This window comes from Bactrocera neohumeralis, chromosome 5 (assembly GCF_024586455.1).
Source record: "Bactrocera neohumeralis isolate Rockhampton chromosome 5, APGP_CSIRO_Bneo_wtdbg2-racon-allhic-juicebox.fasta_v2, whole genome shotgun sequence".
In the NCBI taxonomy this organism is placed as follows: Eukaryota; Metazoa; Arthropoda; class Insecta; order Diptera; family Tephritidae; genus Bactrocera; species Bactrocera neohumeralis.
Window position 1 is genome coordinate 40,782,081 of NC_065922.1, and position 72,089 is coordinate 40,854,169.

General features: G+C 35.5%; 4 protein-coding genes across 10 annotated transcripts in view; 2 read left to right on the forward strand and 2 right to left on the reverse strand.

The window, feature by feature from the left end:
• The first annotated feature begins 12,019 nt into the window (after window positions 1–12,019).
• LOC126759964 (PDZ domain-containing protein 8) lies at window positions 12,020–19,822 on the forward strand. Its single transcript, XM_050475254.1, has 8 exons — window positions 12,020–12,413; window positions 12,495–12,740; window positions 13,441–13,633; window positions 13,695–14,982; window positions 15,048–15,191; window positions 15,254–15,892; window positions 16,057–16,288; window positions 17,688–19,822. Exons 1-8 carry the CDS (start codon window positions 12,249–12,251, stop codon window positions 17,886–17,888), a joined length of 3,108 nt encoding a protein of 1,035 aa, XP_050331211.1. The 5' UTR covers window positions 12,020–12,248; the 3' UTR covers window positions 17,889–19,822.
• A 4,098-nt stretch (window positions 19,823–23,920) lies between these two features.
• On the forward strand, window positions 23,921–34,431 carry LOC126759988 (leucine-rich repeat-containing protein 20). 2 transcript variants are annotated; one of them, XM_050475299.1, is made up of 4 exons: window positions 23,921–24,551; window positions 32,881–33,024; window positions 33,095–33,262; window positions 33,325–34,431. In XM_050475299.1, the coding sequence occupies exons 1-4, from the start codon at window positions 24,272–24,274 to the stop codon at window positions 33,477–33,479; spliced, it is 747 nt and encodes a 248-aa protein (XP_050331256.1). In that variant the 5' UTR covers window positions 23,921–24,271; the 3' UTR covers window positions 33,480–34,431. The 2 variants fall into 2 exon arrangements, with proteins under 2 accessions (XP_050331256.1, XP_050331258.1); XM_050475301.1 differs by lacking the exon at window positions 23,921–24,551 and adding an exon at window positions 32,180–32,431.
• A 3,054-nt stretch (window positions 34,432–37,485) lies between these two features.
• On the reverse strand, window positions 37,486–37,926 carry LOC126758435 (protamine-like). Its single transcript, XM_050472697.1, has one exon. It carries the CDS (start codon window positions 37,924–37,926, stop codon window positions 37,486–37,488), a length of 441 nt encoding a protein of 146 aa, XP_050328654.1.
• Window positions 37,927–55,861: 17,935 nt separating this feature from the next.
• LOC126759963 (GTPase-activating Rap/Ran-GAP domain-like protein 3) overlaps window positions 55,862–72,089 on the reverse strand; it is an 86,310-nt gene continuing 70,082 nt past the window's right edge. For all 6 annotated transcript variants that reach the window (XM_050475250.1, XM_050475249.1, XM_050475248.1 and 3 more), the window contains 9 exons: window positions 69,787–69,885; window positions 65,634–65,737; window positions 65,345–65,513; window positions 65,050–65,159; window positions 62,684–62,836; window positions 62,271–62,583; window positions 60,603–61,086; window positions 60,336–60,481; window positions 55,862–59,981 (listed from right to left, as the gene is read on the reverse strand). In XM_050475250.1, the coding sequence (XP_050331207.1) occupies window positions 58,939–59,981; window positions 60,336–60,481; window positions 60,603–61,086; window positions 62,271–62,583; window positions 62,684–62,836; window positions 65,050–65,159; window positions 65,345–65,513; window positions 65,634–65,737; window positions 69,787–69,885 (2,621 nt within the window). In that variant the 3' untranslated portion in view covers window positions 55,862–58,938. The remainder of the gene's footprint in view (window positions 59,982–60,335; window positions 60,482–60,602; window positions 61,087–62,270; window positions 62,584–62,683; window positions 62,837–65,049; window positions 65,160–65,344; window positions 65,514–65,633; window positions 65,738–69,786; window positions 69,886–72,089) is intronic.

The window sequence follows — 72,089 nt, forward strand, 5'->3', positions numbered from 1 at the left end:
ACGCTCTCTCAATTTCATTAAGATAACCACACCCACTCCTAATATAAGGGCATGAAACCGCCCACATTTTGTAAAACCCCATATCTCAGGACCTACCTGACCGATATTGAACAATATGGTATATAATATACAGTGACATTCCTATGTCCCAGAGCGAAAACAAGCGAAATCGGAATACAACCACAGCTACTTTTTCTTTCATTTCAGGTCTAAAACTGTCAAAATCGACCCATAACTTTTCAAGCCTCAAGTTACCGGAAATAGCGGTCAATCTGTATCTCGCAGTTTATTGCAATTCTCTGTTTGATAAACGTGTGTCTGCCTAACAAAACTCTGTTGAATCGTCCTTTAGCCTTTAAATTTTAATTAACTGCACATCGTTACTGGAATATTAGATGTTCACTAAAGTTTGCTAAGATATCTTAGATATTGGCCGATATGTACGGTATAAAGCAACGGTAAGTATGACATGCGCTAATCATCCTTGCACAATGATCTCCTCACATTCAGTATCTAGGAACGTTGAGAATTTAAATTCAGAACCCAGATGCCATTCCTCGTAGGTACTACCTATGTTTCGATGTCTTCATCGGAAAAATTTGAAAAATAAGGTGTGTTATTCTTGGCAAAATGACAATTTTTCGCGAAGTCGGTAGTACCCCAATAATAATAGTTCGTAAAGGGAACTATTTGGTCACATTAAAGGAAACTCTTGTATTGTATTGTAAGATACTACATCAAAACTGAAGGTAAGAGACAGCGACTTAAAATTGAACTAGATACTTAATACACATGATCATTTTAAAAGCGATATAATATATTTCAACATTTTTTTTTTAACTACGAAAGAAGAAAAAAATTTGTGTAAATAGAAATTTTGCAAAGCAACTATGCAAATACGCGTATTAGTGCGTGCCAGCGCGTTTTAGTTTGAAGACCTACCACTTGTATAAAAGCCCGTGAGACTAAGGTTTTCATCAGCAGACGTTCATTTCTACGAACTGAATAGTTAACTTCTTTCAGAATGAAACCTTACTTTATATTATTCCTTGCCATAGCGGCCTGCCTGACATATGTACAGGCGCAGAATGATACTACAACTACTACAACCGCAGCTACTGATACCACCACTACCACAACAGCAGCTGGAGATACCACCACGACTACCGCAGCTAGTGCTACTACCACGACTACAGCAGCTGGAGATACGACCACCACCACCACCGCCTCCACCACCACAACAACAACAGCAGCGACCAATACAACTACAAAGAAGAAAGTTAAGAGAAGAAGAAGAAGAAGAACTACTCGAAGAAGAAGAAGAACTACACGAAGAAGAAGAACCACCCGAAGACTCAGGATCATTAGAAGAACAAGGCGCGCAAATGGCGGTAATGCCGTTAATGCCGGCAATGGAGGCAATAGCGGCAGACGTGTTGTCAGAAGACGTAGGATTATCCAAGGCTAAATATTTATGTCATGAATACAAAATGAACACCGAAACTAAATTGAATAAATTACAAAACTAGTTATCCAGCTGCGTAATTAATAGAACTTTAACATAAATGTGTTTCCTCCTTATTCTTATTTTGTTATAAGGATGATTCAATAGGTTTATATGTAGAAAGCTAGGATATGGACTTGACTCCACCCTAGTACACATCTAGTAATTCTCTTGAAATTCTACAATCATCATTTTTAAACATAAGAACATAAAATCAATGTCTGTACTCCTTTACATGGTAATATAAGGACAACCTTCCGTATTATATTGACATTACATTTTTGGGATGAAATAAGTGAGTAACACTCATTAATACTCGAGTTATCGGTTTGCTCTCCTCCTAGCCAATCAAAGGTTTTTTAACCGCCTAGGGTTGCCTAGCTACAAAAACAAATAGCCTCCAGTAGCTGAATTTTAAAATTATTTTATAAGACATGATTTTATAATGTTTATTTATTTCTCAATATAACTTCTCCAAACCTCGATACATTTGATCTTGAGATACTTCTATACAAAGTCGGCCTCCGTGATAGCGATAACGTCTTCATTCCACTCAAACTGTTTCAAGTTTGGAAACAAAGATACAATATGGAGAATATACCCTACACTTGGTAGTAACGAAGATATGAGCTGATTCGTTGCCATGATTGAAGCGCATTTTTTTCTTCATTAAATGGGGCCGCTTAATAGAACAGTTTATCGTTTTACTTTTCAGCTGATGGGCGATGTAGATCACAGTTTTTGTTGATACTTTGTGCTGACATGAGAGCAACAGGGTAAAATGTGCTAGGAAAATAGGGACTAAATCGGAGGACTACCGCAGAATGAGCAGCAAGTTAAATTGGGAGAATTCCACTTTAAGATAGTAACTGAGGAATAGACCCTTTCAGTGGAATATCGAGTGCTGAAAAACAGCAGATGGAATTTCTGAAGAGGCATCGGGATCAAAAACCAAACTCTCGTGATAATCACCCTCTTTAAATACATACGTACTAAATCATGAAGCGTTGGTATTAATAGATGGAGTCATGTGTAGAAGTTCATGAAAGTTAGGAAAGTTTTCTGATTGCCTTTGACTTGGGAGTAGCCAGAAACGATTTTTTACATATGGCTCAAGCAGCTCACTACTTCCGGTCTTAGACCAACCTTCAGGGTAGCTAACAAACATCCGTTTGTAGGAGGGCTAAAGTGAGAAGGGTGGTGCGTTTCACTGAAAAGCAAACAACAGCCTCGGACGAGAGACCCCCTTTTGATGACGACCCTGCAAACGCATTAAAGATTACGATTTAAGGACATGCACCTAGAATATCCGTACCCTTGGTTGTGAAGGTACTGCTGCCCAGCTGATATATGTCCTCATAAGGGTAAAAGCTGACATCATCGCAGTTCAAAAAGTGCGATGGACAGGACAAGGACTCAATCGATTAAATCCCTGTGCATTTACTACCGTGCCCATCTAAAGGAGCGCAATTTCGGTGTCCGATTCGTGGTGGGAGAGTGACTCCGTCCGAGTGCTGGCATTAACCCCGGTGGATGAACGTCTAGCCACAATTCGCATGAAAGCGAAGTTCTTAAATATATGGCTGATTGGCTCCCACGTCCCGGCGAACGCGAAGGACGATGTAACCAAGGATGCCTTCTATGAGCGCTTAGAGCGCACCTATGAGATCTGCCCCCGCCACGATGTCAAAATCATGTTTGGGGACTTTAACGCCGTAGTAGGCAAAGAAGGTATATTTGGCACAACAGTCGTAAATCGTAGATTAGAATAGAAAAATGCTTAAAGCTACTTGACTGGGATTGCAAAGCCTCCCATCAGATCGTTCATATGTGGTAGCCGTAAAACACGTCTACAGTGTTTTAGACGTGTGTACGTGTCGAGGGCCTAACATCGCCTCGGATCACTATCTTGTTGCAGCCAAGATACACACAAAACGCACATCCTCGACTTGCACTCCTGCTCTCTGAGAGCACACATCAACAACTACAACCGAAACCATTGGTTTTCGGAAAATGCAATAGAACAGCTGGTACGATGAGAAGTGCCGTGCCGCAGTGTACAGAAAATAGACTGCCTGCCTCGCCACGTTACCATCGATCACAACATGTGCGGAATGGGATAGATGCCGAGAGTTGAAGATGGAAGCGAGACGCAGACAAAAAAAGAGAGATACCGAAATACGTGATTTCGAAAAGCTTGACAAACTGACCGACAGGGGTAATACTCGAAAATTTCACGAAAAGATGTGTAGACGAATCGAATGTTTTAAGACCCGAGCACACCCTTGTGGAACCCCCAGAGGTGATCTAGTGACTGATGCCCAGAGCATCCAGAAATTATGGATGGAATACTTCTTCAGCCTGTTGAATGGCAGTGAAAGCAAAACACCAGGAGATGGTGAACCCGATTCCCCTATCGTTGACAATGGAGCAGACGTCCCTATACCGAACATGAAGAAGTTCGAATAGCAATTACCCGTCTGAAGAACAACAAAGCGGCGGGTCCAATGGATTGCCGGTCGAGCCATTTAAATACGGCATGCATCATGCATCAGCTTCTTTGTAGAATATAGTCGGATTAAAGTATGCCCGACGATTGCAATTTACGTGTGCTCTGCCCAATTCACAAAAAGTGAGACCCCACAATCTGCACCAACTACCGTTTGATAAGCCTCCTCAACGTCGCATATAAGGTTCTATCGGGAGTATTGTCAACAAACTGACTGGACCTTATCAGTGTGGAGTTGGAAAATCAACAACTAACCAGATATTCACTATGTCCAAATCTAGGAAAAGACCAGTGCAAGGAGGACCGACACACACCACCTCTTCGTCGATTTTAAAGCTGCATTTGACAACACCAAAAGGAGTTGCCTTTATGCCGCTATTTCTGAATTTGGTATCTCCGCAAAACTAGCATGGCTGTATAAACTGACGCTGAGCACTACCAAAAGCTCCGCCAGGATCGGGAAGGAACTCTCTGAACCATTCGATATCAAACGAGGATTCAGACAAGGCGACTCCCTACCGGGCGATTTCTTTAATCTACTCTTGAAGAAAATAATTCGAGTTGCAGAACTTAATAAAGAAGGTACAATCTTCTATAAGATTGTACAGCTGCTGGCATACGCCGATGATATTGATGTCTCCAGACTAGATAAAAAAGAAAAGCAAATGGGTCTGGCAGTGAACGAAGGCAAGACGAAATATCTTCTGTCATCAAACAAACAGTCGTGGCACTCGTGACTGCGTTCCCACGTCACTGTTGACAGTCATATCTTCGAAGTTTTAGATAATTTCGTCAATCTTGGAACTCGCATTAACAGTCAGCCTCGAAATCCAACGCAAAATAATTATTGCCAGTATGTGATTCTTTAGACTGAGTAGGCAATTGAGAAGTAAAGTCCTCTCTCGACGAACAAAGACTAAACTCTATAAGCCACCCATTATTCCTGTCGTACTAAATGGTGCAGAGGCTTGGACGATGACAACATCTGATGAGACGACGTTACGAGATTTCGAGAGAAATGTTCTTCCTAAGATTTATGGTCATTTGGGCATTGGCCACGGCAAATATCGCATTCGGCTGCATGAGATATACATACAACGACATTGACATAGTTAAGCGAATTAAAAGACAGCGGCTAGGTCATGTTGTCCGAATGAATGAAGACACTTCTGCTCTGAAAGTATTAGACGCAGTTCCCGCAGGTGAAACAAAGGAAAAGGAATACCTCCATTCTGTTGGAGAGGCCAGGTGGAGAAGAACTTGGCTTCGCTTGGAATCTCCAATCGGCGCCAAATAGCGAAAAGGTGCAACGACAGGCGCGCTGTTGTAAACTCGGCTATAACCCCGTAAGCGGTTTCTACGCCAATAAAGAAGAAGAAGCTGGTTATTGGTAACGGTATATTAAGGAGTCACATGAACGTACACAGTAGTAACGATTTTATAGCCCTACTGCGAAGAATTTAACATCACTTCCATCAACTCGGGAGCGTTGTAGAGCCTTTTTTTTAACTTGACTGGGTTTGATGGGTGCAATAAACAGGTCTCAATGCATCCCTCTTTCTTAATTAAGGGACTACCTACATTTGAATTTAATTAAGATTTTACACGAATATTTATATTTGAACTTTCAATTGTATTTTTCGTAGAGTGAGGTTTACATAACGTATTTAGCCTTCGATAACTACACGTCGTCTGATGACACGTCTGCCGCCATTGCCGGCATTAACGGCAGTACCGCTATTTGCGCGCCTTGTTCTTCTAATGATCCTGATTCTTCGGGTGGTTCTTCTTCTTCGTGTGGTTCTTCTTCTTCTTCTAGTAGTTCTTCTTCTTCTTCTAGTGGTTCTCCTCCGAGTAGTTGTTGTGTTCGATGCTGCTGTTGTTGTTGTGGTAGTATCACCAGCTGCTGTAGTCGTGGTAGTATCACCAGCTGCAGTTGTCGTAGTAGTATCTCCAGCTGCTGTTGTGGTAGTGGTGGTATCACTAGCTGCGGTTGTAGTAGTTGTAGTATCATTCTGCGCCTGTACATATGCCAGGCAGGCCGCTATGGCAAGGAATAATACAAAGTAAAGTTTCATTTTGAAAGAAGTTAACGATTCAACTTGTAGAAATGCTACTGCTGATCACCTGAAAGTCAAGGCCTTTTATAGTAGGTGACCAAATGTAAACGCGCTGGCACGCGCTGGTACGCATATTTGTACAGTTGCCTTGAACTAATTTTTATTTACACCAATTTGTTTACAACGGTTAAAGGCAAAAACTTGGTGCGTGTTCACATATCTGAGCATATAATTAGAAAAATGTATATGTATGTAGAGTATGCAAACATTTCATCAACTGTGCAAACGCAAGACTTTCAGTGCAAAAAACCCTAAACTTTGTAAGTTATATTTTTAAGCCCTTTGTAGGCAAACTTGTTCCAGCTTTCAAATTTCTCTTATGCAGCACCCTCGGCTTTTGCAGCTTTACGAGAGTGTCATGTTTCAGCAAGATATCATAATATTGTCGAAGACGAAGGGCGTCCAGGGCGACCGTCAACCTCAACCGACGAAGCTCACGTTCAACAAATCAAAGATTTGGTGTTGAAAAACCGTCGATTAACAATTAGAGACCTTGCTGATGAAGTTGGCATATCGAAAGGCGAATAACTCACTTTTAGCAGCTCACAAAACGACACGTATCTTAAACACTAATGAATATTTTGACATGAAATTTGACATAAATGTGACTGACAATACTACCAACCTAAAAAAAAAATAATTCTCCAAATCCTTCGACGCGCGCAGTTTAAATTCAAATTATTATTTTTTGGTCACAGGGCTTGAGCGAAGCAGAGACTACATGGAAATTCGATTAACAGCTATGTCTATCAATTTAAAACTATGAAAATTTAAAAAATATCTTATATTCTCTTGCTTATTTTTTCGAAACACTGAACTGAACTTATATACCACTCTGCGCAATATGATGCGATATTACTACATTATATTAAAATTGGAGATGTGGAATGGAAATGCCATTTCGTCATTGTAAGGGCAATATAGTTAGAACCCATTGTACTATTTGTTTTTAATATCCGCAGCATGGTGTATTAAGAAGAAGTTTGCAACACCCAGAAGGAGGCGTAAAATATTCTACAAATCATTGATTAGCGTTAAAAGTTGAGTCGATTTAGCTATGTTGGTAAGTCAGTCCGTCCGTATATACGCGAAGTAGTCCCTCATTTTTTGAGACGTCGCTCTTAAATTTTACATGTGTCTTTTTTCCCCCAAATAAGTTAATTACTTGACGGAACCGCCGATATCGGACCACTGTGGCATATAGTTGTCTTTCGAATGTTCGCTTAAGTCCCTGTAGGAAAACTTATTTTATTTGGCAAGTATCTTCGTAAAATTTAATATAGATTATTATCCAATACATCGTTATATTCTCCGAACATTCCAACTGATCGATCATAATCAAGCTAAAGTTCTTTTATACCAGTTTATGCTATAAAATAATCATTTGTCAATGATGTTATAGGTTTTGTGCTGCAGAGTTAACTTTTTTCTTCTTCAAAATATAAATTTCTTACGAGTGTTCAATGAAGAATGTATAAGAAGTAAAAGCTGGAGAAGGTTGCCGACCGATTTTTCCATACATCCATACTTAACAACAGGGAATAAAATTCGATACATAATTACCGATTTCAACTGTTTTTGAAATTTCCACTTTTTGAAGAGAATTAACAAATTCAAATTTTACTATGCATATGTGCTATATATTGTTTCAATATGTGGGCTAATACCAATACGACTAGAACTGCGATAAGTGTGTAATGAACTATGACAGAAAAATTAAATCAAACGTAGGTTTGCTATATCAAACTACCTAGCTCAACAAATATTTGATCGATTTGAATCGAATTCTCCATTTAATTGTATTGCAAATTTATGTTGTAGGTTAAATGCGCACGGAATATGAATTAACTACGCCTACACTTCTTATATGACACTATTTTGAATTCAGCCAGATTTTTTACTGTACCAGTTACCAAATATTGCGAAAGATTGACAATATCCATTTGAATATTTATGGCATTGGAATGCGAATTTTTATGCAGTTTTTCAATTTTAATAAGTCTATTTAATTATTTATTTAGTGATTTGATTGTGCAGAAGAGATAAGTATCGTGTTTCTTTCACTGAAATTTGCATTGACTTTTAGTTCAAACATTATTATTTCATCTTTTTTCATTTTGTTTTATTTTATTTTCTCTTTTTTAACTCATTTTCTTCGCTATTCACAGCTCTGTTACGCATAGTTTTTATTTGTCTAGTGCTTTTAAAACTGCTCGCTACATACATATTTTTTGAAGTGTTTGGTTTCGTACTTGGATTAACAATTAACAATATTTTTATCGCTTTTGTTTTTAGTTGTAATTATTTTATTACTATTGTGTTATTATACAAATAATATATTAGATTTTGATTTATTACTATTTTCATTTAACCTTCTTTTAATCTTTGTTGTTGTTGTTGTCTTTTTTTCTTTTTTTTTTCTTTTTTTTACTTTGTCGTGTAACTACCCCTATCGTAATATTAAAGACGAGTCAGAACGTTAAGTCTCATGATGGCTTTGTGATGGGCGTGCCCATCTTAAATGTGCAGGACTGACAGGCAGAATCTTAGATTCTATTATTGAACGTAAGGGGTTGCGTTAGTCCTGTCTAAATTGTAGATCGGTTGAAATTGATTTATTTAAAGTTGATAAGAGGGCATCTTGTAACCCCAAACGAAAGATTTGAGCACTATGAAAAATTAAATCTTTTAAGTGTCCTATGGGGTTTACTGATTCCTCCACGCCCGACCGAAAAAGTTCTTCTGATGAAGTAATACATACATAGTTCTGCTGTACATAAGAGTACTTCACTACAATTGACCTTATAATTTTTTTATCACTTTGCTCTCAAAGAGATGAAACGTCAATATCCAAAATCTCAATCCTCAAAAGCTCTACCTAACAGTAAAAAGTGTCTCACTGAACAAGTTGCTCCCCATAAAAATGTAGGAGCATCTGTTAAAAGTTTGATGATAATACCTTCTAAAAGTATATATTTATATCTAGAGTTACCAAAGATACCTCGATTGAGTACATAAAATCTTTTGTTTTGTCGCATTTAATAATTGACGGCATCCATATTCGAAAGTTTAACTTTATTTACGACAGGAGTATATATTCGTTTAAAATAGAGCTTTCTCTAGAAACCTTTAAAAAGATTTCAAGTAGCTCATCTTGGCCACCCGGGCCTCTAGTACTTGTATTTGTGCCGAAACTTAGAAATCCGACTGAGGAAAAAGTGTAAAATTTCCCAAAGTATCCACGGAGATAAAGAACTGAGTGCTAAAAATTCGCTGAGTATTTATTATCAGAATGTTCAAGGTCTAAATATCAAATGAACTGATTTGAACTTAAACAGTACTATTGTATTTACATATAATTGGATTTACGGAACTTTGCATATTTTTGGTGATGAGATCTTAAAAAGTTTTTTCAAGTATTTAGATTTGATCGACTGAACAAAATCGGGCTAGATGTTCTACTTTCCGTACATTCTTCGATTCCTTAAGAAGATATTCTCGCATCAGAGTTTATGATAAAATATTTCAGATTTCAATAATCGTTTAGGGTGATTTCAATTTATGTGCCTCATGGAAAGCTTTTGATGTTTATATTTCAACTATTTTTTGGAAAAATTCTCCGAGTTGAGTCTGAACCAAATTAATTCAATTCAGAATAGTTTTGGTATGTTTGGTTTCTTCTTCTTATTTTTATAATGGAACACAACGAATGATATTTTAGGATACTCTTTCAGATTCAATTAATGTCTCTTCAGGTGTTCCACAAGGAAGTCGTCTTGGACTGATTCTGTTCTTGTTACTTATTAACGATATCTTGTTGTCTGTTGCAAGCGGACTTTAACAATTTGGTTGCTTAGTGATTAATATGGCACTGACTCTCAAAAAATGTAAGACAATGCACTATTCTCGTAGATCTGGGTTCCCTTTCCTTATTTCAAAAAAAATTATGCTAGAGTAAGTTTTTAATGTTGATTTCGGACCCTAAGTTTAATTTTAGTCTTTGATTAAAAGCAAAAGTTAATCTTAGTTTTATTAAACGTTGATCTAAAGATTTTAGAGGTCCGTATGTTGCTCAAACACTTTTTACAACTTTGGTTAGACCTATATTGAAGTATGGCTCTATGGAACCCTAGTTATTAAATCGATTCTAACAAACTAGAGTCGGTAAAAAACCATTTTTAATTTTCGCTTTAGGAATTTCCGATGGGATTTTAGGTTAAGTCTTCCTCCATACACTAGTCGATTAAAACTTATAAATATATCTATACTCACCAGTCGTAGAGAAATGTTTAGCTTAGACCCTTACTGTTGAAATCTTGTATATACAATTTTGAGCTTAACGAACCATTCCATCTATGTGCCATAATTTTAATTCTCATTTCTGCAAATTTGTTTAATCTGATTCACATTTCGAAATTAAAAAGGCAAAAATGCTTTATCCCAATAAATAAAATCGTAAGAATTCTTTATAATGTATTTTAAACCTTACATAGTTGTTGAATTTATTGTTTCTGTAGTTAAGCAGTTTAGATCTCGACGCTTAAAAACTCTCTCGCCTTCCATCTTAACGTAGATACCGCTTACGCGATTATAGCCGAGTTAACAACAGCGCGCTAGTCGTTTCTTCTTTTCGCTGCGTGGCGCCAATTGGATATTCCATCGCCTTCCATCACATAGAGATAATCGAGACAGATATAGAAATCCGTGTTGAATGCATGCCTGTGTAAGCAATACTGAAGCAATAATTGAGATATCGTCGTGAAGTTTGGCGAAATCAGACCATAGCCACGGCCCCAAAATGTCTTTAAACGTTGTAAAAACGGGCGAAATCCAATAGGGGCATTGGATGAAAACTTTGTACAAATTGTGCCTTGCGAAATATATTTGAAATCGGGCAACGTCAGTGGCTATCCTGTCATTATTACAAAAAATTTCGGTCAGCCTTTTTCAGGTAGAATTTACACTACATATGTATGTATATCGGTTAATTTGTGAGTTGTCTTAACCGTATTTCTATGCTAATTATCCGTCCTTATGGCGATAGCAGTTATAATCGGGTCAATACTTACGCTAGGTCCCATATGCCTAACATACGTAGTTATAAACATTTCTAGTATTCCGAGTTTCTAGTTGACTCTAAGCTGTTTATTAGGGTAATTTTTTCATTTTTCTTTTTAGGAACATTTAATAATTTCACCTATAGCAGATTTTGATAGAAAGCGGTATAAACCATAAACCCAATGAGACGATATTCGCGCCCCAATAGCTTTTCCCCTTATTTACTCAATATTTTTCGCCCCTCGGTTCAGTTTACTATCTGTATATCTCATGCATCTTAATTAAATCAAGCGATAATATATCGGACTAAGTAATTATATGACCTATACTTTTAATTAGATACCGAATATATTTTTGATACATTCATAATGCCACCAAATTATGAATACGGAATTCTTGGGAAACATTTTTTCAAAATCAATTTTGAGAACCCCTGAAAATATGCCCTCGCCTTTTTCTTTGATAACTGTACGGTTACACCCGAACTCAGCTCTTCCCATATTTAAGATGGCTTTGTTGATATGATACACACACAACTCTGCTTGTTTGAGTACATATGTATGTATGTGTAAGTATTGTCTTTGTTAAGTCCTTGCAAATAATTTTACTGAACCAACAAAGCTGTAATACACTTGTAAAACAACTTGCGACCGGTTGAAATAAACCAACCCCACAAATTGTTTAACAGATGTTTTACTGAGAACTTTACTCTGAGTGTATCATTATTGATTTCGTTGTAAGTTCTCTATACAATAATTCACCACTGGTTAGGAGAGAGCAATGAGAGAAACACACCCCTCAAAATAAATTCAGAACTCGCGTGTTACTCGTACGAAGCAGAAGTCATCATGAAGTACATTTTGTGGAAAATATATATACATTTGCAATTTGTTTAATAAGCTGAAATATTAACAGATTGGTCAACCTAGAACAGGGGAGAAAAAATTGTTTAATTATTAATCATTTAATATTTAAATCAAAGTGTGTTACTCCGACATTGTTTGTGTGTTTTGAGCATTATATTTTACCAAAAATTGTGTTAGAAAAATTAATTACAATGGATATACCATTATCGATGTTGTTGTTGCTCAGCCTTGTATTTACCGTCATAGGAGGTGTTTTAGTTCTTTTGTTGCAATATTATCTTTATTTACGATTTTCTGTACTACCTGAAGAGAGTGCGGAACAAAAGGATATCAACACGAAATACTCGCTGCCAACGGTAAGTGAAAAAACCACAAAACTCAAAAAGTAAACATAAATATTGTCGCACTTGCATCTACAATATTATTGAACATTTCAGACAATTCAGCAAACTGCACATGCCATAAATCTATCGCCGCCTACATCTTCGTTGCCCGGACACACGCATACTGTAGGTGCTGCCGAAGCAGCTCCATTAATGTCAATTAACTTTGTGATGCAATTCCTTTTCCATGAACTGAAAAACTCCAGTCGCGTGCGGAAATGGTTCTACCGCAAATTGTCGTTAGAGCTTGATGAACTATTGGCCAAAACTACAACCGGCAAATTGTTTGATAAGTTGACGGTGAGTTCACAGCAATCATTACCTTACAAAAAAAGAAAAACAAAAACCATACAACACTAATTTGCTTTCTTCGAAATCTTTGTCAGCATTGGTATTTTTTTAATTCGTTTCAGTGCTTTGACGAGTTTGGTTAAGGTTAAAGACCCATATGAAGACCCTTTAAATTTAATTTTCTGTTTAATAAAATATAATGAAATTATCGCACACTTGCTGTTGTTAAATCTTTTCTAATCATATTTCGTCCCATTTTTAAAAGTCTCCAGCTATTTCAGATGGTGAAAATGCGCTCTTTCATTTAATAAAATTCCAGCAGCTTTTAAAAAATATAAATAAACAATTTTTGAGTCTCTAAAGTAAACTTTTTAAAAGCCTTTTGACCGTAAACCCATTTTTTTGACATCTACCATATGTTGTTAATATACGAGGATCAACTTATCTTCTGAACTAGAAAGCATTTCTGTTATAAACCACTCAACATTTATAACAATTACAAAAAATATCTATTTTTAAACCAATCTAACTATTATCTATAAAACGAATATCGTATAAGAAATTTAAACGCTATGGCTTATATAGCATTAACATCTTTCGATACGATGTTATTCGGGTATAGTCGATGTGACTTATTTTCTAGTTTTTCTTAAAACAAACAAAGCAAAAGCACTGAAGTTCACTTTAATGAAAGCAAGTTTATTTTTAGATAAAAGAACTGGAGCTTGGTGATCAATTTCCTGAGATTAGAACATTACGCGTACACAGCATTGAACTGAACGATACCGGCGATCGTATTGAGAATCTCGATATATTACTTGAAATTCATTATACCGGAAATTTTCGAACATCCATCGATGCCGATATGGTACTAGGTAAAAAGGGATCCCTCACCTTAATCGGTAATTTACATACTACAATATATATCTTTGTTCGACTAATTAGTAATTACAACTATTTTAGTAAAACAATTGTCTGGCTTGGCGCGACTACAATTTACCCGTGAGCCGTACACGCACTGGTCGCTGAGCTTTCTGGGTGATCCAGAACTTGATTTGGCGATCGAATCCAAATATCAGGGTCGTCAAATGCAATCGAACATCACCAGTCTGATTTCTAACCAAATACGGAAAGCGGTGCGACGCAAGCACACGCTTCCAAATTATAAACTACGTTATAAGCCATTTTTCCACAAAACACCAGAGGAAGATGCTGATGGAGACATACAACCGAATGGGACACTAGAGGTTAAAATGTCCGAAATATCGCGACTCATGTGTCCGGAAGTTGTAACAGAGGTCTACTGTACACTGACTTTAGCCTCGCTCGCATTTGTCGAGATACGTCAGAAAGATAATCGCAATGTAATAGTTTTGATTGACATTGAAATACATAAGGCAAAGAATCAACAGATCGGCATACTATTTAAGCAAAATACTGAGCAATGCGTGGAAATTGAAGCAGTTTTGCCCAACACTCCCGCATGCAAATCCGACCTACGTCCAGGTGACATGTTAATTGCAATTGAAGGCAAACGAGTGCAGTCTATCCAACAAGTGGCGAAGATATTCAAAAGTTTGCAAACTTCAGCCTACCGCTTGCGTATCGAGCGTGTTATTCCCGGTATCATAAGAAATGATGCAATTTTGGAGGATCTCGAATTATATGAAGATTTGGGCGATGCCCATACAGGCTATAGTGTGTGCAAGACTCCAACTGAGACCAATGAGTTGGGCGGTAGACAAGCATCTATCCGTCAAATTACAGGTGACAAAGGTTCTTCCAGCGAGTCTAGCCTTGGTAATACTCCAACTAATTCACCAAAGAAAAGTAAACTTATAACGAAAGCATTGAAAAAGACCATCAGCCGTGAGCTCAATGAGCAGAACAAGGATAAAGATGAAGAACTTAAGAACTTGAAAGGCAAACAGTCATTAAAAACGGAGGATAAGACGAAGGGTTCGCCAAAGGTTTTGATTGACACCGTAGGTGAAGTGGAGCATTATTATCAGCACTCAACCGTAGATCGCAGCATAAATCGTCTGATACATATGGATGATTTGAGCTGCTTCAAATTGGAAGCAAAGTCGCGTTATCTGAATGTGGGCGTGTATTCAAAAAGTGCTGGCGACGGTATATTATTGGGCTTTGTAAACATACCAGTGGGTCAGATTTTAGCTGAGTGTTGCGAAACAAGTTTGGTGCAGTGCTGGAAGAAATATGAACTAAGTCCACCAATTCCACAAGATTTGTGAGCGATATTTTTGTGAAAACTCAAAACTATTTAATACAAATTAATTTATCACTTTTTCGCAGGAAGACGCATAAGCTTTCCAGCCAATCTGGTTTTATACCTGATTTGTGTTTTGGCGATGTGCTTTTGGCTTTTACCTGGGAAGGTAACCCAAATCTGCAACCCAGCGAGCCACCAACCAAACAAGTTTACAAGTCTAAGAGCAAGTAAGTGAGACTCATCTTAATTTAAATTTAAGCTTTTGTTCAATGAGTTATTCTTTTCTAAGAAATAACGCTGATGAAAAAGTTGATAACGATAGTGGTGTTTTTGACACAAATTCGTTGCGGACCACGCCAAGTTCCAGTTCACTTACATCGACTAACCAAACGACTTCGAATCAGTTGCGTTCGCACAGCTTTGTGCGCACCCACTTTCAACGTGCAACTCAGTGCGATTTTTGTGGCAAAAAAATTTGGCTGAAAGATGCGGTCCAATGCAGTGAGTGCGCCATGTGTTGCCACAAGAAATGTATAACGAAATGCCAGAATGCGACAGTTTGTGGTCCTGTTGATTGCTCCAATGTGCTGCGACAACCGTCCATCACTAGCACAACTCCAGAGTTCACTGTTACCGATGCAGACACTTGCGACGCTTCTGAAGGTGAAGAGGCCATGCCGTCAATATCAGGCGAAGAGACGGCAGAAGCAGTTTCCATTAAATCGCCACCAACGCCAGTCCTTGAGGTTCATCGTTCAAGTCTGACAGGTCTATTAGCACAAGGAATAAAGCGGGTCAATTCGGCGAATAATCTCGCCATACCTGGCATTGTGTCCTCATTGGCTGGTAGTAGTGGTGGTGGATCAAGTGCTAATTTAGCCACAATGGCGAAAAGCTTGCCGCCCAGTCCACAAAGATCGCCATCTCGGTGAGTAGAACAAATACTATGTTTGGGTATTCACGAAATTTCGAGTCCTTTAATCAAAGTACTCAAACTGAGAATTTCGGATAACTACTTTAACTGCACTTACAAATAAGTAAATTGAATATTTCACAGATTTTTATATTAAAAATACTTACATATAATTTTAGCAAATCCTCGCTGGTTTGTAGTCCTTTTACTACATTCGATGTGGTTACAAAACATTTGGAAGCTATACCATCAGAAGTAACAGCTTTGAGCATCGAACAGATCAACTCAATTAGTGAGCCAATAATCGGCATCCTTAAAGATGAAGACGTCATGACTTTAGCTAAAAATGCCAGCAAGAATCTTTACAGCGAATTGCCAGCTTCTGAACGCATTGAACAAATCAACTCGCTGGTGAGCTCAGTAGCATTCATTTTATAACTAAGTCTAAATTTTGGACTCTTATCTAAAATGTTCGCTTGTGACAGCAGTAAGTTATATTATATATTGTGACAAAAAGTACCCCGAAATCATAATTTAAATTCCCCGGGTAAATGATGACTGTCCTTAGTTACTATGACAAATATGAGCGCGATCTGTCAACCAGTTAGTTTTCAGCAGCTGTTTAAGTCGGTACACCTCAGTATAAAATTAACGAAGAAAGAATTTGTCTCAAACTTTAGATTTCTAACGAAATTTCGTATGAGCAATCATTGCGAATGTTAGAGAAGGCTTACGGTGATTCAGTTTTATCAAAAATACAAGCCTACGAGTGGTACAAAGACTTTAAGGACGGTCGAGAAATCGTTGAAGGCATGCCTCGTTCTGGACGACCTTCGACCGCTTCAACTAATGAAAATATTTAAAAACTTAAGGATATTGTGAAAATCATCAGGCAAGTTTTAGAGAGATGGCAAAGGAGCTCGACATCTCTAGAGAGTCCGTTCGAATGATTATGATTTTTTTTTTAAAGAGTACCGTAAATAGGTCTCTTTGGACAAGCTTGAACGTGCGATTCCCGATCGCACACTCATGGAGAGCATTATAACTGCCGATGATACATGGGTTTATGAGTTCGGCATGCAAAAAAGGCAACAATCATCGGAATGTAGGAAAAAAATAAGCAGAAACCAAAAAAAATTACGATAAAGCAGCTAAAAAATCATAGTGATGCTCATTGTTTTTACGATATTCGTGGTTTGGTGCATCATGAATTTGTTCCGATGGGACAGACGGTCAATAAGAAGTTCTATTTGGGCGTTTGCGTTTGAGAACATCCGTGGAAAACCGGCGGAATTGTGGAAGAATAATTAATGGATTTTACACGATGATAATGCACCAGAGCATCGAACCACGACTGTGACCGAATTTAAAGATAAAAAAGCAATGAATAACATTCGTATTAACCAGATTTGTTTCCGAGAGATTATTTTATGTTCCCCAAACGGAGATTGCCGCTCAGTTGCCGTTTCGTTTTTAGTCGATCAAAGAGATAGAACGAAATTCGCACATAGAGCTGAAGGCCATCCGAAAAATGCTTATGGAAAGTGTTTCGAGGACTGGAAAAATCGTTGGGATAAGTGTATTACATCTGGAGATTTCTTTGGAGGCGACAAAATAAATATTGATAAATAGTTAAATAATTTTCATTTTATTTACGACTTCCGGGTCCTTATTTGTCACAATGTATATGAATGATGCGAATTATATATGTATCTCGCTTTTCCGAGTTTCCTTTGCGCTGTTAGATTAACTGTTTTCTGAAAACAAAAGTACTAATTGTACAATACTAACTTCTTTCATTCGCATGTAGCTTAGCAAACTACGGTTGGCTTTAGACAGCGAAACGGCTCTTTATTCTAGCTTGGCATCTGGCGACACATCGAAGCGGGATAACATTGACGCGAGTAGTGCAACACTGGGAAAATCGGAGGACCGTGTCCAAGCGCTCAGTGTAATCATGTTATATCTGTGTACTGGGCTTCAACATGCCCAGGGTTTCGAACTACGTTGAAAAGAATCAAAATTTTACTTATACAAAACAAAAATAAAATTAGAATAAGTGTAGAAAATTTTTGGGAACTCATAGAAATGTTGACCTGAAGGCTGAAGTATTAATAGTGGAATTTTAATGTAGCGCTAAAATATAATACCCCCAATTAAACTTTTCGACAGTTTAAAATAGCAAAATATATGGATATATACTCATATATATTTTATGTCTGTACAAGAACGTCTTTCAACGCATGTTCTACCTAAATCTCACGTTCATGGACATGTAATGTAGTTTGAACGACCTAACCGTTTTTTATGAGTAAAAGTTGTTTAAATATCAGAAAATTTTTAATATACTTATTTACATATATGTACATACATATGTGTATGCAGGTATAAAAATCGAACTTGGCCAGAATGTCTGTACACACTTATTTATTCGTATGTAGTCGCAATTATTGTATGTAGAAGCTGCTATATTTCGATGTAACATAACTTAAGTCTGCTTTTTATAAGATAATACTGTATTTTTATCATATGCGACACTTTTACTGCTCCGCCCCATACAAGTGTTAATATTAACTCTCCAATTCAATTGATCACGTCTATCAAACGCGCCTAAAAAATGCTTTTACTCTAAATATTTTTAAGCGCAATTTTGTATTATTTCCTACATCCCCTCATTTACTCCGCAAAATTCATTCTGAATGTCAACCCTGGAAAGCGCTTTATACTCCTTGAACTATACGGACAAAAGCTAGAAACCTGTTGCTTAAGCTCTTGATCCTTGGGAAATTACTACAGATATGCAAGATTTGATTGGCAATTTCAGGCAATTCCTTGAAGTTTTACATATACTCGTATGTTTTTCAGTAACATTCAATTCAGTAAAACAAAAACAAAATAAGTAAGGAAGCGCGAAGTTCGGGTGCAACCGAACATTTTATACTTTTGCAACTTTCAAGATTCAAAGCCAAAAGTTATAAAAACGGAAATCATTACACATAGTATGTTGTAAATGGCAGTTAGTGGTGGTAGCCCACCCGATTTTATCTATTTTTGCAAATACTAATAAAATGTTCCCTGAGATTCACTAAGGTACCTCACATACAATCGCCAGACAGAGTAAAGTCACCAGGATGTAATATGATTGTTATATGGTGACATGCGCTAAAGGCAATTTCATAGTCATGAAAATGGAAAGGACAGTAAAACAGGCAAAGAAATCTCTAAAGTCAGTTCTATGAGCATTTGATATTCACTTGCTGATAGCTTGCATAATGTGAAATTTTGATTTCTGTAACCAAAGAGCGTTAATGAGTTCTTTAAGTGAAAGGTGTAGGTGTAGGTAATTTACTATCGCCTAAAAGTATGCATTTAAGGTGCGTTGTAGAGTTTATATTATGCTTGTAGTCTCCAAAAAAGCTATTTAAGCTTGAAACAAGTTCCATAACTGCTTGTTTGTTTATTTTTTTCATGAACAAAAAACTTTAATATTGTCAATTAAATAATCTGCAATTTTATCGAAATAGAAACATGGCGATGCAAAGTAAATATCTGAGGTATACATCTTGTCGCATTGCCAACAGTAAAAAGTTTTATTTTCGCATTTTTACATTAACACCAAAAAATAAATATCAACGCTTCTTAAAACGCTGTTTTTGCTTAATAGCCTCTGCGGCTCTATTTAAATGCATTTTTATTTGTGTGTATGCATTACCAGGTATTGCTAACTATAAACAGTAAAATGAACAATAAGAGAGAGTTGTGTTTTTATTCAGTATTTACGAATAAGATATCTAAAAACTATATAGGTTACTAATAAAGTTCTGCGGAAACATAATAACTGCATTGTTAAAGGGCACATGTTTTACTTTATTGTTAAATTTTAAAGACTTGTCAGCTTATAAACGATTTTTAACAAAAATAAATATTATTGCTAGATTGTCAATATTCACGTCTCTGTTACTTTATAGTTATTACATGCCTTGACTTAAGGGGTAAGATGTGTTTCAAAGGCTAAAAAAGGTATATTTGCTACTTTTTTATTTATATAATAAATATTTAATTTAATACTTATGTAAATAGTATTTTGTGGAATTTTTATTCAAAAAATCCGAAAAATCAGCTTCCTTTAACGTCTCAAAAAATGTTCTTGTTCTTGACTAGACGAAGTCATTTCAAAGATTTGTACGATATTTCAACAAAATATTTTCATAACTTCGAGAAACCATGATCACCGACATACAAAATTTAGTTTTGAGATAAACGCGTTTAAGTGCAAAACAATGCACTGACGTGGCCCGATAAGCGGAACTTCCGAAAGATCTATCTCTTTGAATTTAAATTGCACTATTTAATAAGACAAAAAATATCGGGATTTTTGAAGCTTGCAGACTTTAGGGGTTACATGGTTTTCATCGGATAAAAAACAGCATTTTTTCAACAATTTCTTTCTCATACAAAAATTAAATATTTAATTAGATTTTTTATTGTTACAAACATACACTATTAACAAAGAAATTCCTAAATATTTGAAAAAAAAATATTTTAAGCTCGGACGCCATATCCGGTGACCACTCGGAAATTTTCATTTTAACGAAAAAATGAGAATTTCAGTAAAATAATAAAAAATAATTGTAATCGAATAGAAAATGCTTCGTCCAAGTCTTTAAGTATTATATCTCAAAGACCTGTGTAAAATTTCATGAAGATCGAATAAAAAAATTAGATTTTTTGAAACCGCTAAACCCATGTAACCCCTTGAGCTTACGAAATTTTCAGCAAATTTAGGGACAAACAAACATTGGACCAAATTTTCGTTGCAATTCTTTGCGGTAGCGAGTCACAAATGTTTGTGTGTATTCCCATTCCCACACACATACATTTTCCGGTGAATTTGGACTGCGGTCATGCAGAGTGCACAAATGAAAATTCATTTGCAAATAAAAATAATTACTAGCAAATTAAAAATAAAAATCGCAACATGTGCACAAAAACACGAATGACCGAGTCATGGCATGATGGAAATATTATTTTTGCTCTATATATGTATATATGTACTCATATTTATAGGTAAAATTTACGCCGTAAGTGGAAAATCAGTCGCACTTTCAGAAAAGCCTTGCGGGCAGCGCAAATTTATATATGAACATATGTATGCATCTGTATATGTGTGTATATTGTATATTGGGCAGTTTGCCAGCATTTCGGTTTCTTTGTAAGTTCTTAAATATTTCCGCAGATGAAGCTGTCACAAAGTGCAATGGAACAATGGAGAAAAGTTCAATAAATCCTTGGAAAAATGACGACTCTAAAGTAGAGCGGTAGTGTACCGACGCAATGCGTTTACATTCTTTATAATTAATATAAAATATTGATATTATATCTAATTAATATGAAGAATTAGTCTATATAAGACATATTCAGAGCATATTGCTTCATCCAATAAAAATGTTTTCCTTAAAGACAGACTTATCGTTAACTAATAAAAGCAAATAATTGTTTATGTACTAATTTCTCTAGTGGCATTTTACTATATGCACTAAAACACTCGTACGATTACCTAAAATTAGCCCTTCAACAAAACTTCATTTACTTGCCAATTCCTCAATCTAAATTTAGTTTGATTCATTGACATTAACGCACTATTAAGTAATTAAGAGTTTGTATAAGCTGAAATATTCTGAGAACATTGCTAAATTTAAAAAAAAATACTGTTTACGAAGGAGAATACACGAAATTTAAAGGCTTTTTATTTGAAGGCAATAAGCTAAATAATAAGCTACCATTTGTCATATGTTAGTAGGCTCTAAAAAAAAAAATTAAATAAAATAAATTCGATTTATGTTATACAATTTATGGCATACAAATATGTTTGTTCAACTAGTTCAAACATTCACAACACTTAATTAAGTCTACTTTTCGGTTGACCCAATTCCACCCCATACAAAAAGTAACGGCAAAGGCATGGTCATAAACGAAACGACCTGCAACGTTTCATGGTAATTGTTAACAATTATTCTTTATTCATTCATTAAAACACGAATAATTATTTTTGAGTTTTCACAAACGCAAAATTACCGAAATGAAACTTTTGTAATCAATACTTCACTTGCAACATTCTTATACATAACACATAACGGATTTTGTTTCATAATTATACTCGATAATTTTTTTTCTTCTGCAATATGGACTTTTTCAAGCGGTAGCGGAAGTAGTCGAGTGAATTAAAGATCTGCTTCTCTGCTTGAGAAATTGGAAATAGAAATATGTTCTATGATTATCCAACGGGCTTTTTTGCCCGTCTTCACATAGATTTGAGGCTCAGAGTCTATCAAAAGTCCAAAACTCAATTAAGGCCCATGACACAATACAAGAGTTTTAAGCTTCCACATCTGAAATACTTTGAAACTAAATTTATGGCTTTTTGGTATAGCTGATGAGTTTGAAGATAGGAGCATTTGCTCTACTTAATCACTTTCGGGTATTGCTATTTATTAACTGCGACTTTCATGGTCTGGAATAAGGTAATGAATTTCGGTTAAAAAAGTTGAAAATCGCAATTGCACTGCAAGCGAGCGCTTCTCCGCCTATAAGAATCGAAGAAAATGCGTAATAAGAGTAGTGTGTACATACATCCATAAAAACAATTCGTTGACTCGTGATTGCTACTTTTTTATTTGGACAGTATTCTTTTAAGTTTTGTTTTACAAATTATTTCGGTTTTGTTTTGATTTTCGTTCGATGCTCCTTCTTTACAACTTGTACGTACATATGTACATAATGGTATTTAAACATATACATATATACATAAAACTACACAAAGCCAAATGTTTATAAATAAATGGGTTAATACGCACTATGAAATACAGTAATCACCCGTTTAAATGAACATTTCTATTGTTGGGCCGATAGCAAGCGTTCTTCGACTATCGTTATCAGTGTCATAAATACTTTCAAAGCAGATTTATTGAAAAACGTATTTCATGTATGTAACTCTAGATTATTTTTTCTAATTGTCATATAAAAAGTTGCGGTCATTTTCAGCTATAAAATTTGCTTTTATACAGAAAGGTAAAGAAACAAAAAACAATTCATAAATTATTGGTATTCTAATTACTAATAGAAAATTAAGACTTTTTAATAGTGTTACTCTCTTTTAAACTTTGTGACTAGTTGATCAAAAATGTTAATACATTGAAAAATAGACTCAAGATCAGCTAATTTTTAACTAAAGTACTATAGACCGTAATAAGGTGAATTGTCAATTGAATATGAAAAATAAAACAAAGTCAAAACTAAGGATCATTCATCCAGCATCATCATTTAACCAGCAACAATGATTCCAAACTTATATAAGCTGTCTTCGATTCGCCTTTTCTCTGCTCGCTTCTGCTCTGTTATCAAACAAAATTACATGTAAAAGCGACAACAAATTTATCGTATTGAGTTCGTAAAGGAGAGTTCGCGGATACCTCATTAATGCTACCAAGTTGTGTTTGGCTTATTTTAGTTTTACTGTGGTGAATGGTTAAAACGGCAAATGAAAATACAGATTTGTTCTTATTCTTTAATTTTAAGAACGTTACATTTACAACCAATTATAAATTGTATAAAAAACGAAACTTAGACGAGACCAAACTTTTTTTGACACGGACCAAACAAAATACATATACCTGAAATTAAAGGCTATTAATAGAAATAATTTCCCATTATTCGCTTTATTCACCTTGATCGTCGTAAACTCAATGTTCGTTAAAGCGGCGGCCTACTGTAGCTCTTTATCTGGTCTCTCCATTTAACTTTTTCTCGAGATTAATTTTCTCTCGTTCGCATGTAGATATTAGTGCTTGAGGGAGTGCACTCTCTGATATCTCTCGACCTGTGTTGTGATTGCCATAGACTGTGCCTATTTACATGCACATACAACCCACATAGGTATGTAGGAAAACGTGTGCTATAGCTTTTATTATTTTACTTTTGTTTTGATTTCGTTCGACGCAATTATTCTTTCTTCTTCCGTGGTATAAAAACAGCTGATGGCGGAGCTTTTCAACCATTTGAAAAACGGAAGACACACGTAAAGTTTAGATTTAGCGTTTTTGAAATCATTGTTAATTATTTTATTGAAATTGAAAGTGTTAAACGCAAATACAAAAGGTGCCAATCATTATACAAAAAAAAATTAAAAATAAAATTGAAAATATAAAGAGTGACTTACATAAAAATTAGTGGCAGCTGAAAAGTGTACATAAGTGCGTGCAGCACGGGTGAAAGACCCATAAAGTTAACTTAGCATTAACTTCGAAACCAAGGCAGTGTTGCAACTTTTTCTATTGCAAACATATCTTTGTGTAATAAAAAAATCCCGAATAGTGTTGGTTAAAAAAAGGCACAAAAATGCGTCCATTCGGTAACGATATCACTAATATTGCCAACAACAGTGGCAACAGCAACGGCGGCGGTGGCGGAAATAACAATAATAATAATAACAATAACACTAACAGAGTTGCCATCAGCAATGATAATAACAGTGACAATGTGCAGATAACTGACGATCCGCGCGTGCCGCCACACATAGCCCGCATGGGAGGCATAGTGACCTGCTCACCGATCGCCGGACGCGGTATTATTCGAGTGGTTGGCCGCTGTGAAGATGCAAAAGAGAATAATATATTGGGTACGTAGAAACGCTGAGTTGATAGAATTCTTTATCAATCTGTTCGCACATTTTCATTTACTGATGATTTTTTGTTTCATTAGATATGTTCGCTATAAGTTACAATCTAGTTAGATATGTATGCGCAAATATATTTATTTCGGAAAGGTTATGCCGAGCCAACAACGGGTTTTTCACAATTTAACATTTTTTAAAGAATCATAAGTTTTTCGCAATCGATTTTAAATGGGTTTCGGTCTCTTCGACTAAACAACTCAACACAAATGGGTAGCCAAAGGTCTGTTTGACAATAGCCAACCTTAATGTTATCCCTCCATTGAAACATTAACCGTGACATATCCATCGGACTAAACTAAATGCATGATTCGAATTTCTAACAGTTCTTTCACACTTGACGCGACAAATTAGGCTTAGCTGCTAGGCTTAGCAGATACGAGTATGTACTTATGTATTGTATCAAGTAATAAGTGGAACATAACTATAAAATATCAGTATGTATTATTTAATATGCTTAAGCACCTAACTTTACATAAATCATATGTTAAAGTCGTACTAAATTCAGTATATGCATGAATCAACAAAAGCAACCCAAAGTTGTAAAGCAAGTAATCAGCTACAGCTAGACGATTGTGATGTAAATAGTAAATATACGTTTTAGTATTTCTAGCCATTGAGGCGCACTGAAGTGAGCGTTTAGATTGCACGCACTGCTGAGGCATTGCTTTGAAACCAACATTTACATTGTTTAGATACGTCGAACAAAGTGAAAAAGTCTCGGTTTTTTATGGGGTGTTAGTGTTTCGCCACTCGCAAGGCCGCGATTGTTCAATAGTTTCCATTTAACTAACTGGTGAACTGCATATATTATATATTTGAAATGTATTTGTTGTTTGTAGGTCTAAGGTGAGCCAAAGATTTTATTTTAATAATATTTGTTCACATTATCTTAGTATTATTTTAAATTCAATGAATAACCACGTGAGCGTCAACTAAATATTATTTACAAATTTACAATCATAATTTTATTATTCTCCCAAGGCTCTGGCTCACGATAGCCAGAGTAATGCCATAAATACAAGAAAAAACGTTCACTTTGGTTATACCGAACTATGAAACCCTCCACAAATACAAAATATTATATACAATAACTTGAATTTGATCGCTCAGTTTAAATGGCAGCTATATGCTTTAGTGGTTTGATCTGAACAATATGTTCGATGCCTTTATGTATACTTACGGGGTTACATTGGTTTCCTTGGGTAAAAAACAGCCTTTTTTCAACAATTTTTTCTCAAATAAACATTATATTTTTATTACAATTTTTATTGTTACAAACATACACTATTAACAAAGAAATTCTGAAAATTTTGGAAAAAAATATTTTAAACTCGGCCATTGCGATGGCATTTCCGGTGACCCCTCGGCAGGATAATTCCTTACAGGATCATCTAAAGTGAAAAATACGAGTTTTAATTAAAACCTTAACTTAGAACTTGGACGAAGGAAAAACAAAATAAAAATTGAATTTTTGGCAAACAGTTTTACAAAAAAATTTAATTTCAATGAAAATTTCGAGACATTTTTTTTTAAATGGTTGCAGTAGAAAAAAAATCCTTTGTCCTAGTCTTTAAGAATTGTATCTCAAAGACTTGTGTAAAATTTCATTAAGATCGGTTGAGAAGTTTTTGAGAAATCTTGCCAACCGACTTCAAAACAGTTCAGACCGTTTCGAGAAAAACGCGTTTAAAGACGGTCTCGAGCGCACAAGTTCTCAAGGCTGTATCTCCGAAACTATTACTCGGATTAATTTAAAAATTTAGGACAATATTCTAGAGGTGTTGTAGAATTTAATAAGGCAATGAAAAAAAAATCAGTAAACCCATGTAACCCCTTAAGAGGGTATCCGACGTTTTATTTTAGATGTTATAAACTTAGAGGCAAAAAAATTCGACTACTTTTATGAATGGCTCTCTAAAATCTGTGACAAAAAATTTCAATTTCTTAAACCTCAGTTAAAATATAAACCAATATGTACCACATTTTACAAAACACTCTTTCTACGTATGAATTATTATTACCAAAGTTTGCGCAGAATCCATTGATTCATACCAAGGCAGCAGTAGAGGTACTTATATACAAGTCGCACATTTCTGTTTTCGAATAACAATTTTTTGGAATTTGCAAATATGAAGCGTTTTGAAAATTTTTTGTTAAATATTAGTTTAATTATGTTAATACATTAATATACATTCTGAATGCTTGAAAGATAATTCACAATAACAAAAAAAAAAAAAAAACAATAGGAAAGCAAATACATATGATTGAAAAATACGAATTTTGAAACTAAATTTTCGTAAATGTTCAAATATTTTGCTTAACGAAATTCATATTTCAAATTCCTTAAAATACAAAAGACAAATGGTCTTGAGAGGTGCTTGAATCCGATCTTTCAGTATACTATACAATGAGTTGGTAATTGTACATAATAATCCAAAAAGCCATAAACTTCTCAGTAGCCGGATGACAGTAACCAGTTGCTTTCCATAATTAAAACTTTGTACAAAATGTATGTACAACTTGTGAATAGATATATACATATATGAATATACAAAAAGATCTCTTTGTTTACATTGCTATATCAAGGTATGTTTCGGTATATTTTCAGTGTTCAACGAACACAGTAATAACGGCAAATTGAAAAATTTTGTCTACCTTAAACCTTACCTAGTTAAGTATTCTTTCGCTACATTTATAATATATTTTCGCTACAAAGAGATCTCTTCGTTGCACATACATAATTAAAAATTCTGGTTGGTGTAAATGCTGCTTAGTTGCATAACACACGCAAACATGCATGGGTGCTTATATGTACATATGTATATAAGCATTTATTAGGAGTAATTATTAAATGAGCAGTATGTGCTTTCCTATAGCCAGTTAGTGCACAGTTTTATATATCGTAGATATTGCGTGTTTGACCACTCAACCAATTATTTGTGCCATATGTACTATATACATACATACGTACATACAGGTTGCAACTCATTACTCATATTATCATTTCTTAAAAAGGTAGGTGCATTTTAAGTTGTATAATTTTTTACATATAAACAATTTTTATACTGCTCTTACTGCACATATGTATGTATGTACATACATGCAGGCACACAGTGCACAAAAGCATATACTTTCATATATGTATATCATTATATAAATAATTGGTTTACTGCTAACAATCTTTCTTATGAAAAATCATGAGCCTAACATAGATTGAGTATGATTGATTCATCTATGTATATCAATGCAGGTTGTTATGTAGAAATATGGTTGAAATAAACATCATTACATTAATAGTCTATACTTAAGTTAAAACCTTAATACAGCAATTAAAATTTAGAGGGGGTTACACCTAAGATAAAATCTAAAAAACAGCCATTTAAATAAAAAGTAATACTATTTAGCGGAACCACTTATTTTCGATATAAACAATCCGTTACACTACAAAAATGGTTGAAATTCTTAAAGTACGTACTCAAATTATCTACATAGCATGATCCTTTATAGTATAGTGGGTTCACTGAACTCTGCAGATACATTCAATTTCGACAAACTTCACTATAGAACAAAAATATATCGGCTTAAGTTGCTTATGTTGTGGGAGAGTGGAACGAAAAAACGCATCCTTGTCACTCTTTCATCGATTAAATCGAAGCATTTACATATATTTCTAAAAATATCATAAAGTCAGTCAACTTCATTACTGCCATAAGTTACACGTTCACACGTAACTATTACAACCACGAAGCTGTGAAATATTATTTTATCATGATTGTACATATTTGCAAATATAACTTTAAACGGTGTTTCCAGAGGCGATGAAGATATTTTCTCAGACTTGAAAAGTGCATAGTGACTTAATTCAAGTTTTGTCAATGAAATTTTTTATCCAATTAATCCCAGTTTTGACACACAGACATAGTACTACATATTATTAGCGAAGTAAATCTCCAAATTTCTCAGGCATATCCCACAGATTGAACGATATTTTTGATAAAACATTCGCAATTGGATCATTGAAAAATTGGGTCCGATTTAGACAGGTGGTCAGACAGTTACTATAACTTCAGTTCGTCTCATCATTTTGATATTTTATGTATGTATATACATACGTATATATAACCCGGTATCTAACTCGCTAAGTTTTTGATGATACAAACAACCGTTAGGTGAAAAAACTACTATACTCTGTAGCAACATGTTGCAAAGTATAAAAATTGAATTCGGTATATTGCTTTGATTTACCCTCCGCATCATGCTTATTATTAATTTTAATTTAATAATATTATACATTGAATTATATATTATAATAAAGTAGCTAGAAATTGTAAATAAAACGCAAAGTTTTTAATTATTCAGCAACATTTAATTTGTCGCCTTCAAAGTAATCCCCACCAGATGTTATACTTACTTTTGTCAACGATTTTTCCAGTCTTCAAAACAATTTTCATAAGCACTTTTTAGGATGGCCTTCGCCTCTTTCACCGAATGTGGTTTTATCTCTTCGATCGACTGAAAAAGGATTTCATTCCAATAATTGATGACTTATTTGCATGTCAAACTCATAAACCCAAGTCTCATCAGTTTACATATAATGATTTGCATGAATGTTGGATTGGTATTAGCTCAATCGAGTATGTTCAAAATGACCTGCTTACGCACCCTTTTTGAAAAAAATGCAGCTTCATCGGAACGAATCGAGCAAGAATGCGTGTCTTACCCAAAATATCCACTAAATGAATTCGAACGGAGTCGTGACAGATGTCGAGCTCTCTTGCCATCTCTTTAACACTTGTCTGACGATTTTCAAGCCTCGACATCCTTAGCTTTTTGATATACATACATATGTAGATCTTTGTAACCTTTGTGTATTAAACAAAAAAAAAATAAAGTTTTAAGGCCTCCGCAACATTTTGTGAAAGTCTAATGAGGTATTGAACTTGTTTATTATAATCTTATCATATAATTACCAATTTGTTAATTGCGTAGACAACGTCTATATATGTACATACATACATATATATTAATATATATGTACATATTTGTATGTATCTACAAGTATATGCCAGGTTTAATACATACATACAGTACATATGAAATATAAATATTTTCCATTACGTACATACATATGTACATTATACACAAGTTGTTTTGGTTTGAAATCTGCGCATTTTGCAGCTTTTGCGCACTCACTCTCATGCGATCGTGTATGTATACTATATGTATGTAAGCTTTGGAAATTAATATATTGAAATAATAATTATAAACACCAAAATCTACATTAACCAAAAAGAGGTGACGCCAAATTAACTAAGTGCAATTGCTTCTAATATAAATCCGTTTGTTTATTCTCAAGCCGCCCTGCCAATTGTCGTTAGCAGCTGTCTGTTGCTGGCAACTGATCAAGTTGATATGTCTCGTGCTTTCGTTTTTTTCCGGCGTCGTAGCAGACCCTTTGTCTACTGCTACAAACTGGTGGGATTAACCTCTTGGTACTTTCTGCTTGGTATTCTTTACTTTTATGTCATTGCTTCTCTCTCGATTTCTTAAAACAATTCGTCGTGTTTAAAAAACCTTTTCAGGAGGAAAATAATTATACAGTTTCCCTATAATCTCTGTATAATCAAGTACATTTTCATGCACTTATACGTATGTATATACATATGTATATAAAATGTATTTATAATCTATATCTATGTATACTCGTATTTACATTTTTTGAAAACAGTTCTTTTAATGAATGACTTGCACTTTTACTTGTATTTATGCAAACTACATACACACACATGTAGCATGTACATTTGTATGTATGATTCGAACAAAGGTCTTTGTAGTTTTCTGACAGACAATTGGAAAATAAATACTTACATATGTAGACGACTTTTTGTGTTGGTATATACTAGTATATTTTCCAGGCTTCGGAAAATTAACAAAGAGGGAGATTTGGTTATTCTTCTGTGATAAAATACTTTTATGCTCTCCAAATAATATATTATTTGGACATTCAAAGAGTCATAAGTTTAAATATTTCAAGGTATCAAAAATGGGTATGGAGATTATTTTTAGTTCAGTTATAATTTATTTTATTTTATATATATTGGGAAGTCGAAAAAGTCGTTTCGTATTTAGTCAATAGATGTCGTTGCAGTCGTATATCTCCAGTTTTAGCAATCACATTGTGTCATACCACATAGTGTTGGAAAGGTGAGATTTTAAGCTTCATTTAGCCAAAAACAAAAAAAATTAAATTCGGGGAAGTTGAAAAAAAGTTAGAGCTGTTCAAAAATGAGTGAAAATAATGAAGAAATTCGCTTTATTTTGAAATTTTTGTATAAAAAAGGAAGAATGCCATGCAAGCCACCAATAAAATTTGTGAAGTTTACAGAGACGATGCTGTTTCAATTCGTGTAGCATAACAACGATTCGCTCGCTTCCGTTCTGGAAATTTCGAAATTTCGATTTCCACTGGTGAAAGTTTTACACTGATGGAATAATGTCTCTAGCGGGAAAGTGGTAAAAAAGTGGTCGACAAAAATGATACATATTTGGTTCATTAAAATTTCATTATAAATATAAAAAAATAACTTAAAATTTGATTAGAAATACAAAAAGAGTTTTTCGACTACCCAATATACTACATAATGATAAATGTAAATGCCTAAATTGATCAATTTTATTTAAATATTTTTATATATAAATACACTGCCTTAAATATTATAGCAGAAGCTCATTTGTTCCCATAATTGTGAACTAATGTAGAACGTAGAAAGCTTTCGAGCAAGCTTTATTACAAATTAGTGCTCTCTGCACACCACGTTGGATATACTTACGTTTTGAGCACTTAAAAGATAAAGAGCACAGGAGAATTAAAAATACAAATTCATATATGCGATCAACTAATACCCCGGTGAAACAAATACAAAGAGAGAAAATCACACTTTTGGTCAAATAATTATGACAATAGCTAAGAGCTTAAGTTATGTCAACTCATTGCCGCCCCTAAATAAAAGCGGCAGCAGCAAATTTCTGTCAGAAATAAATAAATAAAAATAATAAATTAAATGCTGTTTACTGCTGTTTATTGCTTGTACAAAATAAATAAAAATAATAAATTATTGTTATATATTTATTGCTTGTACAAAATAAATAAAAATAATAAGTTAAATCGCTTTGCATTTCATTTCTTCTACTGAAATGAGCGAAGTGGCTAATAAACACGTCCATCTCTGATATAATGAAATTGCACAAATATATATTGTTACGTTTCTCTGGCCGTTACTCTAAATTCGTTTAAGTAGAAGAGAAAATGTTTAAAGTGTAACATATCGCTAGAATGATGCATGAAGATAGCAAGTGCACTATTTACTGGAAATAACCAATAATGAAATAAACCTAAAATTGAAAATCACGAACAGTTCATAGGTAAAAGCGACTAGCTAAAACGGTAATGAACAATTTTAAAGAGTGATCATTTCACTCTCTTTTATTTTAATTACTCTTAAAATATAATTTCTTGTCAAAAGCAAATGTTTTGATTTTAATATTTTCTTTACCGACTGCATGCACAATAAACCTCTCACTTAATTTCTGTACGGGAGTTGATCGCGTCGCTAGTGTTCTTCTAAATATATTTTCTAGATAAAATAATAAATCTGAAACGAAACCTCGCGAAAATCCACTTGTGTGTTGTAAGAGTGAAAATTAGACTGTATTTGGTTATTATTAATTCATTTCTGAAAAGTTTAGAAAATTGCCAAGAATGGCACATGCTGTGGTGCGTGTCGTAGAAAGATGTGAAAATGCGCAAGATAATGAGTCATTAGGTAATGTTATTTCGAAACTTATTCAATAAATATCAGGCACTTGATTTTTCATAATTTAGTTAAGTACTTTATAAAATTGTAGCAAACATAATCAATAATTAAGTTGTTTGCAATAACTTTGAAAAAAAAGAATCATATATAATTTATTACATATTTTATGTATTATTATCAATATACTTACGTATAGTAAACTCAAATATATATATACATATGTTGACATACCCGGAACTTATATATTCATAAATCAATAAATAAACGAATAAACGAATAAAATTAAGAGCGAATCCATTTATTCACCACCGTACTATTAAAACGCACTCAGAGGTTTCTGTAATCTTTGCAAACATTTGCTTGATATCGTTTAGTTTTATCAGATTTGTTATGAGTAGGCCAAGATTTAAAATTTAATATAGCAAAATCATTAACAAAGGTTTGTTTATTATTTCCAGACTTGTCCGAATGCCAACTGATGCAGATTCCCGACGCGGTTTATCATTTGATGCGCAATACCCAACTAAAGACTTGTGATCTCAGTAGCAATGTCATCAAAAAGATACCAGCGAAATTTGCGCTCAAATTTAATCTCATTACAGGTAAGTGTTTCGCTAAACGCATTAGTCAATATTCCATAACTTATTTACATCTACTTTTCATTGCATGAAGACCTCAACCTCTCGCACAATCAAATGACCAAATTGCCCGATGAGTTGGCAGATCTGAATGCGTTGGCGCGGTTAAATATCTCACACAACTCATTTATTGTTTTGCCACCAGTTGTGTTTAAAATGCCCAAATTACGGGAACTGGACGCCAGTCACAATGCGATCATCGGTAAATTCCCTTTATAATAATCGTTTTAGTTAAACACAACAATAAAACATACTTTTCTTTAGAAATCGACACTGATGAAATGATCACAAGCGATAACTTAGAATTGGTTAACCTGCGACATAATCCCTTGGGACGAACCTGCCACCGCAAATTGAAAAATGTCAGCACATCATTCCGCCTCGAAATATCGGAGTACAATGAGGATGATGATTGGTAGGCTTGTGGGATGTTTAGAAATTACTGTAAAGAAATTATAAGCGATTACTTCCCATAGCTCATATAAATTGGGTTATTTTATTAAATCTAAGACTGCTAAGGATATATTATAAATACAACTTAGCAACTGATTATGTTAATACATTTTACTATGCGTGGAGCCGAACTGCAAAGTACTTATTTAGTGAATAAATTAATTAGTATGTTAGTTACTAAAGACAGCGTTTAACTGATACGAACTGCTGATTTAGTCAACTTTCAGTAAATAATTATAAGCTTTAGGCTTTCACTAACTGTAAATCTGTGTGGGACATTCATTTAATAAGCTGTCTTAACAAAGAACATAGTTGTAAGCAAGAAATATGAGATTGCTGACTTTCGAGTTAAAGTAAGCATAAAAGAACAAACCCTTAAGTAAACCGGTTCAATTGTGCGTAAATCTATCATAAAACCTTTTGAATACGGAAGCTTTTAAGCTTCGAAAGCATTAACGCCAAAGATATAATTTAGATATATTGAACAATTTTATCAGCTATGTAAGCATACACCTAAAGCAAAATGTATATAGTATACTTAAAACTAGAGTTTTTAATGTGATTTCCTTGCTAAACTAATTTTAACACTCTTATAACAGTTTCGGAGGAAACAAACGCATACAGAAAGTTCTTAGAAATTTGCCTTGCTCTGGATGCATTGGAAAAAAGCTAGTCAAATATGGTTTACGATTTTATTTTTGAATTTTTTGAAACTGCCTCAAACAAAAGTTACATATTTTTCAATTAATACTTACATAAATCATTGATTCCTTTTTGGAATACAAAATACATCAGTAGTGTATAATTTTAAATTGTCCAAAAATGTGTTTACTCAATAGAATATGTTTTAGTTGTTTACCTAAATCTTTATACTATTTATAAATAAAGTTATGTTTGCCATTTAGGGTAAAGAAACAAGGTAGAGTCTTTCATTTTAAAATTTTTGAACAATTTATTAAAAATTGTATGTTTCAAATGGAATCACGACTACAGAATCGTTGAAAATGATGTAGAAGTTTTTTCGGGAGGCTACTTTTTTACGAATACTGGTATTTGAGTGGCACACAGCGTTCGATGCTGGTTTAAAGCCATCGAAACCTCCTCTTATGCGAGTCGTCCATTCCACTTTTGTTATAGACAAAAACATCAAAAAGTTAAATAAACAATGTAAAGTATTTATAGAGGGTCATAAATCAAGCTCGATACTCTAACAAAATTGTGCATTGAAAGGTTTCTTTCAAAACAGTTTAAAATAGGTGTGTTGCAATAAGTTATCTAAAAGGAAATCGCGAAAAATATTACAGGGTTATTTTCTAGAATAATGTAAGTAACTGTGAAATAGTTCATAAGAATGGTCATACTTTTTCACAATACTTATTTATATGACCACAGATTCATGGATGAACGACAGTAAATGGTGAAAGTGGAATATTATGAAACAATTTAATAATTATTTTATCTATCCGAACTTCTGTTTGATAGCGAAGACTGTTATTTGAAATTAAGTAAAAATCTGCGAGGTAATAGGTGATATCGAAAATTACGTTCATTTTGTTCTTGCTCCCTAGTCAAATGTCAAATGTATAGTTCAATGTTTTCTGAAATTTGCAATTATAGGTTTAATGCCAACAATTTAATTTTCAAAAAATGTCTAAAAATTTTACTTTCATTCACTTTTGGCATGCAACTATAACACTGATATAGAGTCAGGAATCTATCAGCGATTTTGTAAGATTTGGTTTGTTTTATTTTTAAATATTTATTTCCATTTTTTCTTCTCAAATCAGAAAACACCAAACATACTTTCGTTTAATCTCTCATTATATGATGATCACATCAACCTTAATAACTTTCAACCACCACTTTCAGATCCTGGTGTGAACGTTCTCGTTTCTCTTCGCTATAATTTCCCAAACTATCCAGCTGATTGCGGAGATAGTCTAACTAAAGTTTATCCGCATATTTTGCACAATTTCTTTAATACCAACACCGATATGCACAGTATAAAGTCAACCAGAAATTTGGAAATCCTTAAAGTTAGTATCTTCATAGTAGTGTTACCAAGATATGAGATTTCAAATAATATTGAAAATTTCTGTTTATAAAATGTTTTATTCTTTCTCAGTCACTTCTCACAAATTCTTTGTCCCACAATCTTTAAAACCTGTAAAACCTGTAAAACCACTATAGATATCGTAAGTTGCCCTAGTCCAACATTGACAACATTGTAAGGATTGTTGTGCATAATTCAATACAAGTGATACAGCCAGTCATCGTACACATTTGTTGAAATGTTTCTTCAGAAGTTCTATAAACAAACAAAATGGCTTTTTATTTAAAAGAAAATAACTCATGAATAAGCAATAAATAATATTAAAAATTGCAAATCTGTTGTGGTTGCCCAGTGGACTTGAATGGTTTGAATAGTTCGAGAGTTATCTCTCTAGCGATGTATTGCTCGGAAAGTGAACACCAAGGAGTATCTTCAGCTTATATAAGTCTTTAACACAACCCACACGGTTGGAATTATTTGTGAGAACACGTCTGCACCAAGAGGACTCATGACAGCTCTTTAACTTTTCGTAAAAGCTTTTCCAATCGTTAATTAACCCACTCCCGCGAGACTTGTTGAAGAACCATCCGAAAAGTGCCCTGATTTTCAATAGTTCCATGGTTCGTCAGAATAGGTTCCGTCTGGCCTTAGATTTTTTCAGTAAATAAGAAATCTCCAGGCAGATTTTAATGCCGAGGTGATGGTTGACGGAACCTCTTACAGTACAAGTTGTAGTTTCTATTTCTGGGGTTTCTATGAGACTTTATAGGCTGACATTCTACACCTAGGCTGAGATCAGAAGTGATATTGCGTTCCACGCCCCTTTAGAAAGTAGAGAAGTTTCCCTATCTTCGCGACGCCTCATCCAAGATCTTTCTTAGTCATACGGGAGGTGGTTCTACCTCAGCATATTTGCTGATATTAGCCAGAATTCTCTGACATCGCATTCCAATTTCGCCGTCACCACATTAGTGTTACTGAAATTAGCTGAAAGAAATACGGCTAATTCATTTCGGCTCTGGTTCTAACTGCATTGTTGGGCGTCTGCAGATTATGGCTCCTCGTCTGCAACCCAGAGATGCCGTTACTACTCAGTCACGTTACCTGGAACAGGTCGAAATTGAGGTCATGTGAAAAAACAATAATTTTGTCTATAATAATAATAGGTTAATTTTTTCGGCATAAACAGGTATAAAAAGATCTTACCCTTGTTTTGATTGGTCAGTTTGAATGGCAGCTAAGCGCTATAGTACGAGTGAAAAATTTCAGATTCACGTCTCATAAACTGAATGCTTTTGTTTTGTCATTCATCCTGAATTTCCCGTTTTGAATTACACCCTGTGGATGTCTTACAGCGAAATTATCAATCTAGCGATGGACGAAAAGTTAAGCCTCTCGTTGGAAATTAATTAAATTCATATGATAAACAAAAATAACATTGCATTCAGTGATAAACACTGCGAACTAAATGGTGGTTGTGATTATTTTCACAAACTAACAGGTTTGCCAAATTAATCCCTTGGAGGGATGATATTTAGCATTTGTCTGAAGAAATTCGGAACCATGAGGAAATTTCTTTATATTCCTATTCAAGCCATTACAACATTGGCTCGGTTCGGAGCAAATGAAAATAACGTGGAGATCAGAAGTAATGTGTAATTTAAACACAGTTGCTATGCCTGCGAGTGCTCAGGAGTACTATGGAATTATTTTTGATGTTGGCCTCTGCCTTTCACTGTACCAAAAAGCCAAATGACAAGAGAATACACTAAAAGAACATAATTATACAATTTCCAAGGATGCTTCCTTACCCTCTATTCGTTTAAAACTACTTTTTTTAACTTAATAGACTTTATATTAATTTATTCATCAATAAGTAGTTACAGTTGAAAGAAATTTTGTTAAAATTAGCCACCAGTCTAACCACGATTTGCTTGCTGTCTTCTGCGTTGACGCCTTTGCCTTCTACGTCTTCTTCTTTGCGCACGTCTGCGGGCTTGACGCTGCCTTCTTCGTGCCGCACGCCTTCTTTTAGCGGCTTGTCGTCTTCTTTGCCTTCTCCTTCTAGCAGCAGCATTACTGCTACTAGAAGTTGCTGATGAAGCAGCTTCTGTTGTGGTGGCACCAGATTCAGTTGTTGTTGCCTCCTCTGCTGAAGCTGTTGTTGCAGATCCTGATGCTGCGGCTGCTGTAGTAGATCCTGATGCTGCGGCTGTAGTTGTAGAGTCTGAAGTTGCGTCTGTTGCTGTAGAGCCTGCTGCTGTAGAGTCTGAAGCTGCGTCTGTTGTGTCGGCGGTGTCTGATCTGGTGGTGATGGTTAGAACCAATACACCCACCATAAGTGATGGCAGCAATTTCATGTTTTATTCGACTTTGGTAAAAACTCAGCAGGTTGCTTTGTTGTTAAGCAGATCTCAACTGTGCGGTTAGTAAGATTTTAGTGCGCCTTAAATAATAAAGCACACACTTTGACTTTCCTAAAAAGTCTAAATATTTGTTTTAAGTAGTTCTGGGAAACATTATAGTTAGAATTCTTGTGCAAATAGGTAAATAAGCGAGGCAAAGATACAAAATAAATACATGCTTTTGGAAATTTTAATTATTTACAAAAATTAACAATTGTTTAAAACCGAATTTGATTTGACTTCAAAACATACGATTCACACAACATACATACTGTACTGTTATATAATTATAATACGTTCCGTAGTACTGTGCTCTAATACGATGTATTTATACAATTGCAAATTGTGTGAGAATATTTTAATTTTTCATTTACTTTTTAATTTTTTTGAACAACAAAAGTTCAAGGACTGTATATTCTCCTAGAAATGATAATATTATGTGAGCACTAACGTCAGAACTACAAGTTTCCCGCATCATTGGTTGCGATGTCAATGCACACACAAGGTGAATCGTTACTAGAATTTGAATATTGTTGTGAGTCAATTTTCGTGAAAAAAAATCTTGTCAAAAACTATTGGAGCGATCGGCAATTATCCGCAATGTTTCGAGTTCGAAATTCTAATTTAACCACAAAGAGGGAATTTCCATCACAACATATGCAGATGATTCTAACATATTGACGTCAGGCAATCGAATCGATGTCATGTGTTAGAAAGTAAATAACTATTTCACTGATCTTTTTCACATTTTCTAGGCAAGGAGCCTGCTACTCCCCACAATACATGCAATAGCGTTAGCGTTAGCCAGCAACTCCTGTGGAAAGAAACATAGTTGGCAACGTATAAGGCAATCGTACGGCCGGTCATCGACGCCGACAACGCTGCACTGATATGGTCACCTGGAAGTAGTTGAACGCAGAAGAATAAGCTTCACACGTATCAGAATGCTGCACGCCTTTTTGTGTCTCCTGACGAACACCTACGTAATCAGACTTGCAAGCTTCCGGTAAATAAACACAAACCCCGTTCAAACAGCACGTTATCTTAGTCTACCGTTAGATGACAACTCACAGGAATTGTACCACCAAATTGTTATTGAGCATGTCGTAAAAACTAAAATTTTCATTTACCTGACGTCGAAAATATATGTAAATATAAAATAGTGTGGAAATTTTAGAGATTTTATTGAATTTTACGTAGGTTGCTCTTTATATTTGGGGATTTGATAACTCTAGTGTTGTTATTTGGAAATTCATAAATTAAAATAAAAATTTTGATATTTTTGATGGTATGAATACTCAACGTTGTCATCCTCAGTGAAAGTCAAGAAGAGATGCTAGGGCAATTGGTACTTACGAACGGGCGTCGGTCTTGAAACAAGCCGTGCACTACATAAATGTATACAAAACTTTATACTACTTGCCTAGCGAGGTTGTGCGCTGAGATTGGTACCCGCCACGTAGAAACTACCCCAAATGAAAAAGAAACAACAGCCTCAGTGACATTTACTACAGTGGAAATAGGATCCATACATCTTTCGAAATGAAACCGGTCACACCGTTACTGTCAATGGAGAGCGGTATAGATCGATGACAACGAACTTTTTATGAACGCAATTGGAAGAAGTTGATCTTAACAACATCTGGTTCCAACAAGATGATTTCAAGAAATTGTGACATTGTCTAAGCAAAAAACCAGACTCTCCTGAAGCTTTAGAAGTTAATATTTAACGTGCGATTCAACTTGATTTAGTGGAGAAAGTACTCGAAAATTGGGTTCACCGAATTCGTTTCTGTAAAAGAGGTTGTGGAAGCAATTTGAATGACGTTATATTCAGAACTGAATTATATACATATGTATTTGAAAAGAAATTAAATCGCTTTTATTGGAAAGCTCTGTGCAAAAGTGAACAGCTGCTGGCGTATGGCGATGATACAACCGCGCCGTTAGTTCTGCTTTCTCCAGACTGGATATGGAAGCGAATCGTTTGGGTCTGGTTGTGAACGTGGATAAGTCGAAATATCTCCTGTCGACAAACAAACAATGATCGCATTCGCGATTTTGCAGCCACTGACAGTCATATTTTTGAAGTCGTATATAATTTCGTCTTTCTTTGAATCATTATCAACACCAACAACAAAATCAGACTTGTCAATTGGTGCAACTTGAAAAGTAAAGTCCTCTCTGTACAAATAAAGATCAAACTGTACAAGTCCCTCATTATTCCCGTTCAGCTTTATGGTGCGGAGGAATTGACAATAAAGTCATCTCACGAGTAGGCCTTGAGAGTGGAAGACAGAAAGGTTTTGCGAAACAATTATGGTTCTTTGCTTATTTGCAACGGCGAATATCGCATTCCATGGAACGATGAGCTGTACGAAATATATGGCCGCATTGTCATAGTTGGAGCACTCCAGCTTTGAAAGTTTTCGATTCAGTACCCGCCGGAAAAGAAATCCACTCCGTTAGAGCGATCAGGTGGAAAAAGACCTGGCTGCACGTGGTATCTCAAAAGAATTGGCGGGCTGTTGTTAACTCGGCTAAGCGATTTCTATGCCAGTAAAGAAGAAGAAGAAAGTGTTGATTCAGAGTATAATAATTCCTTACGACTGGCTAACTGTCAATAAGGACTACTATATGTTTGGTAGTGTTATAAATGAGCTCATCGCAAGATTTTCAACCAACCGCAGCCACCGTATTCGCTCCGAAGTAAGAAATTGACTCTAAAAACTGTTTTGAGGATTGGAGAAAACATTGACAGAAGTGTGTTGGGTCCAAGGGACGGCAAAGATTTTGAAGAGTAATTTAAGTTGAGTAAAAACGACGATGTCCAGATGAAACTTGGTACACATGTTTTCTCGCGAAAAAGTAAAGCTTTAGTCTTTATAATATGCTTACTTATGGCCAAAATGGGTCCAAGTGCAACCAAAACTGTTCAAGCCCTAAGATTCCGAGTATGTGGACCCCAGTATCTATAGTTGGCCTTTGACCAAATATAGGTTAATATATGGGATAGATAATTGAAATTCAGAGTGAACCTTTTCCTGATAATAATATATCAGTGTGTCAAGAATCAATACTTCCTTGAGCCGCCATATACCTAATATAAAGTTTTTCGAACTTCCGCGTGACTTTATACTGCATATATCGGCCAATATGGGAGTTATCTCAATCAAAATGAGAGAGCGTGTTTTGCTGATAGCAGTGTATCTTTGTGGCTAAAACGGATAAATTTGGACGAAAGTCTGTTTTAGTGTCTATATAACAATCATACAACAGCCGGATGATTTTACTCCATATGATTGGCGATGGTATGTGAGGTATTTAATGAAACCCAGGGAACATTGTTTAGAATGTGGTATGTTAATAGTATTGGCAAAAATAGATGAAATCGGATCGGTATACCAAATCCCATATTCTATATATAATGATTTTCGTTTTTCTAACAAACCTTATGTCGAATATATCGGTCAGTGTATGAGTTATATAGAGTATACCTAGGGTTACCATATTCCCTGATTTGTCAGGGAATTCCCAGCTTTTGACCTTCGGCACTGATTCCCTGATTTTCCTGAAAATTACCCGATTTTCGTGAAAAATGCACTGATTGCCTGGTTTCCTCCTGAATCGGCGATTTTTTTAAATTATTATTATTTTTTTGAGCGAGTGCGTGAAAAAAAGTGAGCACCACAACGTTTTAGTCTACTTGGGCGTTTGGAATTTGCACGCCACGCGTAGGATGCATTTACATGAATCATATCATTCATGGTTGCGTTCCAAAACTCGGCCGAGTTCAACTTGCGCAGGCTTTTTTCGGTATAAAATTCCTGCGCTGGTTGAACTCGGTTGAGTTTTGGAACGCACACCATATGATATCGCCATCATACATACAGGGATAACGTCGCATGGAAATGCGATTGCATCATATGTTACACACATGTCTCGACTCGAATTTGTGGAATTTACTTATATAATTTACTAATCACCGGTGTGTTCACGACTATTATCTATATACATATGTATGTACATAAATATAAATTTTTTTCTATTTTTATTTGTTTTGTTTTTTTAAATTTTGATTTGAGAATTATTTGAATCGTTCAATTTCGGTCGCTTGCTTTTTTATTCCGGCTATTTAAAGAAAAATTTTTGAAAACTATTCAGTGAAAATTTTATGTGTGTTGCAGATTGAAATTTGTTACGAAGCCACGAAGAGGTCGCCGTAATATCGGACGGCGTTCTTTTTGCCATCAACGTATGGCAGCCCAAGCAAGGCAAGAAGTACTCCCAAAAAGCGATGACATACGTGCGGAATTATGGATCGCGGTCATTCAGCAAGCGATCGTCACGATATCACAGCACGACTTTTCAAACAACAGTAACGATGTTTCATGGGTTTCATGGGCCTCCTTTTGACCTAAAATTGTTCTAAACGAAACAAATTTGCTCCAGCCCCTAGGTATCGAATATGTGAACCCTAGTATCTATAGTTGACTTTTGATCAAAAATGTTGGTCAATGTGTGAGTGTTGCAATTGAAATTCGGGGATGAATACTTTCATGACGATAGTATTTCTGTGTATCAATCATGGGTATAAGCCGGGTCAATAGTTCCCGATCCCCCATACACCTAATACATATAAAGATTTTCGAATTTCAGGTGACTTTATGCTGGACATATCGGCCAATATTTGAGTTATCTCAATGAAAATTACAGAACATGTTTTACTCTTAACAGTATATCTTTATGCCTAAAATAAATACAATTGGACGAAAACTTGACCTACTCCCCATATAATTATTACCAGGATTTTCGAACATCCGACTGATTTTGCTTCATATGATTGGTGATTAATGAAACCTGGGAACATTTTTTAGTATGTAAATACGGATCCCTACAATAGCTTCATTGTTTTAAATGAATCAGTTGTTTAATTAATTGTCATTTCGTATTTTTTTAGGTGAGTTGAATAACTGCATTTTGTTGTAATTCGAAAAATAAGAGTTAAGTTGTTAGTTCAATTCAACTGAGTCGAACTGTTAAAAGTACAACGGTTTTAATATAAATTTCTTCATAAAGTTGTATAAATATTTGAGAAACGTTTTTTTGTCCAAGTATCTAATATTTAACAAATATGTTGAACATAAACTCACAAAGAAAGGCTATTATATTTATTTACATAGCGAACAATGCCAATTGTATAAATTGCTTTTGGTTTTCCAAGCACACTTAGTTAGCAAATACTGGATATGATACTTAGCACAAGTTATGGCTTGTAATCGGGCCAACTGTTACATTTACTGTTAAATACTTTCGAAGTTTTTATGGGTTTAGAGGCTGGCTTGACTAAACCACTTTTTGACTTTTGCAATGTGTGTGGGTTTTTGTTTCATGCAAACTCCTTCAATTTATTGGAATTTTCAGGTTGTCGCGACTTTCGGGGATGTAAGCAAATAGAGAAGGTCTATGTATGTTCGGTTTGAACAGAAACTTGATGAGTTCTTTTGGTCCACCACAAATCTCAATTGCATGCTGGCCAGGTGTTCAAGGTGTAAAACGAATCATATAGAGTAAAATCGGCCGGATGTTCGAAAATCCTGATGGTAGTTAGGGCTAACTTGGGCCAAGTTTTCACACAATTTCATCTATTTTCGGCACACGGATACACTGTTATAAGTAAAACATGTACTTTTATTTTCATTAAGATAACTCACATATTGACTGATACGTGCAGTACAAAGTCACCTGGAAGTTCGAAAATCTTTATACTAGATATATGGGGGCTCAGGGAAATATTGACCCGATTCAACCCATTTTGACATACAGACATACCATTGACAGAGAAGGATTATCCCTTAATTTCAGTTATTTATATCACATATTGACCGATATTTTCGAACAAAAGTCAAACTATAGGTACCGGGGTCAAAATATTCGGTACCTAGGGACTTGAACAGTTTTTATTGGACTTAAACAATTTTTGGTATGTAATTGGAATGTAAGAAGAATGCCATGTACCAAATTTTGTCAACATCGGTTCAAGTCTCGAGATATGGGATTTAACCAAAAAGTGGACGGTGCCACGCCCATCGTCCAGGGCTTCCACGAGTGAGTGAGCGGGGTTATCCTCCGATTTCATCAATTTTCACGCTGTCGATAGAAGTTCTTATAAAATTTGTATTCAGCAAATTTGATTGTTGTATATTAAGTGGTTTAGGATATATCTACATTAAACTTGTTAGAGGGCTTGGCCACGCCCACTGGGCATGGCAGTGGTCCGAATTTTTTTGTACTAAAGAAGCCACACACCGAGTTTCATCGAGATATCTCAGTTTTTACTCAAGTTACAGCTTGCACGGGCCGATGGTCGGATGGACACACGGACGGACAGACATAGAGTCAATCGTATCTCGTGCACTACCTCGAAAATCGTGTAAATAACGAGTAGGGTATAATAATTCTCTCTATTCGCCGAGTTTTTCAATATGTCACTTCTTTTTACTTACGTACTTTTTTGATTACGTCACTCGTAACTTCCCTTTCTTAGACCGACGACTTTATATTTCGTTTCGCACAGTTTTAATGGGTTCACAAGCATCATGCAAAAATTCTATTTCACTAAACCGATGTTCCCGTGCTTTGGTACGTCAGATATCCATAAACGCACTTAGTCTGGGTAGACCGACTCAAACCTGTCTTCGGGCAGGTAAGCTGACATTTTAAAGAAAACCATTTGAAAAGGTAAATGTAACGATAAAGATAATACCTTAGGTTGGCATGTTAATTGGGATACAATTTCGACAATGAGTCAGGCATTGTCACTTTTAGGTGAATTCATATGCCTGAACAACTGTCTCTATCGAGCGTATTGTGTGAAAGATTAAAGCCCACCGTCAACAAACTGATTGGATTCCATTTTTTCAGTAGTACGTCCGGCTCCTTCATGATCTCCAACTTTCGCTACTTCGTATCTGCCATGTTTTAACTGCTTAATGATCTTGTACGGTTCAAGATATTTTGGTTTCAACTTCAGCCCAGATCTATATTGTGTACGTTTGATTGCTACCAGTTTGTTAATATTGTACTCAACTTTAGCTTTGCGGCGAGCATTACAATTTTTGCGATTTTGCTCTTGTAGTCGAGCTATATTCTTTTTCACTTGAAGGCGGCTTTTCTCAAGCTCTGAATATGTTTCTTCTGTAGCCAAATTATCTGTATTTATAAGCTCTTGCAGATTCGGCATTTCTCTCACTCGCATTTATAATTTAGTTAATATTTTTAACGGCGATATTTTTGTGCTACGAGCCAAACAAATTTGGAGAATGCATCGATAGCTATCAGTAAATAATTATAACATTTCCACAGGTCCGACATGATCGGCGTGGTATGTACCCAAAGAACAGTCTTTCTTGTTGATTGAATGAAGCCAGTCTCCCTTTTCCCTACTTTATTTTCATTCACCAAACATTCGATACAGGTTTCTACGACGCGAGATGCTCTCTCTTTCAAATGTGGAATGTAGACTGTTTTCTTTACGACGTCTTGCGTCTTCTTGCTGTAGAAGTGACCCTGTTTATGTACTATTCTTATCATTTCCTCCTCCATGAGTGTGGATACCACAATCAATACCTTGGTGAGATCCTTGTGTAATATACTGCATATTCATGAAGTAATCTTCGTATTCGTCCTTTTCCAAAATCTTCTGCACATTTCTGACCCAATTATCCTCTTTTTGAGCTTGCTTCAATCGGTGTTGCAATGAGTCTTCCATGAGTAAACAGGAAATTCAATTATGCTTCCACCTGCCTCATTTTAGTGCCACTTCGTTGATGTATTTCGTAATCAAAATCTCGCCTAGCGTGAAACTCTCAAGAACACGTCTCGTTTCTTCATCGTCATGGCAAACGTGTTGCAATTGGTTACTATTAGGAATTTAATGCCTATCAGATGATGGCTAAGGCTTCGAGTTCACACGAGTGGTAAAATTCCTTACATGGTTTCGTCTTCCGACTCCTATACTGAACTGGGTATAGGTTGTCATCATCCCTATTCCCCCGCAATAGTACTGCTCCATATCCAAATTTCGAAGCGTCTGTATGTACTTCCGTTACCGCTTGCGGATTGAATAATGTTAAAACGGTCAGTGATTAGTGCTTCTTTTAGTTGCTGAAATTCTGCTAGTTGCTCATCACCTAGTTGGTATCGTACGTCATGTTTCAACAACTGTGTCTGCGGTCTCGCAATCGTAGCGTAGCCTTCGATGAATCGCTTGTAGTATGACGTCAGTTCATTGATGGCGTTCGTCTTTGCCTCGGATAGTTTTATGCAACTATTCTGAATGAAAGGAACTCGACTTTCCTCACCAAAAACTAACACTTTTTCCAGTTGATTCGCAATCTACCAGCTGCAGCTGTTCTTAGCACAACTTCTATATTCTTGATACTATCGGATTCGTCCTTGGAGGGAATTATCATGTCATCTATGTACGCGATCACGATTCTATCTCATATCAAATCTCTGAATATAGCTAAAATGAATATTGAAAATACTACGGGTGAATTACAAATTCCAAATGGTAGATACGAAAACTAATATTTTCCAATTCCCGTTACGAATGACGTATACTCGGACTCGGCACTTACAGGCACTTAATCAAGCGTCGTCTTGGCACCTTGCAAACACTCAACTACTTCAACCATCAATGGCATCGCCAAATTGTCCCTAAATATCTTTGCATTCAGTCTCCTATAGTCGCAACATATCCTCCTTGGACCGTTCTTTCGGAAAAGAGTACAATTGGTGAAGCGTATTCCTATGTGCTGGGTTTAATGACCCCTTCTTCTAACCATCATCCAACTTGTTCGTCGACCAAAAACTTAACTGTGGGACATACCCGCTTCAGCCTCTCGTATACTGGCTCTTCGTCTTTAAAAATAATTTTCATTTCCACAGGTGATTTCACGTTCTTCGCTGGTCGATATTCGGTTATTATTTTATTTATCTTTACTGCCTCTGTAATTGAGATGCTGAAAATCGTTGTGTGGTGCTTCACTCATACTAGAAGATAAATAAATATCTCCAAATTGTCCGATCAACTCACCGATACGATTCTTATTTTGCTCCGTACTGTTCTGCGTGTACGTCGACGTTTCCGTATAACGTCGTTGATGCCTCATCACGCTTCATGGTGTCAGCCCGTTGTCCTCGCTTACTGGTTACTGACTCTGTAACTACGCGCTCCTTAGCGCTTACTCTATACATTCTCGTTGCCCACGCGACATTCTTCCGTGTTTATCAAGTTCGTTATCTTTATGGCACCATTCGTCACCTCGCTGTGCGTAGGCTCTCACTGCACTCTCGTGCTTTCCAGCACCACCTGTCTCCGCAGAGGACATAGTTGATGAACTGCGCGTACACAGTAAGGTGTCAAACGGTGTTATAAAGGTATACGCGATAAGTGCTAGAGGCCAGGACAATCTGATAGCTTCAGGATATTATTCCCTATCACGACGTAATAACTTAAATCACGCTCATTCACGACATGGAACTTGATATCCAGAGGTAAGTTGTCAATAGCCATTGAGATCGCAAAACTACCCATGGTTACCAATTCGCTGCTGCCTATGCCAACTAAACGCTTCCTTTCTTTACCTAATTCAACATGAGACCGTAGCATCAACAAAGCATCATTCCGAATCAAACACAAGTCGGAACCAGTATCAATTAATGCTGACATCGTTTGCGGCATCATATTAGGTGCCATAAAAATCAAATATTTAAATAGTAAACTGCTGTTCCTGCTTTTCTTCGTCATTGTATTCATGCTACTCCTTTCTGGCTTGGCAATAGTTTTGCAATCGTTTGCTTCATACCCTTCTCCTCCGCAACTGAAGCACTTGAATTTGTTCTGTGGACAATCTCTCGCCAAGTGTGAACTTTCACCGCGTCTAAAGCACCTCCTTTCTCCAAAATTGAAAAGTTTCCATGTAAACCCTTCAAATGTATTGAAGTTTCCAGGTAGTCGCGACTTGTGGAGATGTAAGCAAGTAGAGAAGGTCCATTTTCGGTTTAAGCAGAATTGTAATGAAAATAGTCCTTCTAACAATTTTCTTTAGATCGTCGATAGACCTTGCTTGATACAAATTGGCATTGGAATCTGGTATACCATCGATGAAGTGCTCTATAAGGCTGTGGTCATCTAAGTTTATAGACTTACCGATTTCCATCAGACAATAGAAGGGTACATGCTCAGCAAAGCGGCTTTTCCAAAAACATGCACCAATTTTCACGGTAAATATCTTAAAATTCTTGTTTTTAGTTCTACTTTAAGAATATGTAGGATAAAACATGACATACAGAAAAAGTTTTCATTCGTTATTTGTTTATTCAAAAACTTGGATTATGTTATGATAATAACTGCACTAAACAATAAATAGGTCGCAAGCGGTTCAAAACAAGATTTATTTTCATTTAATGAAAAAAATATATATTTTTATAAAAAATGAAAACTTCAATTCCAATCATTCAATAGAATGTGGGTCATATAACTTTCCTATAGCTTCAAAAAGCTTGTTTTGAGTGTTCGCGCTACTGTCGGGGTCTACGAAATTGTGAGAATGGTTTACGGTTAAATACCGAAAACCCCTATCATTCAGACAATCATATGCCTTCCAGCAATTGGAAATTATGGTCGTTCCGGGTAAAAGTTTTTGTTTAATTTTTTTGAGCAGTGAATTTTTTAAACGGTTTTCAACAGCAAAAATAAAAAGTTTCTTTCTGTCGCGCTCAAAACCGCCAAAAACTTACTGCCCTTCGACCATTCTACCTAGATTGTACTTCCGTTTTCGCATTTTGACCTCGTCGATTTCGACAATTACATTCTCGTCACCTAATTTCTCGGAACTGTTGTTGAGCACTCAATCAATCAACACTTCTCTAACAAAGGAGGCTCCAATCAACCATTGTCGCATTTTCAAAATGTATAACGTTCGACAAAAATATGCATAAATGAGCAACAAATGATTTTATACTTTTTGTTTGGCGCTTGAAACCTTTTGCTGCGTAGGCAACGCCAAACGGAGTCGGGACTTAATGTGCACGTCTCGTTGATGTTGGGCTCTTTTTCGGCTAAAATTAAATTGCAACTCTTCAGCCCTTTTTTGATGAAGCGCCGCAAGTCGACGTTTCATCCAGAACATGAACTGCTGCTGGGCAAGTCAGAGATATTTCCGCGAATTACTGTTTATAAAAAAGTTATCTTAATATAATATTATAATACACTAAATCGTTTTATTTTGACGCAAGAAAGAGAATTTCGTGAGTGGAAAGTAAATTTTTTGAACAATTTTATTTACTTTTTAATCTTTTACAAAAATCAAAAAGTGAGTCAACACCTATGAAAAGTTTGGTTTCGTATAATTACAAGCTCAAATTGAAAAACAAATCAATTCTAATTATACAGGCATAAAGGTTTATTCAATACTAGAAGAACAAGAGCAAAAAACAACAACAAATAAACGGTGTGATTTTCTAAACACAGTTAAACCAAAACATGTCATATTTTACGTGTCAAAAGTGAGTCAACACTTCTGTTTAAAATTAAAATAAAAGAATAAATGTATATTTTTATGCAATTTAGTATTTGGATTGGCCTTCTTTAGCCTTAATTACTTCTTCTAGTCTTCGTGGCATTGACTCTATAGCTATTTTGTGTACTCCACTGGTATTTTTCTCCACTCCTTCAGCAATACAACTTTAAGGGACTCTTTACTCGAGATTTTGTTTTTTCGTATTTGCCGGTCCAGATAGTCCCACATATGCTCATTTGGGTTTAGTTCTGGGGATTGAGGGGGATGTTCCAGCCGTTTGGTGTTCGATATAGTAGCTATTCCTTCGCCAAGCGTGAGGTAAGCTTGGGGTCATTGTCTTGTTGGAAGATCCAATAACTAGGCAAGTCCAATTTAGCAACGCTTGGAGCAACATTGCTTTTTAATACCTCCAAGTAACCTCGCGCATTAATTGTAGATTCATTAAAAGCAAGTTCACCAACTCCGGAAGCTGCAAAACATCCCCAGACCATTACCGAGCCTCCACCATGTTTTTTCGTAGTTTGTAGATTTGGTTCATTGTATTCTGCATTCTTTTTTCGCCAGACTTTTCTGTGTTTTTCTGAACCAAAAATCTCAAATTTACTTTCGTCAGTAAAAAGTACAGTGCTCCAGAAAGAAAAATCTTTGTTTTTGTATTTTTGGGCATAATTTAATCGTATCGCTTTGTTAACTTTTGACATAAATGGCTTCTTTCGCGGTCGGCGACCATGAAACCCATTTTTATGCAAAATTCTTCTGATTGTACATCGACAGTAACATTTTCAGAACATTTTAAGGTACTCCTTGGTTAATAAAATAATATAACAATAATATACTTATGTATGTACATATCGCTGTTTTTTTTACAAAAATCCTCATAGAAAAAAAACTATAGGTGATAGAAGAAATTTGTAGCTATTTTCTGCATTTGTAGCAATTTTTACATTTTTACAAAGTGTTTAACTTTGTGCTGTTCATGTCACAAAAAACAAGTGGCTTTTTGTTTACCAGTGTAATAGGTTAATTTTTTCGTCATAAACGAGTATAAAAAGATTTTACCCTTATTTTGTTTGGTCAGTTTGAATGGCAGGTATATGCTAAAGTACTGTACGATTGAAAATTTTCAGATTCATATCTCAAAAACTGAAGGCTTTCGTTTTGTCATTGATCCTTGATTTCACGTTTTGAATTACAACCTGTGGATGTCTTACTGCAAAATTGGCGAAGTAATGACTAATTTAAATACAGGCATGGCAAAGCGAGTGCTCTGGGGTTTCTTGTTATTGTCCTCTGCCTATTACTGTACTAAAAAGTCAATTGTCAAGAAAATATGTACGTAAAAAGAACATACTTACATATAAAATTTTCTAAGCTATGTTTTTTACCTTCCTGCAATAAGTTTTTCACAAATTTACAATTTTGCTCCTAATTGAACTTTATATTAATTTATTCTTCAATAAGTAATTACAGTTGAAGAAAATTTTGTTAAAATTAGACACTAGCCAAGATTTGCTTGCTGTCTTCTGCGTTGACGTCTTTGCCTTCTACGTCTTCTTCTTTGCGCACGTCTGCGGGCTTGACGCTGCCTTCTTCTTGCCGCACGCCTTCTTCTAGCAGCTCGTCGTCTTCTTTGCCTTCTCCTTCTAGCAGCAGTATTACTGCTACTAGAAGTTGCTGATGAAGCAGTTGAGGTGGTACTAGATTCTGTTGTCGCTGACGCTGTTGTAGCAGATCCTGACGCTGCAGTTGTTGTTGTAGAGGCTGATGCTGCAGTTGTTGTTGTAGAGGCTGATGCTGCGGCTGTTGTGTTGTCTGTTGAATTTGTTTGAGCGTAACCCGTAAATCTGGTAGTGATGGTTAGGACCAATACACCCACCAAAAGTGATGGTAGCAATTTCATGTTTTATTCGACTTTGGTAAAAACTCAGCAGGTTGCTTTGTTCTTAACCAGGTTTCGACTGTGCGGTTAGTAAAGTTTAGTGCGCCTTAAATAGTAAAGCATACACTTTCACTTGCCTAAAAAGTATAAATATTTGTTTTAGTTCTTGGGTTTAGTGTATAATATATTATTTTATGCAAATACTTAAATAAGCGAGACAAAGAGACAAAATATGTAAATACATGATTTTGGAACTTTTAATTATTTGCAAAAATTAACAATTGTTTAAACCTATGGACTTCAAAACATACGATACACACAACATACATACTGTAGTGTTTTATTTTTTTTAAACAACAGGAGTTCAAGGAGTATCTATGCTCCTGGAAATTATAATATTATTTGAGCTACTTTCCCGTCATAACTACTCTAGAGATCAGTGATAATAAAGAGAATTGTGCCAAATACCTGTTGTTGAAGAAGAGATGGCTTTTAATAAAATTTGAATTTAGTTGCACAATACAAAATGCCTCACACGTCGTCGTCTCGCGTTGGGCATCTCTGTGATGTCGTTGTGGCGAATTTCGCGAAAAGATCTTGGTCTACCTACTTAAAAGATCAAGTTGACGCAAGAACTGAAGCCGCTTGACCACCATAATCGTTGCATGTTCGTGAATTGGGCTGAGCAACAACTTGAAAATGATCCGTATTTTCATCGAAAGATCATCTTGGCTTCGTCAATAAGCAAAATATACAATATTAGTCAGGCAACAATCCACACGTACTCTATGAGTCACCATTGCATTAAAAATCCGATACTTGTTATTTGTGCAATAAGTCACCGCACGTTGGAGAAAACGTTGGAGGACTACTGCGGGGCCGAATTTACTCACAATTTCTACAAGTAATGTAGGTTGAATTCTTCCGCTATATGCTCTTGCAACATATTGCTACAAAGTGTAATAGTTCAGTTCACCTAACGGTTGTATGTATCACCTAAAACTAAGAGAGATAGATATAGGGTTATTTATATATTAATGTTCATGATGACGAAACGAGTTGAAATCTGGGTGACTGTCTGTCCGTCCATCCGTCCGAGCAAACCGTAACTTGAGAAAAAACCAAGATATCTTTTTGAAACTTGGCACACATTTTCTTTCACAAAAAATTAAAGCGGAGTTCGTAGATGGGTATAATCGGACCACTCTCACGCCCACTATACGATATTGAGCGAAAACGTATAAAATGCCATAACTAAGCACTAAACATATATAACTGTTATTTGGGAGAGGAATCCTAATAGCAAAGAGCTCGTGTGAGTGTTTTTAACAACTGAAATACCGCAATTTTGTCTACCCACGCTCAGTGGGTTCCTTTGTTGCCTACGGCAAAATACTTATTGCTGAATTGAAAGAGTAAGATTGAAAAACAAATAGATTGTTTACAGTAATCTCGGCCAAAAAATGGAGTATTTATATTTTTTACAACTTTCGATATGGATCATCAAGAGTGCATAATTAAATTGAATTCAATCGAGGACGTGGATTACTCCAAGACGAATTTCGGGAACGTCTTCCAAAGTCAGTTGTTGTTCGGGAAACGATTGATGCTATGCGCAAGCTGATATTGTAAGGTCCTCATGCGACAGGTGAAGAATCGTAGATTTACGCGTAAGAGACCGAAAATAAACAGCAATCAATTGATGGGTGTTTCAAGGTGAGCTGAATTCAACAAAATGGTTGCCTGTTTTTTGTGGAAAAACTGGACATATCGCAACCATACCATTGAAACAAAGCAAAACCGTATATCCTGAGTGGTGTACAACCACTTGTTTGCCAGTTGTATTTCACGAAATCAGGAAAACCAACCGCCGATGACAGATCACACTTTACAACGCTAATGCCATCTCCGACATATTGGTTGAAAGAACTGCATTTTAGAGCACTCCGAATCGTCCTGACTTGGCACCGAATGACTTCCTTTTATTCCCGTTCGTAAAGAAAAGTAAAGAGTACAGTTATAGTGACAATCTAAATAAGCTAAACATAATATTAAGTATAATAAGTATATGCTGAATAGCCAGGTGACTTTGTTTGGTTTGTCGTCACCACAGATCAATTCCAACGTAGTCAACAACTATAGGCGATGCTGGCTGGTTAACTCCACTTGTTCCTAATTTGGGTTCCCGGTTGTAGGAAAACTTTCGGTAATGAAAAGGCTTTTTAGAGCAGTCCTAAGCGGGGCCAATAATATGCTCGCTAGCATTTTGAAGATCTCGCAAAGAGCAAATGGAACACAACAACAAGCTGCAAGATAACAAAGCAAATATGACAGGAATTGAAAAAAGGACTTTCTATCTAGATCCAGAAATAGCATACACAAATTTACAGCTATTTTAACGAGACATGCCCTAAAAATGTGTCCTACGACTTAGGCAGCAATCCTTCATAGGTTGTCCACAAAGATTGGTTTCAATGAGAGCACCAAATTGTTCGAACGCACAGTGCATCAAAATGGCGCACTCAGCGCTAATTGAGCCTTTGGTGGTGGCACTCCTACCAACCGACGTACCTGTAAATCCCCAGATTGTATGTTGGAGGGTGGAACCGTCTGACGTACTCTGATGTCTGCCATGTTTATAATGAGACAGAGGCAGTTACGATATTGTCCCACCAGCCATTTCTGCTCAAGTGGCAAACCACCAGCCCAGGTATCAACCTAAAAGGGAGGTTCTTACATGATCGTAATGTTATATTAGTCTTATGATTCTCCAATCCCTCTCTGTGTACTTACGACAAGAAATTGATAAGGCTGGAGGGGACTGAGGAACATTGAAAAACGCTAATACTCCCATCGAAGGCATATTTTGGTTCTCTCAGTGACGAAAAGTGGTCCAAAAGCTATACCATCATCCAAAAACTATACATACAGTGATTCTCAGGATATTCTCGATGGATCTCTCAGGTGTTCGTAGACTCTGAGAACGCTGATGGGTAGAGAGTACGCGAGCCAAACGGGAATGGTACATACACACATTGAGTATTGGCGATCGACGAACATTGTGCAGAATAGGGCGTAGACGACTTTTTGGAAAACCTTTTGCGATAGCATAGAATCCTCAAAAGTTAGACAGATTCTCCGAATAAAACGTCTTCAATGGAGCAACGGTAGTTAGTGCCTGGAAAGTGAACAGGCTCAACAGTCTTCTCCGGCTTCTATTAAAAGTCTTGGAAATGCTATAGACCCTGTAAAGGCGCAGAATTCTGTAGAACAAGTTATTGAGGGCTCAGCATGCCCATGACCCATGTGTATTGTGACATACAAGTAGTGGTCAAATAGAATCTCAAACAGCTGAGTTATTGTCTGCTTTGTTACAGAACTGTAAAGTTAAATTTTACTTTCTTCTTGTTACCAAAAAAACCTTTATAATCATTGCGCTTATAACATATGTAGTTGCCTTTGTGACCCAGTTATGCACGATGTTGTTTCGTTGCTTATTCGACAACGTCCAACCGATAGATCGTAGGTCCACTTGTGGCCTAAACACAGTTGGGTCGAAAACTACTCATAAATTCTCTATAAACATCAAAATTGTTTTAATAATGCGTCGAAAAAATGACTATTGTTCAAACCCTATTATTTTGTTATTTTTCAAAGCATACACAAAATACACAACGCTGTTCAAATATCCTGTATTTTTTCAGATGTGAAGCATTTAACACAAGTAAGGATGAGCTGTGGTCGGGCGAAAACGAATCACAAAGCAATCAATTAATTATATATTGATATATTGAAATATCTAGGAAAATGTACATAGAGTAAGCAAGTAGAGTAGTAAAATAAGTAGAGGACAAGGAACTGTCACTATCCACCTATACCCACCTAATTTCTTTAAGATATTTTATTTAACTTGTAAAACATTTACTTTGAAGTTTTTATTGAATTTATGAAAATTAATGCAGTTATCATTTAAAAACTTAAGGTGATTATATACAGATTTTATCCCTTTAAGCTCAAAATAAAGAAAAGGTAATTCATCTTACATAAAATTTTTGCTACGGAGGATAATAGTCTCGTCATGTATGTATGTACTTGTATATATTATACAGTATATATGTAGTATACAAATTCTTAATTCGAAACTGTGCTGTCAACAATTGCACCATCTTAAGGACGCAATCGCGCAAAAGCAATCATCTTTGGCTAATAGGAGAGGAATTTTGCAATATCAGGAGAACACGGGTCAACACCACATATCGATAGTGATTCGCCAAGTATTCAAATGATATATATACCGAGAAGAATTGAATTCCCGTGTCTGGCTGTCCGTCCGTCAACTTAAGTTTAAAGTCATCATAATTAAGAAGAGGATCTAAACATATTACGTTATTTATTCATTGACATTGAGTAAAATACTTTCAAATTCAATGCTTTTAGATAAACTTTATTCATATTAAACATTATATGACACAGTCCCAATGATTTCGAAGAAGATAAAAAACAGGTATGACTTAAGTGTATAGTATAACAAATATCAACAGCCGAAGTGCACATACATATGTATTCATTATAAAATGGTTTTTTATATATGCAGGTATTAATATATATAAGTTTATATATACATATATGTATATAGATTTATAGTAAGTACTTAAAAACTGTAGATTAGCGACAGATATACAGCCAGTAATGTATTAATTAAGATTAAATACTACTGAACAATAATTCTAGCAAAGTATAAAATGCACAGACCCTAATAGGCGTGATGATCGAAAACGTACGAACTTATGTATGTATTTGTAGGCGTGTACAAATATTGACACAGTAATCTAAGCTGAGTGAAACATGGGTTCGAGCATAAATATTTGTTTTAACACTTTGTTCTCATAGATACATATATATTTATACAATGAATCAATCTAGATACCTACATATGTTTTTATAGGGGATTTTTATAAAAATGTATATATGTATATAAGATTTTGTCAGTAGCTTATATTTAACTAAGAAATACGTAAGCATGTTAGAAAAACAGATATGCGTTGCTACTTTAATTAAGACTCCTTAAAAAGATTCACAGCTTAATACGGTATTCGTCCCAAATTCGGCTTAAACGAAGAATTATATTCTATTCAAATTAAATAATTAATTTTTAAGTTAATGTGATCTAGTGCCAAAGTGTGTAACAATATACGAGCGGTTTTTTTTTTTCAAAACATGATATGCCCAACTGAAGCTCTCTATCAATTTGTGGATTCCAGTGCCCACTTGGCCAAGCATGAATCAACCGAATTTTGATATTCTGTTCTGAGGTCGACTGATTCCAGTGTGAGCATTCTACATCGACCAGAACAATTGGTAGTCACAAGAGGCAAGGTCTGGGCTGTACAACGGGCGAGGCAGAACTTCCTAGCCATTTTTTTCCAAAACACGCAATTATGCCTTGATTATTATTTAGAATAATAATCCAGTTACACTATGCCTTAGCAAACTGCACGAATATAGTTGTGAGCCAATATAATTTTTAGTAACAAACTATTTTGCACGTGTCTATATGTACAAGTAAAGTAAATAATAATATAATTTCTATTTATTTAAACACCAGCTTTGGTGTCATCACTGATCAAACTAAATTATTTGTAAAAAGTCCAATAATGTTTCATTCGAGGGACCGACTACATAAAATTCGGTTTTATTCTGGTTCATAACATGAAACTAAAGAAATTAGGATTGCTGGCTTTCTAGTAGAGTCAATATTATATCATCGTTTCGCCATTTCTCTGCTCGCCTCTACTCTTTTGTAAAACTAATTACCTAAAAACGCAATAACAGTTATCATTAAAGTGATAAGTGCGCTATCTTCAATGCTACCAAGCTTTGTTTTTGCACATTTCACATCAGTTTTATTATTGAGAATTGTGGAAATGATAAATGAAAATAAAAATTATTTTTTTTATTGTATTTCTCCACTAATAAAGAATCATAACACTATTGCGCATGCGCCATTAGACATGTTAGCGCAGGGTTGCAAGTGCTGCCCGTTTGTTTGAGCCCCTCTACTCTACTTTCGCTACTCTGCTATGTTTGGTGAATCGAAGACAGCAATAAAATCTACCTGTGAAGGTATATTAAATTTTTGCTATGTTGATTTAATTGTTTAGGAATTATGTGACTACAATTTGAAGGTTTAGATAAACGTAGAATAGAAAATTTGAAGAGGAACACATTCATAAGGACTAATATTCATACTGCACAATGCATAATCAACTTATATTATAAATATTCTTATGTATATTATGTATATATTTTTTATATAAATATTTTTAACACATTTTTAAAGAGATTTTTTAATACAAATATATATGTATTTTTTATTGTTTGCACTTTATAACATTTGACGTTTATTTAACTGCTATATAGATTTGTTTTAATATGCCTTAAAATGTAACATTAAAAATAACTTTACAAGAAACTTTTCAAAATAAACAGCTTAACGAAAGAAAACTCTCTTAAATACTGATAACTTAGGTAAGGAGGGATATACTCGTAAGTAGTTCATTAAATATTTTTTAAATCTCATATCACACTTAAACAAAATATTGTAACTTTCATAACCTCTCGAGATATAAGTTTTTTAAATAAAATTTGGTTATTTACTACCTTTTTGTCATTCATTCAGTACCAAATGTAGATGTATTTCTAATATTTTTTTGTCAGTGGTCTATGTTGATAAACTACCTATAGCTGACCTATTGAAATCGCACAATAACGACGAAATCGCAATAAGCTCGTACCAGTTTTGCCTTGTCATTCAAATTTCTATTTTTTATTTGAAATAATTGTTCGATAACTGTAAAAAGCACCATTTAAAAACCTCTGTAGTAAATGTAATATGAATTCATGAGTGGGCGGTTTACTTGAAGAAGGCGCTGGCGAAGACTACACAAAAATATAACAAAATGTTTTTAAAATTCTGAAGATTACACACATGCAAATATTACGAGGAATGTCGCACTTTTTATCCTGACTTATTGTGAAGATAAATAAATATTAGTTATTTTACTTAAGCTATAAATGAGTTGCACTTTTATGTGCGTTATTCGTCTGCGAATAATTTTAATTCCTCATTCACTTTTATTCACCATAGCTTTCTCACTAGTTTTCTTGTGAGAGATTTTTCTGAAACCTGCGTAGCTCCTTCGTCAGCCACATTTGTACCTCATTCGATGGTGATGACGTTGGTTTACTCTTGCGCATTTTGAATGCATTGGATCCGCCGTTTAACAATAGTGGAACTTCGTCGGCGAATACATCATCGTCCTCACGAATTTTATTGTCGTCATAACGGTCGCGCTCACAAAATTGAAGATCCATGGGGTTTTGTTCGCGTATTAAGGGTGTTGCTATCAATGTTTCTTGTGCCTGTCGCAGTGGAAGTTGCTTCGTGCTGCCGGCTGCGGACGTAATCTCATTCACATTCGTTTTCATTTCGCGTTTTTGTCATTCATTATACAAAATACCGGTGTAGCTGCTCATCGACAATGGCAGCTGCGTGTCCATAGACTTTTGGCGCTTCGTCATTGATAACGCACTCAGATGCTGTGTTGGATGTGTCTGAGGTGCAACGCCTGCAGTTGCTGTTGCATTGAATGCATTCATGTGGAAGTGTGAATGGGCACCAGTCAGTTTGACGAGTGGAATGCGGTAGACACGTAATGGCTTCATCCGATCTGGGGAACGAGAACAACCATCAGTGAGGTTAGGTGAATTAGCACCACCACTACCACTGCTTGTTACACTATTGAAGATATTTCGATACTTAGAAGTTCGCCTGGTGGGCGACATGGGCGACTGTTGGCTGCCCTTACTGCTATTACTATTACTGCTGCCGCTGTTATTGTTTCGCGGCGAATTGGGCGGTACACCATGTTGTGTTAGTTGCTGTTGCTGTAAGTGTTCACCAACTATTGAAGTGCTGCGTAATCCACTAAAACGGTTATCTGTATCGCCGCAAGAGTTACTTTTAGCTATAACCGGCTTATCTTCGTACACATTGTGGGTTTTCTGGAGCGAACGTGCACGATGTATGTGTGGTAATGATCCACTAGCATTCGGTATCTCTAGCAAATTTGTTAGTTCATGTTCTGGATTAATTGGTAAGTCTTTGGGAGTCGAGCAAAGCAGTTCACCTTGAGAGAGTTCTTCGTTAGAAGATGCTTCGCTCGGCGTGGTGGCCAAGCGACGTTCCGATGCTGAAAATTCATTTATATGCAAGCCCTTAATGTGAAGATCTTTAGACATAAATTCTGGGGCCGTTGTAACAAAAAATATGTCTCGCTTAGAGGTTATCAGCTGTAATTCCGGCATTATTGCTGTGTGCACTAAGTTACCGTTCACCAATAGCCGAATTTCCATTGAGTCGGACGTGAAACCTAGTATATATGGAAAGGCACACACAACTGCGGTCGGTGATGTGTTCCAGTGGAAGTCGAAGTTATTTTTTGTGCCAGACCGATCGGTCAACTTTTGAAAATGGCAAGTGTCTGTGGGGCAAAAGAAATTTGTAAATGAACAAAAAGAAGTCAAAAATTGCGCAAATTTTATGGTGATAAGATAAATAATATAGAAAGATCGTACATGATTTACCGAAAAAATTAATTATTAGGGACCAATAGTTCAAACTTAAGTAGGTGACAAAATGTATATTTTCAAGCTCACAGTCAGTCTAAAGAAAAGCTCTGTAGAATGGTATGCAATCATTGAAGCTATCGAAATTTCGCAGTAAGTAGAAACTTCGGAGCTTATTTAGAAGCGTAGTCTATATACTGCCTGATATGATAAGGTATATTGCTTCCGATTAAGGATTAAAAACTGAATATATGAATATGGAAACTTACGATTATAGCACAACAGTAATTCTGTTTCCATGCCATCACAGAGTTCAATGGCCGCTGTCAATTGTGCTTGATTTCTCTTTGCCGATTCCAAATCATAAAGTCTATTGGCTGTTCCCGTTTGATCACAGACAATTTCGTAATGGTATCTAAGAGCAGCAATTAGTAAATAAATTCTTATTATATGTAATAATACAAAATATCTGTATGAAAAATCGCACTGCAACTTCCATTATCAAATTACCCACCCTATGTTCATCAGATACTCACTTGTAGCCAACGCAAATTAGTCCACCCGCGTTTGTGTTCGTCGGTCCCTCCAGCGGCGTTATTACGCTTGGCGACTCACACAGCGTGATTTCCTTTTGGTAGATGAAACCTTCCACGGTTTCTGTGTCATTTTCCGGACACCACGACGCCCAAGCGGCTGAGTGCTTCCATTGGAATAATTGTAATTTGCGGTTGACTGCCACCATCAGCCTCAAATGGCCGCCACTAATACGTGAACTCGCAAACAAATGGCATCCGCGTGTGCGTTCGATACGGCGTTCCTTCACCTCGGCACGACTGCGGCAACGCAAAGTTTCTTCGCCATTTCTGGGCAGAAATTCACGCAACCGAAAGACGTGAATGCGATGAGCGTCACGATTGGTTAGTGAACCGCCACGTATGAGCACAATTCCATGGTCTTCCAGCACGCTCAGTTGCCGCACTTGAAATGTCTTGTCGAATATTAACTGATGCGATTGATCCTCTGCAAAAAGTTGCAAATGCACAAATGAGACTTGTTTATCAATTCATGGTAAATTGGAATGTATGTATTTATATAAAAAGTTTATTCAAAAGGGATATGAATAAGGACGATGTGATGCTAGAATGAAACAAAACACTCTAAATTGTGTCAAAATTATTTCTGCAGACAATTTTATGCCATTTATGATTTAAGCAAAATGTAGGCCAAATGGCCACAGTGGCTCCCTTTGCATATTGGCGAAATATTTCGGCTGGAATTTTCAGCTGAAGTGCGATGAAAGATGTCTTCGATTTTGATATACATACGACAACGATTTTTATCATATGTGACCTGGTCTACGAAAAGGGAGCAAACGTGCGAAAACTAGTTTTCTGGGAAACAGCTGTTAAAAATCTCATCTTCCATCCGAATCAACTAAAAAGTGAAAATTGATTTTTTGACACCTAAGCCCCCTTTCCGTAGACCAGGTCACATATTTTAAAACAATTTAATGAAAATGTATTTTTGTTTACACTAATTGTTCAACAAATTTTCTTGAATGGAGAACGAGAGAAGTTGAAATTCGGGTGACTGCCTGTCTGTCCGTTTGTCCGTGCAATTAAATTAGTAAAATCTTAGTATATCTTGATAAAATGCGGGTTCTTTAGTACAAAAAAATGCGAGTTCCTAGATGGATGTATCGTTTCCAGCGCCCAATCGGCAAAACAATGGCACTTCAAATTTTCGGTCGACTTTAGTGTCAGCATAATCTTATACGAATGCAGGGCCAAATTCAACCGCCATGTTGTTAACAGATCCAAATATGCAGAACGACGTTCAACCGACTAATTCTAATTGGCTTCATATATAGTCATATAGCCATCTTCTTTAAAATATTTCCCATATAATGGAAATAATGGACACAGTAATAAAATTGTACACAAATTGGTAAACAAAGATGGTCGCCAAGAGCTGTCAAAATAACATCATCCCTATTGGTGGCACTGTACGTAATGTGTTGGAAGTATGGCCAATATTCTTTCAGTTTCAAGTAACGATAAGGTTTTGTTAGTTAAATGTTTTGAACAAAGCTTAGACAGACACAAATCAGAACACCTCAACAGCCAATCACCAACAAATGCAAATGATTAGGTCGACTTCTTTCTACGTCTTTTCATTTGTTAATTAATGATCATTTATTTTACCTTTCATCAAATATGTTCCGTCATCAGTGGCAATAAATAAGCTTTCATCGTTGGAACCGAATGAGTCGCCAGCCAATGTTCCACGATGCAAAAATGTTGGATAAAAACAGTGTGGTTCCCACGGCGGATTGCGAAATATTGTGCAGGGGCTAGCGGAGGCAATACTGGTCGGCGCATCACCTCGCACAATAGCCTCTAGTTTCAGTGCCTGACCGATACGCACGAACTCTATTTGTCGCGCGTCCTCTTTCAATTTTGATGTCCGGGGCACATCGTAAAGTACTTCAGAGAATGCGCGTCTATTTAGCATATTCTGTAATGAAAATTACAACAAGGATGACAACAGTATCAGAAATATATTTAAATGACATATTGCATTTAGATTTTGTAGGTATTGTATAAATACAACTTACCAGTTTACCGTCACCCATATAGTCGTCGTATAAATCTTTTATTAACATGTCCAAAGTTCTTTCTCTTTTTTGTGAAAATATTGGTGTTTGAAAAGTGGCTTTTTCCGCGTTTATCATTTTTACAAGCAGGAACTCGCGAAACATGGAAATATCCTGTTTAAAAGAGAAACAATGGTGCAAAATATTATTATATCTCTAAGGGAATGAAGAATGGAGTTAAATTACATCTGGTATTAATGCAAAGTCAAATGTACACTAGTAGTGTAATTAAAAAAAGGAAACCATAGCTTATTATTTTTTTATATTTATAGCTGTTAATATCTATATTCAAAGTTAACTATGAAGTTAGAGTGATGTGAATTTGAAACGGTAGAATGTAGTGTACAGTGGGTAGATGTGAGAAAAAAATGATCATATCTCGGAAATTAATAGTAAAAGTAAAAGGAAAGAAATTAAATTTTAAATTCTACATAACTTTGACAAACTTAAGATGGAGGAAATTGTGGTCACAGGGTCAAACGGCACCTAGAGGATTCATACATTGACAGACATATTCGGCATAAGGTTTGGGACTTGGGGATAGTATCGACCCGATTTTATTTATTTTTGTTAATACCACATACTATTAACATGCCACACGCTAAAAAATGTACACGAGGTTTCATTAAAGTACCTTCACCAATCATATGGAGTAAAGTCAGCCGGATCTACGGAAATCTTGGAATTAGTTATATGGGGACTGGGTAAACGCTACGTTAAGTGTAAACACGCTCTCTCATCTTCATTCAGATAACTCTCATCTGGCGGATATATGCGGTATAAAGTAACCTGGAACTTCGAAAATCGTTGTTTAGGTATATGGGAGCTAAGGGAACTTAGGAGGGGTTAATCCCTGAATTTCCATTATAAATATATCTCACACATTGACCGAAATTTGCGGTAAAAAGTCAACGGGGGTCCAAATATTTGGTACCTTGGAATTTCAACAGCTTTTGTTGGATTTCGACAATTTTTAGTCAGAAAGAAACATTAAAGGCATTATACGTGAAAAGTTTTTTCTCGTTATATAAATTGCTTCTTGATTTGTATACTAGAAAGTGAAAAAATCAAATAAAATTTAAAATTTTGTAACATGGCAAGTAGGCGTGGCTGTAACCTGATTTCGCTCATTTTCACATTGTAAGATAGGAGCACAGAATAATGTTATATACCGAATTCGGTTGAAATGGTTCGAGCAAGTACCGAGATATGTGAATTCACCTAAAAGAGGGCGGTGCCACGTTCATTGTCCAACGACAATTTTTTGGGAGTATAATTTAATATCTCTAGCATTTTTAGTTATTTAGTAGCTTTTAGTAGTTTTTAACAGTGCTGTTATATGAAGAGTGGAAAGGACTATCATTCAATTTCATCCGTTTTCCCACTGTTGGTTCGTATAGGATGTATAAATATGGTTATTGTGGCTTTAGTGGTTTAGGAGATATGTACACCTTCAAGAGGACGTGGCCACGCCCTTGCTGCTGCTAAGCCCTGTTGGTTACAGCTTTATGTCTTTATTTACTGCTCACCAAATTATGGCATATTATAGGATTTCTTTTATGGCGCTTTTTGGGCGTTGGTTTCCGATTACGCCCATCTATGAGCTCGTTCTTCTTTGTTACCAAACTTCATTACGATATCTCAATTTTTATCAAGCTATCGCTAGCACGTATGGACAGACGGAGAGACGGGCAGAATGATGGCAGACAGACAGACAGTCACCCGGATGTCAACTTTTCTCGTCTCGTCAGTAGTCGGCCATCCGTAACATCCTGATAGACGGAAAATTTTGTTCAATAGATATTAACGCGACGCGATTTTTCGAAGAAATTTAGTGATTTTGGAGCCAGTCGTGCTTTTACTTTTCTTAGTCCCAAATGTTTTTCGACATGGTTCGTCGTCTGCGTCTCGGCCCTCTTTTGTACCAATCAGAAGCACTTGCTCGCGGCAAAAAAATATTACCACCAAAGGCCTTTTCCAATATACAGAACGTTTCGGCACCAGAAATTTGATTACGCTCCCAAAATTTCATGAAACTTCTTTGTTGAGTACTATCACTTATCGTAAAAATCGTCGTATGCAAATTATGTACTTCAAAAAGACAGTCGTATACTAAACACTATTGATTATTTTAATGTAAGATTTGGCACAGATTCCACTGACAGTCATACCACCAAAAAAAAAAAAAAAAAATAAGTCAACGAATGGGTTTTCACGTGAAATTTAAAATAAAAAGTTTTACTATTTTTTTTCTGATAGTAGTATGTACATTTTATCTGAGACATTAACTGTCTTATAAAAAAGTGGGGTGTTTTTCGAACACTAACCGTAAATTCCGGAGGATTTGGAAGGGTCGGACCAAACGGCGGCACATTTTCGTCGCAAAATACTGCTAAACGGTAGACATTGTTGAGTTTCGTTATCACCGCAAATATATCTGTGAAAGCGATTATACCATAATTAATATCTGAATTAGTATTAAAAAAATGTATTATATTTTCGGGCTAGTCAATAGAGGTAGTTACCATATGTACCACTTTGTTGATACAAGAATGTCTCAATAGCATTTTATTTTTAGAAACAATTTTAATTATTTGTAATTTTATGTCCCTGTGCGCTTACGTGTAAATTGACTCTTGATCCACGTGGGATCAAACGCTGTCGGCAGTATAAATTCGCTGTTATCTTTCGCCTTGCCCTCCATTTGCTGCGTATTCGTTTTGTCGGCGGTTGGTTGATCAATGAAAATGATGTTTACAATGTCATTGCCAATATGCCGTTTCCGTTCCACCTGTGAGTAATCATATTTTAATTGTTGTTAATAAATAACCAAACACCATTTTTAAACGTTTAACATGGAAATTTCTAAAACGAAAAGTGCCAAAAACAAATCGAATTATTTCATATGCACCTGTTGTCGATTATCGTGGGAATATGGTAGGAGCGTTGAGACGTGAAACATTATTTCGTGGCCTTCATATAGCGTATAGACAGAATATTTGCCAGTCATATCGCCTGTTATGTTAACATAAGGAAATACAAGAATAATAAAAATTAGAAAATATTATTATATTAGCATAATCTTATTTTATATTTATATTCTTATATAGTACCTATCTTATTAACTATTTTCTGATTTCATGTTTATTTCTCATTTTTAGTGGGTATATGTATTTTTATACCCTGAACAGGGTATATTAAGTTTGTCACAAAGTTTGTAACACCCAGAAGAAATCGTCGGAGACTCTATAAAGTATATATATAAATGATCAGTATGTCGAGCTGAGTCGATTTAGCCATGTCCGTCTGTCTGTCTGTCTGTATATATACGAACTAGTCCCTCAGTTTTTAAGATATCGTTTTGAAATTTTGCAAACGTCATTTTCTCTTCAAGAAGCTGCTCATTTGTCGGAACGGCCGATTTCGGACCACTATAACATATAGCTGCCATACAAACTGAACGATCGGAATCAAGTTCTTGTATGGACAACTTTCACATTTGACAAGATATATTCACGAAATTTGGAATATGTTTTTTTTTTCTAAAGCAACATTGTAATCTCCGAAGAAAATGTTCAGATTGGTTGACTATAGCATATAGCTGCCATACAAACTGAACACATAGTAGTTACTAACAGAAATGCACCTGTTAAGGGTATTTAGCTTCGGTGCAACCGAAGTTAACGTTTTTTCTTGCTAGTATTAAATTTTCCATTTCGAATCATGTTCAGATGGGATAAGATGAGAGATCCATATAATGTATAATAACCTAGATGTTCACATTTTTTGCTTGAAATTTATATTTTATCGAAGGCTTCTCTTTACTAATGGGTTTTAAGAGCAGTGGTCGACATTTCATAGCACAATTGTGTAAGCTAACGTCCGTTGACGAGGCGGTGTCGGAGCAACGTCACGCATGATTATGTCGCTAAAGGAAACGTACCTTTGAAGAATTGTTTTTCATTATGAAAGCTTTGAAGTACGTTTTGTATCTTACATTGTCTAAAGACAACAAAATGATAGTTTGTAGTGTCCATTATATTTATTTTAATCGTACAATGTGGTATATAAAATAAATCAGGAAGCACGAAAGTACTGAAACAGAGTTGCTTACTGGGTATCTTTAGTTTTGTGCTCACCTATACAGTCGCAGTTGCTCTGATACTCGTACCGACTATTGTTCTTGAGCTACCACACTATTTGCAGTTATAAATGTTTATTTTACGCACAAAGGCCGGTCTTTTATTTGCATATTTAAACTAGTGAAGTAGCGTCGGATTCACACAAAGTTGTAGTAAATATGTAGGGCTGTTCAATAAGTACATAGCGTACGAGAGAAAATCAAAATTTGGAAAATTAACGATTTATGGATTGACCAAGCGAATCACTAACTGCTATAACCCATCTTGTGGTCTTGAAAACATGTTCCACGGTGAAGAGAACTACCTCTTTTGACTCAAAGTTATGCACGGCGGGTGACTTTTTCTTTTTGCAAAAGGATACGGAGGCTAGTCTGGACGGAAGGAGGTAAGCATTAATGATGCAACAGTTCCTAGCGTTGTTCTACCAATGTGGCCGTGTCGCCGTGGCCGCCGGAAATGTGTGCCCCTTTCAGACTGATAGGAATGTCTTCGCCTTTTTCGGAGCATGTTCGCCAATAATAATTACTGCTTCAACTATTTCGCGGTATCGGTCATAAAATTACGCAGAATTTTTGATTGCGCCTAAACAGCCCGAGTGGTGATAACACGTTGAGTCCTCTGCAATTTCCATTCAAAAACAAGAATCGAATCATCAATCGACACTTCTACTTATCCTTATTCTATAACCCGCGAACACTTGTTTCCACACGTGATCAAAACAGCACTAAGAGTTCGATTCGGTGAAATTGTGACACTAGCATTACAATCTTATTGGTCGGCAGCCCATTGTCTGCCGAGCATTCTCTGCGCGCTATGAGTACACGTTTTTACTGGAAATGGGACTTGACAAGTTACTATATTTCTCTCTTAACTATTACTAGCTATAAAAGTTTCTGCTGGAAAAGCGTTTTTAAATCCAAAAAACTAACAGAAGAGAGCACGAGTTGGGAGCGTAAGAAGCTGTTAGTTTCCGTCAGTGAAATTAGCCGCTGCCGCTAGCAGAAAATATGTAGAAACAGCTGTTGAACACTTGTGTAAACAAGTAATAAGTATTTGATGCCTAAGTTTTGAATTGTGAGAATAAAAATGTATATCAGATGTGATATGATATGATTATTAACAGCGACATTTAGATATTTCCTTGTTAATTTCTGCTAGTTTTTCACTTTTAGAGATTTTCTCCGTGACATGGCTACACGAAAACCATAGTTTTTACAAGCTATTACATAAATATTCTGCAAGTATTTTCATAAGTTTGGGATTTAAAAAAGTTTAAATTTAATAAATAAAATAAAGATAAAATTAAACTTTCTTTATTTTAACAGCTTAAAGTTATACATTTTATAATATAACACGGTTCAATAGAAGAATATTTGAGAAGTCAATTAAGTCTGTATTTTCCACATTCTATTCGCCTACAAATAAAATAGTAAAAAATCAGGGATTGCTTTATACAATGCTATGCAACGAGTAAGACGTCTAATAGAAGTACTAATCTGACACAGTAAATTGAAATTGATGTTTAAAACATCCGGGAATGAGGAATGCATTTATATTTTCATCTCTAGGTAAGACTGTCTATAACATTTACCAGGCTTCTGTTTGTCAATAGGTTTAATTATCTTCGGGTTGCAGATATTTTTGAAAACAACTATAAACGATTTTTTCGATTTTCAAAATGGATGTTTTTGTTGAGCAAATAACTTGCAATAACTAGTGGCCTTTAGTGATGCGGTATAAAAACCGTTTACAAGTGGTAAAATGAGTTCCAAGCGGGCCGAGAGAACGTTAGCGACGAATCGCGCTCTAGACGCCCATCAACTTCTACCGACGAGTGCCACGACCAAGAAATTAAAATTTGATGCATAAAAATCGTCGATTGACTATCAGAGACCTCTCTGATAGTTTTAAATGTATATCATTTGGCTCAGCCCTAACCATTTTCAAGAATATTTTGTGTCTCAAATGTGTGAAGTCTCGATTGGTGCCAAAATCACGATATTGCACCATGTCATACTGCATTAGTTCTTCTCGACTTTTTTGTCAAAAAACCGACTCATATCGTTTCGCAACCACTGCATTCGCCTGATTTGGTTCTATTTTATTCAGGCTATTCAGCAAGCTCCAAAGACCAATGCGTGAATACAATTTTGACCCGTTTGAGAAGGTAAAAAATGAATCTGATAAGGTCTTGAAGACCGGGAAAAACAATTCAGACTTTATCGGTGACTGGAAAAAGCGTTGGCAAAAGTTCGTTCTATCGGACGCGGATTACTTTGAAGGGGTTGATATTTATTTGAAAGAATAAATAAAGAATTTACATTTTATAAACAAATTCTCCTTACTTTTTGATCACGGTATTATACTACATGAGTCTATGATAGCAAAATAAATTGTTTGATAGTAGTATGGCTTTTTGCTTTTTCTGCCGGTGAAACATTCTGCGAGCCTGTAAATAATTCATATCACTACTATTTCTCAATTACTCTTCTATTGAATTTATTTCTATAAAAGTAAATTTAAAAGTAATTGTATCTTTAATTCCAGCAAGAATTTCGAAATTTTTTGCGCAAAAAGAATAATCAAGTAATCATTGATGATCCAAAACTCACTTGACCTGAAAAATGCGGGTCAAATGTAGCTATGGGACAGTTCAGTAGACTGAGCACGCAACTTATTCACACAGAAATCTTTTAAATGCATAAGTTTGCCGTTCCTAACACGATAATAAATTTTACTTCCGGTTCCATTAATGTCTATGTATGTGTAATTTCATTATCATAATAATTTCTAATATTTTATAAGCGATGCTTTGTTGTGTTGTAAAATTTCGAATGCATAATTACGAAATACATAATATAATATATCAAATAGAGGAGCTAAATCATTGTATAAAATACGTAATTTATTTAGAGGAAATACCTTTCACATCTAATCCACCGCGGAAGCGATCCCAACTTTTAAGACGTATGCGTTCCCCAAGTATATGCAGAAAATTCTCGAAGTCTTTACTTGCATCTTCTGTTAAAAATTTACACATGTGAGATATAATGGTAAACATTCAATATATTCAAATTATTAAAATATACACTAGATATTAGATAACTAATCTAGATCATACTAGATAATATATTCATACACAACTGTGAGATGTCCAATGAATTAACCTAAAACTTCTGCTCGCTTTGCATACTTTTTATTTGTATAAGTAAGACATATACATATCCAAAGTAAATTAGGTAATGCTTGAGAGACGGCAGCGTTAATCCGGATTAACTGCGCACTTAATCAGATCCAAATTTGTAGGTGACAGACGGCTATATATACTCTCATAAACAGCTCATTGTCCTTTTTATAATATTTTCAATGAAAAGATAAGTACGGTTGTTAAATATTACCAAACCATTACAAAAGCATATCAACACATTATTTTTTGCATCATAACATGAAGTTTTATTGATATTATATTGAGAATTTGATAAACAGCTGTCAGGGTTGCTTGTATTTCATTCACAATAGATGAAAATTGACCATTTTTAACAATGTTGCCAACGAAAATCTCACAAACTCCCTAAAATTTTGAGAGTTATTTTTGGATTCAGCAACAGAGTTAGCTGTGGTAACTCCTGAATTAATCCCGAAAAATGCAATTAATCTGGTTTAACGCTTAGATAAGTGTAAATAACACATTGCTGTTTTCCATGAAGTCAGAATAATATACATTATGCTTCAAAAAAAATGTTTGCATTTTTTCAACTCTTCAGTGCCAGGCGCTGTAGCTTAACTCTAAGGGGTCGCTATTTTTTTTAGGTTCCCATACATTTAACATAGGAATTTTCGTTTTTTCATTCAAACTAAAATTTCACCAACTAATTTTCATTTCTCAGAAATATCCATCACATATTCATAAAGTTGGCTTTTCAAACTTTAAATATTCCCGCGACAAAATTATTATTCTCAGAAACTTTTTTATTTTTATTGAAAAAATTCCAAATTTAAAATCACTATGTTTAATCGTCTAATTGAGATAATCAAACTTTGTCGCAGAAATTTTTAAAGTTTGAAAAGTGAACTTTCTGAATATGTGATGGTTATTTTTGAGAAACGAAATTAGTTGGTGAAATTTAAGTTTGAATGCAAAAACGAAAATTCCTATGTAAAATGTATGGGAACCAAAAAAAAAGATAGCGACCCCTTAGAGTTAAGCTACAGCGCCTGACTTGAGGGAGGATTTTTTGTTTGTCAATCACTAACATTTGAGGGGGTAAGAGTTGAAAAAAAATTCAAAAATTTTTTTTGAAGCGCCCTAATATACATACATATATTTTTACTATGCTCACGCAACCATTTCACTTAGTGCATTAGTTTTGTTCATCTTGTTGTTATTTGTATCATCTACTTGAGATTACTATGGAGTTATATAAGGTATTCTGGATGTGCAAGTGACAACTTGAGTAAACGTTAAAATTCTTCACAAAACTCGACACTCTGAGGAGGTTGAAGGCATATGATTGAGCCATTGTTATGCCAAAAAAAGGCTATTAATTGGATAGGATAGTGGGATTGATAAGTCACATATTAAGCTATGAAACCAAAAGTTGGTACAAAAAATCACATTGCAAACAGTCATCTCTGGTTTAAACTTATTTAAAAAGTGGGTTGGCTGCTCACCCAAATGGGCTATGTGTACTTATATAAATTTCTTGAACACATTTTTCGTAATCTAATTAAAACAAAGTCGACTCCCCACATAACACAACATTTAATTACATAAAATTGTTTTACTGTACAATGCAGAACTCAAGAACAAACGAAGATATCGGTACCAAACTTTGTACAAATAGTGCTTTCAATAACATGCATATTAAGAGCCGAAATGTATGTGATATGTCTGAATAAATTCAGTAGAATTTTTTCTGTATCCTAGGGAATAAGCATGGTTTACTGGTGAATATATGTAGATGCTATAGGGTACAGAAAAAATTCTTCTGAATTTATTCAGACATATTAAAACTTTGAATCAAAAAAGTAAGGGTCAAATTGTGACTTATCTTAATGAAGTTGCGTAGAATTATCTGATCGCGCTTACTTCAGTTCAATGTAAAATATAAATGAAAACTCATTAAGATTAGCAAAAATGTACCTGATATGGTAACTCTCGGTAGCTCTACTTGACTATATTCCGTGTATATTGGTCAATATACGTGATATTTTAATGGTATTAA

Coding starts and splice junctions, on each gene's coding strand:
- LOC126759964 (XM_050475254.1), top strand. CDS start 12,249: ATGGATATACCATTATCGATGTTGTTGTTGCTCAGCCTTGTATTTACC. Junction 15,893..16,056: donor CCACAAAGATCGCCATCTCG/GTGAGTAGAACA, acceptor ATATAATTTTAG/CAAATCCTCGCTGGTTTGTA. Junction 16,289..17,687: donor TTGAACAAATCAACTCGCTG/GTGAGCTCAGTA, acceptor ATTCGCATGTAG/CTTAGCAAACTACGGTTGGC.
- LOC126759988 (XM_050475299.1), top strand. CDS start 24,272: ATGCGTCCATTCGGTAACGATATCACTAATATTGCCAACAACAGTGGC. Junction 33,025..33,094: donor CAAATTTAATCTCATTACAG/GTAAGTGTTTCG, acceptor CATTGCATGAAG/ACCTCAACCTCTCGCACAAT. Junction 33,263..33,324: donor CAGTCACAATGCGATCATCG/GTAAATTCCCTT, acceptor ACTTTTCTTTAG/AAATCGACACTGATGAAATG.
- LOC126758435 (XM_050472697.1), bottom strand. CDS start 37,926: ATGAAATTGCTGCCATCACTTATGGTGGGTGTATTGGTTCTAACCATC.